This window comes from Crocodylus siamensis, chromosome 1 (genome assembly GCF_052110815.1).
Source record: "Crocodylus siamensis isolate JL-2025a chromosome 1, ASM5211081v1, whole genome shotgun sequence".
NCBI lineage: Eukaryota > Metazoa > Chordata > Crocodylia > Crocodylidae > Crocodylus > Crocodylus siamensis.
The window spans coordinates 91,139-151,632 of record NC_143395.1 but is presented as its reverse complement, the minus strand read 5'-3'; the positions used below and the strand labels follow the sequence as shown (position 1 = coordinate 151,632).

The following is a 60,494-nucleotide window of genomic DNA, read 5'->3' as shown; positions in this document are numbered from 1 at the left end:
GCACAGGAATCAGCTGGGATGTAGGAGGGGACTTGGGAGGCACGTGGTTTGTTTCTGGAGAAAGTGGGATCTGAAAGAGGCACCTATTGCAAACAAGAAGGGTTGGGGTTAGCTGGATCTGAGGACGACAGGCTGAAGTAGCTCAGCCTGCCTTGTTCTTAGTAACTCCACTATGGGATTTATACCTGTAGCGATTCCCAGTGAGCTGTTACTAGGTAAGCAGGGGAAGATGCCAGCTCTGCTCGGCACAGATTCAGTAGAGATGAAGCACCTCGATTTGATATTGTGTTTTCAGGTTAAGGAAGAACCGGTGGCCATCTCCTGGGAGAACTGACCCTCCACCAATGACTGGCGGTAGCTGTGCATAGAGATACCCTGTTGGCGTGTGTCCACACCTACATGGGTGCGCAGAGTGTTGAGCAGCCGCTATTCATGGTACTGGTCAAGAAAGGTGTCGAGAGCTTGGCTGGTTGGTTTTTAAGGCTATGTATCAACTGGGCTAAGTAAAGAAGCAGAAAATTACCTTGGACGGAAGAGCAGCAGAAAGGGGAATCAGGTCTGAATGACACCCAGGAGCGGGCTGGGAGGAGCATCATTGCTGGGAGCTGGTTGAAGCCTTGCTGGGGTAGCGAAGAGAAGCAATGTTGTATGGGTTCATGCCGGCCCCTTGTCCTCGATCCTCTACTCGGCACATACTCTGCGCACCCCACCGAAGTCAACCTGCTATCCTTTCAGCTATGCTCGAGCAGTAGCCAGGCTGTCTGCCTTGTAGCCCTTAGCGCTGTTGGGTTTTACTCCTGCCATTGTGGTACTGGACAGGGTCTGAATGACTGACCATGTGCTACCCAGGGTGCTCCCTCTTGGCATCCTTCACAGGCCTCATGAGGCTCAGTCTCTGCTTCCTCTCTACCAAGATGGCCGTGAAGTCTCTCATCTTCATGGCTGTCCTGAACGGCCATTCCCTGCAGGAGCCCCTGGCTGCTGGTGACAGATACCATAAGGATGACGATGGGGAAGGGCACCCCGTCAACACTGGCCTGATCCAGTGCGGGGAGTACACCAACCAGATCTTACCGAATGGCAAGTGCAAGATCGTCGCTACCTTGCCCCAGGTGGACGAGCAGAGGTGCCCGGATATGTTCCGCTGCACGGATGAGATCTCGTACTGGCTCCACGAGAACGAGGAGCGCAAGCAGCAGATCCTGGAGCTGCGGGAGCTGATCTCAGAGCTGCAGGAGGAACTGAGGAACCATCGGCATCGCATCAAAGTCTTGGAGCTGCAGGTAAACCTTGAGAGCATTTCTCTTCTCTCTCAGGCACTTGAAATTCATTAGAGACACGTGCATTTATGGGCATTGGCAGATACATACAGAATTATTTCCATAGAATCAGAGCGGTGGGGCTGGAAGGGACATTTGGAGGTCATGAGGCAGGGTCATCTCTGTCCAAACCATCCCAGACAAACCCATCCTCTAAACTCTAAGCATAATCAACCCTGATACAACACAAGACATCTGCTCCCGGAAAAGCAGGGGGACCGCGGCGTTCAATGTCCTGCTTCTGTACAAGGTTGTTAATGTACACTCAAGAGATCCCAGGAAGAGGCCGTGCCCTTGCTGCAGAGGCAACCCCCACCCAGTCCACACTAGTCTGACCAGGGGGCGGAAATTTCTTCCTGACCCCAGTTGCAGCATTGGTCTGACTGAGTGGAGGGGCAAGACCCTCTAGCCAGGAAGATATCTTTGGTCCCAGCAGAAGCATTGACACATCCCAGTTAAAACCCCAAGCCTTGGCTGCAGCCAACACCCAGTGCCTTGAGGAAGGCTAAAAACAGTTGACACATGAAGCAGAAAGTAGGGATGGGGGCACCCAGCGAAGCCCAGAAGCCTGGGAAACCCCCATAATAAAGCATAGGCATAGCTATGTCTAGATCAACCCTGACCAGTGGCTGCCTAACCTTTTCTTGAACACTTCCAGTGATGGAGAGTCCATCACTTCCCTAGGCATCTACTCTACCGCCTCACTAGTTCCCAAGGCAGTGACAAGCTATTGAATCCCAGCTGGCAGGGAGAAAAGCCTGGGTAAGGATAACTTTCGTGCCATATGGCATCACCATAACATAGGCAGAAATGTCCCATGGCAGAATTGCTGGCCAAGCAGCTATGACTGGGGAACATCAGAGGCCTCTGGGGACCGGCTCTCATGACCTGGGCTGGGAGGTGCAGATCCCCAGCTCTCTCTGCCCCAGTGTCACCGATGGGTGCTCAAAGGACAACAGAGAAGGGTCACAGACAATGCTATCCACAAGCATAAAGAGTCTTTTTTTGCTCTTAGAGTCACAGAATCATAGAAAGTGAGGGTTGAAGGGAGCTCAGGAGGTCACACCTAGTCCAACCCCCTGCTCAAAGCAGGACCAGCCCCAACCACATCATCCCAGCCAAGGCATGGTCTACCCAGATCTTCAAAACCTCCAAGAGGTCGGATGGAGTTTCCACCACCTCTCTGGGGAGCCTGTGCCAGTGCTTCACCACCCTTCGAGTAAGAGTTTTTCCTAATATCCAACCTCAACTTCCCTTGCTGCAACTTGAGCCCATTGCTCTCATCTGTCCACACTGAGAACAGTCCAGCTCCCTCCTCTTTGCAGCCCATGTGGAGGGAGTTGAAGGCTGCTATCAAATCCCCCCCGGTCTTCTCTTCCATGCATTGCCATGTTCTTCAGCAACCTGGCAGTGCTTCTGCTTTTAGCCTTCCAAAGTGGGCAAGGTTGCTTCTAAACTCCTCTCTTTTCCCATGAATACAAGGAATCGCAAACTTTGGGCAGGGGCAGATAAACGAATGGAAGCAAGTTAAAAAGAGGAGCGGCTGTCTCACATGCCCTCTCCTGTCCCATGGTAAGTGGGAGCTTTGTCTTCTATGAAAGAGTTGAATTCCCCCAGTTAGTTTCCCCTTACTGTGCGGTAATAGCAGGCACATGGACAATGACCACATCCGCTGCTCCACACTGGACACGTCTACACAAGATGCTTAATGCGCAGTAGCCTAATAACACTGCTCAATAGTGTGCCGGGCAAAAACTGTGCTAATACGCTACTGCGCAGTAGTATTAGGTTGCTGTGCATTAAGTGTCACAAAAAAACCGTGCACCGGAGCCACCGTGCCGTAACTATAGTTACTGTACATTTAGTTAGTGCTTCATTAAGCAAGTACTAAACTAAATGTGCAGTAGCTGGTGACTCTTGATCTGCTGGCGTCTGCAGTCTCCTCCAGACCATGCTGCCTTCGTGCGCGTGGTGCACCTGAATTCTTGGGTCTCTGAGCCAACGTGCTGCCTGAAGTCGCTGTTCCTTTGGCTTGGCAAGACAGACCTGGTGCTTTCGCTGGATTCCCAGGAGCATGGGACCAGAAGGGGCCTCCAAAGCCTTCCCTTGCCCTTGCTTTGTGTAACCCCCTTCATAGGCCTATGCTCCAACAGAAATCCAGTGAGGTGACATGTCCCCAACCCCGCCTCTGCTCTGCTCTTCTAATTCCCCATCTAAATTTATTCACAGCCAGTTTATCCTCATTTGTTCTTACCTGACTTACGTGGTTTAAGCCTATAGGGCTCTTGTCCGTCCCTGGTGTTTTAACCTCCTGGTGTGTGTGTGTGTATATATATATATAGGCTGGGGTCATATGCCTTCTCTGCCTCTGTTTTGCTTGACTGCACAAGCCAAGCACCTTTAGTCTTCTCCCATAGGGTCTTCTCCCATAGTTCTTCATTCCCGTGACATGCATCTCTTCTGAACCTGCCCTGCATCTGGAGTTCACCTTTTATTAACACGGGGGACAAGCACCTACCTGGTATTCCAGATAAGGTCTCCCCAGGGCTTTGTACAATGGCACAGATACTGCCCTATCACTACAAGGAGTACTTCTCCCAATACACTGCAGGACTGCATTTGCTTTTCCGTGGCTATGTCATGTTGGTGGCTCCAGTGGGAAGTTTCACTTATTAGACACTCAAGCATATTGCATGGTTGAATTTGACACCGTTTCTATTACTTTCAAGATCATTTAGACCTTCTTTGGTGATTTTTCCAGCCCTCCCCAGCAATGGCAATGCCTCCCAGCTTTGTACTGTCAGCAGATTCCTACTTTTTGTGGTCATTAATTGGTCCCAAAACTGATCCTGGAGAGATTTCTCTGCTAACCCCTGTCCAGCCTGATAGCCCTTTCAATGCTACCTGTTGTTGTTGCCCCTTTAGCCACTTCCTCCCTGACCTTGCTCTACCCGCTCCCCTACCAGTCTCCATTGTCTCTAGTTTTACTAATAATGTCCCGTGTGGCACCATCTCAAAGGCTTCACTGAAGTCCAGGCAGATGGGATCTATTGAATGTCCTCTGTTGACACAACGAATTGTTTTCAATCATGTTGGTTTGACACAACCTGCTTTTGGCAAATTCATGTTGAACTTTATCTCATTTTCCACTTACGTCTGCAACCTTTCCTGTTCTTTCCTTCCAAATGTGCTCTGAAGCCTTTCATGCAACTGAAGTCAGACTAATAGGTCTGTAGCTGGCTTGACTTCTTTTATTCCCTTTCTTCAAACACAAGTGCCATATACAATCCAGCAGGCAACTACTATATTGTAGCACGTTGGGGTCCCAGGGGCAGCTGTGATGCAGCCTGGTGGCTCCACAGCCGGGCCCTGCTCTGCCTCTAAGCGCCTATTCTTCTCACCCACCACACCTTGACGGAATAATAATATTAAGAGGGAGGCTGCCCGTGGGTCCCAGTCCAAATGAATGTCCTACCTGGGTTTCCTGGCACTTTACTGGCCTCCATTGCACTGCTGCCAGGTCCCTCGCTGGGAATCTCTGGTCGACCGTGCCCTGCAGGGCATCTACATCCTTACAGGCTAACTGCATGGCTCCATTCCTTCCCTACACCACACCACACCCCAACCCTTGCAGTTGTTATTGTAATGCTGCTCTCCTGTTGGGCTTCAGCCTCCTTGGCTGCCACCTCTTTCCTCTCGGCTTGTCTCCCAGGCCTCCTGTATTGCACTTGGTTTCAAGGCATCAGCTCTGGTTTGGCCCCTTTTTCGCACTGGGCCCCTGTCCCCTGTCTGGCTCTGTGGCCTCATGCTCTGCCCCTCTCTGGACTTAACAGTTGCTCAAGTCTTGAGCTTACCCTGGGCAGGGCTCAAGGTGATTGTGTGCCCCTCGGGCACTAATGGGACCTTCAAAAACCCCCCCTAGAGTCCCGACCCAAACCGCCAGTGTAACTTCAACATAAACCATAAGCCCCTGGCCTGTAACATAAATACTAAAAGGGGAAGCAGCCCTCTGCTCCTTTAATCCCTCACCGCTCAGCTAGGATAGCCTCCCAGCCCTGGGCAATGCCCTAGGGAGCTCCCCAAGCCTCACCGGGGATGCACAAGCGGCACCGTGGTCCTTTCAGGAGCCCTGCTGGCAGGAGCAATTCGCCCTGTGGCTGCCAGGGAGAGACTGGCCTCTGGGCTCATATCCTCCCAGGGCCGTTCCCGCTTCCGGTTGGTGGGCTGCTTGCAGGTGCCTGCTAATTGCTTCATTGCCCCATTGCCGTGGTGGCCTGCATCTGCTGTGCTCTGCCTGCTCAGCAGTGCCCCCTCACTGGGAGGCTTCTTCCTTAAGGGAACAGGGAGCCCCAAGCTCTGTATTACACTTAAACATTTTATCCTGCGCCCCCCCAACTCAGCCGATTTCCGTATAATCCTGGCTGTCAGCCCCCTGACTTCATGTGCCGTTTGCTTTATTGCGTTTGGCTAGGTCTAAATCAGACTGGCTTTTGAATGCTTTATTTCTACACTTCTCAATTTGCAAGACATAGATTTCCTTGTGGATCAGTTCTTCCTCAATTCCCTCTAGGCCTTCTGGCTATTCCTAATGTCCTTTTTGACATGGCTGTTGCTGCTTCTGACGAGTGCAGTATCCCTTGTGCGCAATATGGTGACCTACCTGCTTGATTCAGTGCTCTCCGTGGCAGGCTGTCTGGAGCTGGATTTGTCAGGGCTGTGACCAGGAGTAATGGGAAAACACTGAGTGAGGGCTGTGTGAATCTCAGGCAAGGAGATCTCATTAGGCTGTGAGTTAGACTCTTGCAGGAAAGAGTGCAAGCCCAGCTGCCTGCCTCCCTTTGAAGTGAATTGGGCAAGCCCTTGCGAATAGACCGCAGCCAGTCTACAGAGACTAGGCTGCAGACAGTCTTGCCCTGACTCCTGGAAGACAGGCTCGATGGCACCTGCAACCACCGTGATTCATTTACCATCTGGTTCCAGTCGTTCGCATCCATATTGCTCCCCCAGCTCCTTCACTCGATCCCTGCTTCGTGGTGTCTTTCTGTCATGGCTGAGAGGTTGTTCCTGTGAGGATGGTTTGCAGAAACCTCTCCACCCACCCCCTGCTTGCTCGTAGGATCACAGGAAAGTTGGATATCATGAGCCCTCTCCTCAAGGAGCATCCCTGACTTATGACTGCATCATCCCAGCCAAGGGTCTGCCCAACCTGCTCTTGAAAGTTTCCTACAAAGGAGACCTGGAAGGATGTGGGCAGTGGGGTTCCGCAGGGCTCGGTCCTCGGGCCTGCACTGTTCAACATCTTCATCAGTGACTTGGATGAGGGGGTAGAAAGCACCCTGTTCAAGTTTGCTGATGACACTAAGATGTGGGGGGATGTGGGTGCACTAGAAGGGTGCAATAGGCTACAAGCTGACCTTGACAGGTTGCAACGGTGGGCGGATGAGAATAGGATGGGGTTTAACACTGATAAGTGCAAGGTGTTGCACATGGGGAGGAAGAACCGGCACCACACTTACAGGTTGGGGAACTCTCCTCTTGCCAGCACGGAGACGGAAAAGGATCTTGGAGTCGTCATTGACTCCACGATGAACATGGGCCGGCAGTGTGGGGAGGCATCAAGAAGGCCAATCGTACCCTATCATGCATCCACAGATGCATCTCGAGCAGGTCCAGGGAGGTGATCCTCCCCCTCTATGCGGCACTGGTCAGGCCGCAGCAAGGGTCTGCCCAACCTGCTCTTGAAAGTTTCCTACAAAGGAGACTCCACAGCCTCCGTGAGAAACCTGTTCCCATGCCTGACCACCCTCGGGGCGGGGAGATCCTCCTCATCCCCAGCCTCAGTTTCCCCTGCTGCACCTTGAGGCCGTTGCTCCTAGTCCTGTCTCCTCCAAGCACAGAGAAAAACCCATCTCCGTCCTCTCTACAATCACCAGTCAAGTATTTGACAATTGTTATCAAATCCCCGCTCTGTCTTCTCTTCGCTTCTCTTCTCTAGGTTAAATAACCCTACCTCTTTCAGCTCTTCATCATTGGTTTTATCTCCTAGGCCCTGATCACTTTTGTTGCTCTGTGCTGGACCCTTTCCAAACTGTCTACATCTTTCTTGAACGGTGGGGCCCAAAACTGGACACCAAAACTCCAGGGGAGGCCTCCCCCGTGCTGCATAGAGAAGAATAAGCACTGTCCTTGATTTGCAGGTGACCCTCTGGTAATACTGCCTAGGATGCTGTTGGCTCTTTTTTTGCAACAAGACCAGTGTTAGCTCCTGTTCATCTTATAGTCCTCTGTAACCCTCAGGTCCTTCTCTGCAGGGCTGCAGCTCAGCCAGTCTTTGCCCAGCCTCTATTTGTGCATGTATTTATTCTGTCCCATGTGCAGGCCTTTGCATTTTCCTTGTTGAATCTCATCTCATTGACTACGGATTATTTCTCCAGTCTATCCAGGTCATTCTGGATCCTCACGCTGTCCTCTGGAGTGTCTGCAATTCCACCCAACTTGGCGTCATCTGCAAATTTACTAAAAATGCACTTGATCCCATCGTCCAAATCATTACTGAAGATGTTAAACAATACTGGGCCTAGGGCAGACCCCGTGGGGAACCCCACTTGATATCTCCTCCCAACTAGATATTGAGCCATTAAGGGCTGCTCATTGAATACGACGATCCAACCAGTTACGTATCCACCTTGCTGTACTTTCATTTACTCTGTATTTCCTTCATGCCATGATCCAGCCTCCCACAGACCCTGTGTATCCAGTGGCAGCTGCAATGCAGACACTGTTCCTGCCCTGCCCCGTGATAAACTATCACCCAGTGCTTAGACCTCCCCATCCCGTCTGACACCATTTCCCATGTCCTGGACTCCCCCTGCCCCCGTGTTGCTCCCAGCTGGTTGACTCTCTTAATTGCTCTTGTGCGGGCTTAAGGAAAGGCTTTCTGGGCCATGAATGGACCGTACATCTAATGCAAACGATGGCACATCCCATCCCCCAGGGGGTCCTGCAGGTGTGAACCAGCTGGAGGGTTGCCCATGTCCCCACTTCTCAGAAAATGAAGTGGTGGGGAAATGCACACTGGATTATCCATGCAACTCGTTGCTCCCCTCTGCAGTGAGATGTCACATAGGTCACTTCACACTGCCCCCAGCCCTTCCATGGATCCCCCTGCAGACCCAAGCATGGGGGTGGATAGGCCAGGCCCACCCAGCCAAAATGCATCACGCCGCATCTTGAACGTACACCGATGCGACGTGCCTCCATGTTCCCCACTCTCTCCTGCGCCTCTCGGGAAGGTCTGATCTATCCCTACCTGGGCAGAAATCCCCTTTCTTTAGACTGATTGATACTCCCACCCTCCACGGGGTCCTTGCCTCTTAGGTGGACTATACACCTAACAACCACCATGCTTCCAGCTGTGCCCACCCACGCCTTGTCCCGCACATCTGGCACTCAGGTGTTTACGCTTCTCAGGGCTGCTTTGCTCCTTCAAGCTGTGGCTGGGGAGGCAAAGACGAGGGAAAGGAAAGACAGGGCCACTTGCAGAATTGCCAGCAGGTGCTAACGAGGGCCCGCTTCCCCACAGCCTTCCCGCACCCAGCCGTGAAGCCCTTCTGCTTTCGCTTCCTCCCACACTCGGTATTTGGCCTGTGTCTGACCACTGGGTAGAGCCCTTCGGGCAGAGGTTGGACTAGATGGGACCTCTGGAGCTCCCTCCCAGCCCCATGGCTCTATGAAGTCTCTCCTTTCCCTGTTCACCCCTCCCTGATGTTTCCCCCGAGCATCTCCCTCATCGCCTGCTTTTGTTCATGACTCTGGCCACGGCTCTGTGCTGATGTGGGGCTCAATGTGGAGCAGCTGCCCGCTGGGCTGTGTCACCGGGCAGTCACGACGGGAGAGAAACCGGTGACTCAGAGCTGCGGAGGCAGCTCCAAAGCTTTCCGTGCCTGGAGGGAGCCGTGTTTCTCTCACCAAGTGATTTCTTCGGGCACGAAGCAGCAACCGGAGAACCCCATCGCTGCACCGGAGAGGGTCAGGTCCTGTCTCGGCAAGGATTAGCGTGCCGCGTGGGTTAATGAGCTCCCGGCCATCTGCCCCTTGCCCTGCTCAGAGCCTCGCTCGGGCTCTCCGGTGCGTCCTTGCACACAGGAAATCACCCCAGCCAGCGTCCGTGGCTGTAGCTCCATCGCTTCCAGGGCGCTTTGCTAGGTCTGTGGGCCAAGGTGTTTCTTCCAGGAGCTCCTTTGCAGATCTGGGAAAGAAGGAGAGATTTGTCTTTTCAGCTACAAAGGGAGACAATACTCCATGAAAGGAGCAATGAGGAAGGGGGCAGAGGGGCTGTTTCCAGAGCACGCTCCCAGGGAGGGTTATTGAGGCAGGGATCTCTCCCTCATGCCAAAGCCCGAGGAAGGGCCCTGGCAGCTTGAGGCACCTCTAACAAGGCAGGACATCAGATAGCTGGGAGCCAGTGACTGAATGAGTCTGCCCTGTCTCGTTCCTCTCTGGTTCAGGCACTTCCAGCAGTTGGCACGCTTGGCCCCTAGTGAATGCAGGAGAAGCCAGTGAGCACGTGTCTTTGTGCTGCTCCCTTGCCAAGGCATCTTGTTCACAGACTTACTAACCCAGGGCACATAGTCACGAGAAGGGAGAGGCTGCAGGGACACCTTTGCCAGGCCAAATCTTGTTTCTGGTGAACAGGGTCAGGACTTTTGTCCTAGATGATCCCACTTTATAGAGGGGAGGACTGGGTCCTAGAGAACAGGTGTGACCTTTGTACAGGTGACTCAGGAGGTTCCTGGCTCCCAGCCTGGTTCCTGAGCCACTAGCCTCTGCTGCCTGTCATGCAAAGCTTGCCATGAAGCCCTCCAGGAGCGGACGTGGGCCTGGGGCTGTGGTAGAGCGAGCACAAGCACTCTTTTAGCCCTGGTGTCAAGTCCAGCCATGCATGTCCTGGTCCCAGCAAGCGGCCATCCCTAGGGAAGAACAGGAGCTAGTGCTTCAGTACTGTCAATAAACAGAGGCATTTGTCCCCCAGAGCAGAGAGGTGTTGGCTCCAGAATAACTCCGATAAGTCTCCATCCAGCCTTGCAAAGATACAAGGCATCTCAGCCTTGCAAAGACATCAGGAACAGGTTAGACAAGGATTTGCATGGGATGGTTTGGGGAGGGATGATGCTGCCTTGTGCAGAAAGTTATAGGAATCATAGGACTCAAAAGAAAGGGATGTCATGGGGGGCGTCTACATGTGCGCTTCAATGCACATTAGCTTATTTTAATGTTCATTAAAGCGTCACAAAAAACCCATGCTCTTTAGCTCATATGCATTTAAAACAGGCTAATGTACCTTTTTCTAGTACCACAGGGCACTTACACATATGCGAGGAGGCTGCTTCAATGTGCTGGAAATGCAGCATAAATCACTGTAGCACGTAAACTGCTGCGCTCCAGCAGCCTCACGTGTCACGGGTACAGTTTCATAGTTTCATAGTAGCTAGAGTCGGAAGGGACCTAGGTAGATCATCTAGTCCGACCCCCTGCCTTAGCAGGAAAGAGCACCGGGGTCAGATGACCCCGGCAAGGTGCTCATCTAACTTCCTTTTAAAAATCCCCAGGCTAGGAGCCTGCACCACTTCCCCTGGAAGCCGGTTCCAGGCCCTAGGTGCCCTGACTGTGAAGTAGCGCCTCCTAATATCTAATCTAAACTTACCCTCCGCCAGTTTGTGACCGTTATTCCTGGTCACTCCTGGCAGCGCACGGGGGAACAGGGACTCCCCCAATACCTGCTGATCCCCCCTGACCAGTTTGTAGCAGGCCACAAGGTCCCCCCTTAACCTTCTCTTGTGGAGGCTAAACAGGTTCAGGTCCCGTAGCCTCTCCTCATAAGGCCTGCCCTGCTGACCCCTGATCATACGAGTGACCCTCCTCTGGACTCTTTCCATATCGTCCACGTCCCTCTTGAAGTGTGGCGCCCAGAACTGGACGCAGTCCTCCAGCTGCGGCCTGACCAGTGCCGCATAGAGGGGGAGGATCACCTCCCTGGACCTGCTCGAGATGCATCTGTGGATGCATGACAGGGTACGATTGGCCTTCTTGACTGCCTCCCCACACTGCCGGCCCATGTTCATCGTGGAGTCAATGACGACTCCAAGATCCTTTTCCGTCTCCGTGCTGGCAAGAGGGGAGTTCCCCAACCTGTAAGTGTGGTGCCGGTTCTTCCTCCCCATGTGCAACACCTTGCACTTATCAGTGTTAAACCCCATCCTATTCTCATCCGCCCACCGTTGCAACCTGTCAAGGTCAGTTTGTAGCCTATTGCACCCTTCTAGTGCACCCACATCCCCCCACATCTTAGTGTCATCAGCAAACTTGAACAGGGTGCTTTCTACCCCCTCATCCAAGTCACTGATGAAGATGTTGAACAGTGCGGGCCCGAGGACCGAGCCCTGCGGACCCCACTGCCCACGTCCTTCCAGGTCGAGAAGAACCCATCCACTACCACCCTCTGGGTGCGGCCCTCCAACCAGTTGGCGACCCATTTGACCGTGTGGGCATCGACACCACAGTCTCCCAGCTTTTTGATGAGGACAGGGTGAGAGACAGTGTCGAAAGCCTTCCGGAAGTCCAGAAAGACTACATCCACAGCAACCCCTGCGTCTAATGATTTGGTGACCTGATCGTAAAAGGCCACCAGGTTGGTCTGACAGGACCTGCCACTGATGAACCCATGTTGGTTGCCCCTGAGCATGCATTCCCCCGCAAGTGGTGTAGCACACCTCTGCACTGAGCAAATTGTAGGGGTGCACTTCAAAATAAAACACATTCTATTTGCATTAGTTTGAAGTGCACCACCGCCGTTTTCTCAGTGCAGCGGTGCGCTGCGCTGCTGATACATGTGCTTTTGCAATTTAGCAACGCAGGTCGCTAATTAAAAGCGCCTGGTGCCGCATCAAGAGCATGTGTAAAAATGTCTCAAAATGGAAATACTAAATGCAATGTGCATTATCTAAAGCACATTAATGAGCGTGTAGACCCGCCCAGGGTCATCCAGTCCAACCCCCAGCTGAAGGCAAGAGCATCCCATCCCAGTCAAGTGTCTATCCAACCTGCTCTTGAAAACTTCCAGGGATGGAGGTCTGATGCATCTCTAGGGAGCCTCTTCCAACGCTTGACCACCCTCAGAGCCAGACAACTCCTTCTTGTCTCCAACCTCAATGTCTCCTGCTGCAGCTTGAGACCGTCGCTCCTAGTCCTGTCCCCCGTGGCCACATCTCCGTTCCCTGTGTAACCACCCTTCAGGGATTTGAAGACTGTTTTCAAATCCCGCCGCAGTCTTCTCTTCTCTAGACTCAGTAGCCCTAGTTCATTCAACCTCTTCTCCTAAGTCCTGCTTCCCAGGCCCCTAGACTCCTTCCAAACTGTCCACGTCCATCTCGAAGTGCGGGGCCCAAAACTGGACACAGGACTCCAGGGGAGGCCTCTTCAGTGATGAATACAGCAGAAGAACCACGTCCTTTGATTTCAGGTGGCACTCCTCTTAGTACAAGCCACGAGGCTGTTGGCAACAAGACCACAGCATGGGCTCATAGATTCATAGATGTTGGTCTTGCAGATCATCAGGTCCAGCCTCCGGATGGTCCACCGTAACCCTCAGGTCCTCCTCTGCAGTGTCCAGTCTGTGGGGTGCCTGCAGGAGTTTGCCATTCCAGTGCTTTGGGTAGCCCTGCTTTAAGTAGCCTTGTCCCTGCCCTGAGAACCTGGTTGATTAGAAACTGGACTGGGCCCCATTGCCTGAGCTGATGTTTAGTCAATGCAACAGGGCTGATGATGGAGAGCGGCGGGTTTGGATCCTCCCAGGGCAAATCCGAGGTAGGCAGGGTGTGGTGTGGCAGGTGAGGGGACGTGACCATGAACTCAGCACAGTCTGGATGAGATAGGCACGTCCCCACGTCGTTCTCTGAACCAGGCATCCGAGCCTTGAGGAGGGGCAGGGAGCCCACACATCAGCCCAGGACTCGTGTTTCCTAACGGCATCCTCTGGGCACTCATCCTTGCCCTCCGCAAGCCAGTAACTCTCCCCCGCCGATGCAGGTCACCCCAGTGGGGTTAGGGGCCTGTGCTTGAATGTGATCCAGCTTGCGAGAGTGGCTGGGATTAGCCCCTCAGGCCTTCTGAGTCCCATCCGAGGAGCCTAAATCCTCCTGAAATCAATGGGTCATAGGGTCATAGGATAGTCAGGCTGGCAAGGTCCCCAGGGGTACATCTAGTGCAGCCCCCTGCTCCAGGCAGGTGCATCCTTGTCTACACCGTCCCAGAGAGGCGTCGGTCTAGCCTGCCCATAAAAACCTGCAGTGGTGGAGGTACCGCAGCTTCGCCAGATGATGTGCAGAACCACGATTCAAGGCTCTGTGCCTCAGTTTCCCATCTGTAAAGGAGAGGCAATAGCACTGCACCACCTCACAGCTGCAAGGATAGACCGTGGTGAGGGTTCATCTCTCCAGCTGTGATAGGGCCTGGTCTGCGCCCTCCAGAGGGACATGTACTCAAAGCCAGGGGCGGCTTCCATGATTAAGAGCATAAAATTTCCATGTGCTGGGTCAAATACCGTGCCCAGTCTCCTGTCACACAGCGGCAGAGAGCAGAGGCTGGTAGGGAGGGGACTGGGTCCAGCGATGGGTTTTGTCCCCTGTTCCTCCAGCATTGAAGGTCCTGGCAGGTCTGATGCAGACGCCGTGCCCCTCACTTCTCATCTGGTGGCCACAAGCCCCACACTTTAATGCCATGCCGGGTGGAAAAGTCCTCCCTTGTGTTGGTTTAAAACTGACAACCTACTTTTTTCATGTTGTGACCCCTAGTTCTTGTGAGAGACAGTCAATAATCAATCCCTAGCGACTTTCCCTGCACCATTTAGTATGGTGTAAACCCTTCTCAGGTCCCCCCCTCAAGCATTTCTTTTCTAAACTGACCAAGCTTAGCCTCAGTAAGTCACCCCTCCACGCTACTCATGCTCCTGGTTGCCCTTCTCTGCATCCTCTGCAGCAATACATCCTTTTGGAGGTGCGGGACCGGGGCTGGGCACAGCATTCAAGGTGTGGACACACCGTTGTCTTATCAAGGGGCATCATGATACTTTCTGTTGTGCTCACAAATCCCCTAACACCACATTTGCCTTTTTGGTGGCTGCTGAACCCTGAGCTGGTGTTTTTAGCAAATGGCCCATTGTGACCCCCAGATCTTTCCTTTGTGGTATAGAGCTAGTACAGAGCCCTTTGTAGGGTACACAGAGTTTGGGTTATTTTTGCCCATTGATATCACTCATTCACTCTTGCAAGGCACCCACACTGGAGGGGAGCTCTCCCATGCCCAAGGTAGTACGGTAGCCTGCTGCGATGAGACAAAGGCATGTTGGTCTTGCTGGAAAGGCGAGGTGTTGGGAGGGAGGAATATCACACAATCACAGAAAACGAGGGTTGAAGGGACCTCAGGAGGTCACATCTAGTCCCACCCCCTGCTCCAAGCAGGACCAGCCCCAACTACATCATCCCAGCCAAGGCTTTGTGCTGTACAGATGCAGAGCACACAGATGATCAATGCCCTGAGGAGCTGGGCACGGCAGATGGATGCAGAGCAACGGGGCACATCAAAGGGCATCAGTCTGAGTCCATTGCAGGCTTTGCGGCAAAGGAGAGTTTGACAGAGGCGTCTGGAGAGACCAGTGAGGGGTTGTGGGGCACAGTAATGGCAAATGTGTCCCAAGCTTGAGAAGCAGGATGGGCAAACACACAGACATGTTGGTTTGAATGTGGGATAGGAAGGTTGATATCACTGGAAGGGAAAGAGAAGATAGGGAGGGTGGGGTGGGCAGCGTGATTTATTACAGAGTCACGGAGGGGCTAACGCCAGGTGGGGAAAACGTGCCTCATTGTTATTGAACCTCATAAATCTCTGCTGTGCGATGGAGCCCCCGGCTGTCCCTCCGTCTGGCTGTATCGGATTATGCACAGCGGCTTCGCAAACAGCCTAATGAAGAAAAGAGCTGTATGAGATGTGCCCTGATGAATCCCCCTACCCGCCACCAGCACCCTGGGCAAGGATGCTTGCAGCACAGGCCAGAGCTGGGACATTTCCTGAAGTTTTCCTGCTGCGATTTTTGACGGGAGCAGAAACCACGGGAACAAGGGCAGCTCCACTGTCCTGCGGCAGAACCAAGCAATTGCTTTTTTTAGCACACGTGTGAGGTTATAGCTGCAACGGTCCAGAAAATGTTCAGTATCTTGCATGTTATGTCCGCGTCCGAGTGATGCTGGAGTCTGAAGTCAGGTAGAAGGCAGGGTAGATTTGCTCCTTATGGACTAACCAAAGTAGGTGGGGATATATGTATATGTATATGTATATGTACATGCTCTCACTTGCAGCCTCCAGTTGCAGCCTCCAGCACTGAAGGTCCCGGCAGGTCGGATGCAGAGGCTGTGCCCTGCGCTCCTGGCTCAGTAGTGACCGGTGCCCCTTTTCTCCAAGCCCGTGTCCAGTCCCTCAATGAATATTGCTGAACTCTCAGCTCGCACCACATCTGGTGGCCACGAGCCCCGTGCTTTAATAACACCTTGGGTGGAAAAGAACTGCCTAGTGTCACTTCTAAACTGCCAGCCTGCTCAATTCATTTTGTGCCCCTAGTTCTTGCATTGTGAGAGATAGCAAGTAAATGAAACGTCCCTATTGACTTCCTTTTCACCATTCAGTAGTTTGTAAACCTTTCTCATGTCCCGCCCCCAAGTATCTCTTTTCTAAGCTGAACAGGCCTGGCTTCTTTAGTCTCTTCTTCTAGGGAAGCCCCTCCATGCTCCTCATCATCCTTGTTGCCCTTCTCCACACCTTCTCTATTTCTATAACATGTCTGACTTGTGGGGACCAGAGCTGGGCACAGGATTCAAGGTGTGGACGTACCATAGATTTATACAGGGGCATCATGATACTTTCAGCCCTCTGTCCTCGATGTACAGTCAGGATTACGCTGGGCTGCGGAAAGCTCTGTGTTGCATTCCCTTGGCAATAGCAAGGCTACTGAAGGACCAGATACCTTTCCAAAATGTAGGTTGTCATTGGGTGTTGGGTTATTATCACTGGGTGTTGGGTTAAGATGGGTAGAAGGCACCTCTAAGTCATAGGGTAGGTTTGCACCTCTACATCACAAGTGTGTAACATATGCTTTTGGAACGAGAGGGCTTACGTGATCGGATGCCACTATGCAGGCACATGCAATGTCTTTAGTATGACCCAATTGTGACCAAGAGAAAGGTCAAAAAGACAGGACCTTCAGCAAGGTCCTGGGAGACACCATCCCTGTGGGAACAGCTCACGAGGCTCCCAGACACCCGGTGCTCTGTCCTCCGGCTCGTAACGCTGCTTCTGTCTTTCCCTCCCCACCGAGAACGAGGAGAAGAACAGCCGAAACTCCACCGTGGAGCAGCGGGTCCAGGATCTGGAGCAGCTCTACAACGAGGCCAGCACCCTGCAGCACATCCAAGCCACCTTGCTCTATGACATGCAGACCCAGATCCACAACATCTCCCTGATGACCGAGTGGGCCCGGCACAACCCGGGCTGCCTCTTCCCTGCTGAAATGAGGTCCCAGCAGGAGGGGCACCGCCGAGCAGGTAAGCAGAAGCACTGGGAGAGCTGAGCCGGGTGGAGAAGACGGCAGTCCGGGTGCCTGGGCGGTGACTTCCCATTTGCCCACCTTAGGGTCTTGTCTTTGTGTTAGGGTCTTGCTTTGTGGACTGGCACTGTAGATCTGATATAGATGCTGAGGTGGTGTGTGAGTACTAAGCCCATTCTCACATGTGTTGGCCCAAGGCTGTCATGTTCAGGGATGCAGGTGTGGCTGGGGAGCGTGTCTGCCTCCAGAGTGAGTTAAATTGAGATACTAGGGTGAGAAGGGAGAAGCTTGAGTCACAAGCTCAAGGGTACCCGGAGCAGGGATTTTTACTCTGGTCCATGACCTAGCTAGGGGCCAGGTGAAAACTTCAGAGTTGAGTATGAACCGGCCCAAAAGTGATGTCTGAAGGGAAGGTTTGAGTGGGACACACATCTGCTCTGAGATCACCACATGTCACGAGCACTAGTCTCAAGAAGGAGACACTGTTCCTTGCCGACAACCCACCTTTTCTTCCTGGCAAGGAAGGTGCTTTCTGGCATGGTGCAGAGTTGTGTGTGCATGTGTGTGTGTGTGTGTGTGTGTGTGCATGTGTGTGTGTGTATGGGGTGAAGATCAAGATCATGATGTCTAGAGCAGGAGGCAGGGAAGGCTTGGTACGCCCTGTCACCTCGCCTCTAGGTGACAATTACTTCTGGTCCCAACCTGCCACTTCTCCTTCATGCAATTTTTTTCCCTTGCTTTTTACAAAGCTTCCCATGAAAGAAGTTTGATTCTGGGGGGGGGGGGAGGAATCTGCTCCCTCCTCCCCCCCCCAAAAAAAATTAATAAAAAAACAAGCTTTGACAAAAAATATTCAATTTATGAAAACCAAAACCCAGTTATATTTCACCAAACACTGATTTTTCTCGATTACTGAAATCTGATTTTTTACATAAAAAAATATTGGCTTCTGGAGTTTTCCTTTCGTTGAAAAAGTGGGAGATTTCAACCAAAAGTGAGTATTTTCCTGGTGATTAAAACCCATCTTTCGTTGCAGAGCTGCTTGCAATTAAGGCGCTTTGGCAGGCTCTTCCCCACAGCTCTGACTTTTTGACAGCAGAAGGGAGTCCCGCTGTAATTGCTTGGCTTGCTCAGTAATATTGAAGGGATGGTGTTTTCTCTAGAATCACAGGCAACGAGGGTTGAAGGGAGCTCAGGAGGTCACATCTCATCCAGCCGCCTGCTCCAAGCAGGACCAGCCCCAGCTACATCATCCCAGCCAGGGCTTTGTCTACCCGGGTCTCCAACACCTCTGATGGATGGAGAGTGCACCACCTCCCTGGGGAGCCTGCTCCATTGCTTCCCTGAGGGTGGATATTTATCTAGGACCAGCCAGGCTGATCCCAATGACTTCTTCTCCATGTGCCACGGAGGAGACCTAAGCTGTTAATGCCAGTCACCTGCCAGCTGGGGGCTGATTTGAACCAGTGACGTAGGGTAGAAAGGTAGATAGTCTGCTCCCAATCTGCTAAACTGGCTAATCTAAGCACTTCCTGTCATGCTGACTTGAAATGGGAATGAAGCCAGCTCCCTTGATCTTAAATACCCCAGCGAAGAGATGGCATATGCAGCTAGCCTGGTTAGGTGTGCTGAAACCATGGACCAAGAGCAAAGAGCAGAAGCAAATAAGCGGATTGGTGCCAGGAGTAATATCCCCATGGATCATGGATCTTGATTGTCTTCCCGGTGACCCTTCCTTAATATCCTGTTCTTCCTGAGGTTCCTTCCAGCCCTCCAGGTCCTTTTTAGAAACAGCACTGGGGTATCGACCCAGGAGCAGTCCAACGGGGTTGTGATATTACCATTGCTCTACTTTGTCCCTGCTCCTTGCAGTTAATGAGGGACCCGCAAGCCAACAAACCTTCGGGCTTGGAAAGCTCAATTCTCTCCCCAGTCTGTGGGACCTACATCCATTGCCTGCCCTTGTTCATCTTTTCCACTTGCCTCATGGGACAGAAAAGAAAAGCCCACGTGACTCTTTATAACCCCATCAATCCCCAAGACCTGGCAATACTGCCAGGTTGGGATTCAGGTCAGGAGGGGCTTGCGCTAGGACAGTGGTGTGGACAAGAGGAAGTGATCTCTGACTGTGTGAGTTATTCTTAGACCTCTCTCTTGCTCCCTTGCTCCTTCTTTCTCTGCATTCAGCTGTCTAGAGAATCAGGGGGACCTGCTGCCATTGGGGATGCCTATACCTCCAGCTTGGGGCAAGCCCCAGGCTTTGCCCCCACTAACGCAAGCTTGCCTTCCCATGGCAGCCACTTTGAAGCACAGGCATTGGTGGACTCATTCCTAGAAAAACAGGAAAAGGTAACTCAAATGGAGCCCTTCTAGGAATCGCACTCACTACTAATTTCGCCTGCTCCTGGCTCTGACTGTGCTGTTTTGCTAAGAGGTTGGACAGTGGATTTGTGTAGGATAGTTTGAGTCTCAGGCAGGGGGTGCACTAGATGTGACCTCTGGAGCTCCCTTCCAGCCCCACTTCTCTATAATTACGTGATAATTATATGATTATATAATTATACGATTCTAATTACAGGTGGGAGAGGCACGAAGTAGGGTGCAGAAGGGTTGGTGGCAAACTTGCACTGTGCAGCACTGAGATGAACTGTGGGCACACTGGGCACGTCTACATGTGCACATTTATTGTGCAGTAACTGAAATTACTGCGCAGTATGGGCACATGTCTACACATGCATGCCATACTGCACAGTAAATATGGCGACTTATGCCTAACTTTAGTCCCAGTTCGGTGTACACACAGCGTTAATGAGCCTTAATGCATGCGTGTGTAGATGCTAGCCTATTTCCGCTTACTACACAGTAAATTTAAGTCAGCATAAATGCACATGTAGACACACCTGTTGTGTAGGGGAGCAGGCTTCAGGGAACCAGGTTGTTTTAATGGCGAAGGACTAGAAAGCAGGCCTGGCTGTGGATCTCATAGCACACCCACCAGATCATCCCTGTAGGCCATTACTTGGTTTTCACACAGTATTTCCTCAGGCAAACACTTTGTGACTTTAGTAGGAGGTTTGGTGGAACAAGGAATGTAGGGTTGGCTGTCACCCATATATCTTTATATAAGGTGCGCTGAAGGTGAACATAGGTGCATTATAGGAGGCTTTTCACCATTCTCTGAAGTATCCAGCACTGGCTGCTATTGGAGATGAGATGCAAGCCTCGATGTGTCAGTCTTCACAGTCCTTACTGGAGTGGGAGAACCCAGCAGAGCCTGGCTTTGGCACAACTCAGAATATTTTTTCCTTTTAACTTAAGCCAGTGCTTTGCAAAGGAAATAAAAATGCAAAAAACCCCAAACCAGTACCAAGTCACCCTATGTAAATGGTGGCCTGGGCTCATGGAGAGGGGCCAGATCCAAATCAACATGGTCTTTTCTGAGTCCTCACAGAGAGCGATCTCCCGCCCACAGGACTCTGGATCAGGATGCAGATTTGGACCCAAACTTTCTCAAAGAATGACAGAGTTTGAAATCCCGGGTTCTGCCTCAACCTCATTTCTCCATGCTTCATGGAAGCAGTGAGCTTGTGTCTGTAAAAGGCACTTTTATCTATGCTCTGCGATAGCCTAGCAAAACAAAGTAAATGCAAGAGGCAATCCCTTCATCCGCCAAGAATTCCTGAACTTGTATTAGAAACTTAGGTGAGCCTAAGGTCATAAAGTCCTTGGTGGTGACAGATGACAGGACAAGGAGCAATGGGCTCAAGCTGCAGCAAGGGAAGTTGAGGTTGGATATTAGGAAAGGCTGTCTCACACAGAGGGTGGTGAAGCACTGGCACAGGCCCCCCAGAGAGGTGCTGGACTCTCCATCCTTGGAGGTTTTTAAGGCTCCACAAAGCCTTGCATGATGTAGTTGGGGCTGGTCCCACCTGGAGCAGGGGTTGGCCTAGATGTGACCTCCTGAGCTCCTTCAGCCCTCGTTTTTTATGATTCTAAGTATCAGGACTCCCACCTTTTGGATGAGGTCTAACTTCGGCTGCATGAAGCTCCCCGGTCTCTCTTCTTTATACACTAGACCAGGGTGGCCAACCTCTGTGTGTGGCACGTAGCATACTGGGGAAGGAACAGAAAGCAGAGCAGCAGAAGAGGCAAGGGAAGGGGATGAGAGTGGCACTCAGGGAAGGCGTGGGGTTTATTTTGTGGCGCAGCTACCGAAAACGATTGGCCCCCAGCGCGCTAGATATTAAACGATGCTTCTCTGTTTTCTCTGTAGAGGTGCAGCACACCCGGAACTGCCCCACTGACTGTGCTTCCATTTACTACAGCGGGATCAGGCGATCCGGCGTCTACAGCATCATGCCTTCTGTCGGACGGATGCCCTTAGAAGTGCTGTGCGAGATGGACACAGAAGGTAGGGTAAGAGGCCCAACTCTCTTCTTGCAAAGCAATGGGTCTTCAAACCTAACCGGCTGTGGCCGGGGCGAGGGGGTCACCTCACACTGCTGCGTATTTGGGCTGTGTGCACGGGGCATGAATCACGAGCCACATGGTCCCTTGGTGGAAGTTTCTTGGGAAAGAGGAAGCTTTGGGAGATAGTACTCCAGTAGCTTGCAGAGACATCAGCTGGATCTTTTCATCAAGCTACGGGCAGGGAAAGCTCACGTTCCTAGCCCCAAGCAATGACGGGCCCTCCAGTTGGCACATCCTGTGCAAGAGGAAAACCCGGTGTTTGTGTCGAGTCTATCCCTGATAAAAGAGTGTAAAACAGGGCAGGTTCACCCAGTGGGGACTGGGTGGGAGGCCTCTTGAAAGACCCTGGGGGCTTCACTGGAGCCTTCTTGATTAAATTTGCAGGGATAGGGCTGGGGTTGTCTGGATCCTCCGGGCATGCGCTCTGCTGCATTGCTGCTATCGTTATTAATAATGGCAAAATTATTTGTATTGACTCAGCACCCAGGAGCCCCAGGGGGCTGGGTACAGGACAAGCCCAGAGCACAGATGTGTAATCACAGAAAATAAGGGTTGCAGGGACCTCAGGAGGTCACATCAAGTCCAACGCCCTGCTCCAAGCAGGACCAGCCCCAGCTACATCATCCCAGCCAAGGATTTTGCCTACTTGGGTCTTCAAAACCCCCAGGGATAGAGATACCACAACCCCTCTAGGTAACCCACTCCAGTGCTTCACCATCCTCCTAGTGAGAAAGTTTTTGCTAATATCCAACTTAAACCTCCCTTGCTGCAACTCGAATCCATTGCCCCTTGTTCTGTCCTACTGAGAAGCGTCCAGCTCCATCCTTTTCTGTATCCGCCCTTCAGGGAGTTGAGGGCCCAACCCTTGCTCCCCAGAGCTTGCAGCCTAGGGGGAGAGAGAGCAACCCAGGAGCACAAGGGTGGCAATGAGCGGCAGTGGTCTCGTGAGTATTTCTGGGGCCAAGGAAACAGCCTGTAATCAGGGATTCGGACAGAGCTGACTCTGCCTCAAGAAGGGGGTTGGACTAAATGTGACCTCTGGAGATCCCTTCCAGCCCCGCTGCTCTAGGATTTCTACAATTCCCTGGAATCGGAGGATTGCAGGGCTCATCCATCCCCTACAGATGCAGGATTCACCACAGAGGTAACACCAGCACCCTAGGATCTGCAGTCCAGTTCCTTCCTACCACACTTCTTGCACTACCACCATTGCCTTGGTTGGTTGTATCAGTTTGATTTGGGGGTAACCCTGATGCAGCCAACAGAAGGACATCAGCATGGGACTGGCAGGAAGGAGGTCCAAATTTGGGCAGAGTTGGAGACTCCTGGCTTGAGCTGAGAACAGAAGAACCTAAGAATTGGCTTTATTGGGTCAGACCGAGGTCCGTCTTGTCCAGCCTCCTGGGTCACACGGCAGCAGAGACTGGAGGCCGAAGGAGAATGACTTGGGTCTGAGCAGGGTTTTCCCCCTCTTCCTCTCTCCCAAAAGCATTTAAGGTCCAGGCAATGCTGGTTTAGGGGCTGTATGTGTAACTCCCATGCTCCCATGTGGCTTAAGTTAGACTCACCTAGGAGCAAGATGGCCCCACTACAAAGCTGGTTTTATACAGAGTGATCTGAGACTCCACTCACCTTCATCTCACCCATGACAGGCGGGGGTTGGACCATCATCCAGCGCCGGCAGGATGGCTCAGTTAATTTTAACCGGACCTGGAACGAGTACCGGGATGGCTTCGGGGACCTGAATGGCGAGTTCTGGCTGGGCAACGCGAACATCCACCGCATGACGAGCCAGGGGGACTACTCGCTGCGCATCGACATGGAGGACTGGAGCAACAAACACAAGCATGCCTTCTACCAGGTCTTCAGGTAGGCAGCCCCGGGACCTTCCTCTCGGCCTTATTACGGGCTGGGAGCCTGATCTGGTAAGGATCCGCATGGCCCTGGGGAAGGGAAGGTCTCCATCCCCCAGCTGACATAAAGGGAGCTTACTTTGTCAGACAGGGCCCTGGCATAAGGAGAGAGCATGCCTGTCTCTTCTCAAGAGCATCACTTCATTGGAAAGCTAAGCATGAGTGTGACTAGCATTCGGACCAGGCAATGGAAATGCAAAGTGTGTGTGTGACATGCATCTGTGTGCAACCTCCTTGGGTCTATGTTAATGAAGGGGGTTGATCATAAAGACCCTTTCTCCAGCTAAGCGAAAAAATGATGATACTTATCAAGTATTTACCTAGGATGGCTTCCGATATTATCAGGCAGGTTTCTACACTTGACACGGTGCTCTTCCTTATGGTAAGGGGTTTCAATTGCTTTCATTGTGTGACTATAGGCAAACACCGAAGCCAGGCCTGTCTTGTTTGCACGAGCACAGACATGCAATCTGGCCCTGCAAACCTGTCTCTACAAAGTCCCTTCTTAATGGAGGATGTTTACAACATGGATGCACTTATACGAAGGCCTCTAATGGGTCCCTTACACTTGTATGTGGCACTCCTGCTGACATCAGTGTGAAGTGTGGGTTTGTGGGAAGGCAGATGGGGCTTGGCCCAGGAGATGGGGAGATTTGCTTGAAATCCAGTAGAAGGTGGCAGCTCTACATCCTAGATATGTTCTGGCAGCAATGAAAACTGGGCCTGCGGAGCCCTCAGGAGCTGACCCAGCCTGCCTCTATCTCTTGCAGCATTGAGGATGAGGTGAACTACTACCGCCTGCACGTGGACGGGTTCAGTGGGACAGTGGAGGACTCCTTCGCCTGGTACCACAATAAAAGGAGCTTCAGCACCCCCGACTCTGGGAACATCTGTGCAGAGATTTCCCATGGAGGGTGGTGGTATCACCAGTGCTTCTTCTCCAACCTCAATGGAGTGTACTACAAGGTAAGACCACAGTCATAACAGCCCTCTTGAACTTGTTAGGGCTCGGATCATAAGGCATCTAACCTCGTGGCTTTGAGACACCTGGAAATAGAGCTGCGTGTCGTTATTAGGGTAAGGTACACAGCTACCTGATCTATCGCTTACGATGTCTCTCCTGCCCTCTTCTCCCCGCCCAGCCATCATTTTGCTTGACTGAACAAGGCAAGTTTTTTAGTTTTCTTCCCTTATGGCATGTTCTCCAGTCCCTTGATCATCCCAGTCACCCACCTCTGTAGTGGTTCACGGCTGAACATGATCTGTCTGGGGCTGGTCCTGCCTTGTGCAGGTGGTTAGCCTAGCTCAGTGCTTCTCAACCCGTGGGTTGTGACCCAAAAGTGGGTTGCAAGAATATTTGGAAGGGTTGCAAGCGAGTCCCAGGAAAACATGGGAAAGCATGGGTTTCCCCTTGCAGGCTGGCAGCCTTCCAGCCTTCAAGGAGCTGCTTGGGGAGATTGGAGGCAGCGGGCGCATGTGCGACACCCCGTGCACACACATGTGGCCGGCATGCAGCCAGGCAGGTGGGTGGGAGCAGCCCCAGCAGCTGGATGCAGGTAAGTGTATTGGGAGCAAGGGTTGGAGGGCCGGGGCTTGGGGGCTGTGTATGTGCGTGTGTGTGTGTGGAGGGGATGGGAGGGCGGGCAGTGGGGGGAGGTGGCTGGGCACTGTAACTGCATTAGGGCAGGGGGAGGGGGAAGGTCCTTTGGGGTGGTGGGGAGCTGCGTGGCTGGGCTGGCAGCACCAGGGACGGTGCCCGTACTCACAGGGATGGGGGAGACGCTGCTCAGGGGGCGGGTGGGGCCAGTACCTGGCTGCCTGGTGTGGCAAGGGATCCCTAGCCCAGGGCAGGGGGATGCTACAGGCCTCCCCTCTTCCTTCCTCTAGCCTGTGCTGGGGCAAGACTCATTCTGCTGCCACCGTGCTCTGGCCTGAGTGGGATGGGGGCAGCTGGGGCTCCTCTGGGTGGGAGTAGGGGGCTGTGGCTTGGGAGTAAGGGGCAACAGCAGGGCCAGGGGGGCTAGGAGTAAGGGGTACCATCAGAGCCAAGGGGACGTGGGTCGGGAGTGAGGGGCACTGGCAGGGCTAGGGGGCTGTGGATTGGGACTGGCCCTTGATGTTTACAAATGGGTCCTGGTACAAAAAAAGTTGAGAACCACTGCACTAACCCACTTAATGCACATTAAATTTAGGCATGCTTAAATGCACGTGTAGACCTGCGCTAAAAGATTAGTTGATTGGTTGCCGCTGAAAAAAGCAGAGCTGGAGGAAAGTTGGACGGGGGAGGTTTAACAGGAGATGCTATCATCATCACGCTGAGATGTCACCTTGATGCAAATCTTGAGTGTTTGTCTCCTATTCTTTCTCTTGAGCCAGGGAGGAGACAAGAAACAGGGAAGCATTGAGGGGGCATGAATGAGCGTTTGGGCTGCATGAGTGGGGCAGAGGCCAGTGCCTTGGGTCCATGGGGCAGGAGACATGGCAAGCAGGACCAGCCCCAGCTGATTTTTGGGGCCAGAGGTGGTTTATAATGGCTGTGAGTAGAGAGGCCCTTGTGACTTAGCTTGCAGTCACATCTGGGAGGCTGGATCTGCGAGCACTGGGTTTTGGAGGAATTAAAGGTATCTCTCCTTGGACTTTTGGCTTAGATCTAGGGAAAACCTGATCTTATCAGCTGTAAAATCTCATATGTCCTCCATGAGAGGGCTGTGTGTTGAGCAGATTTTGGGGCTTGGGAGGTGGAGTTGGAGCTTGCTCTGTCCCCTCCATGCATTGGCCTGGTATTGCAGCGCTTTCAGGAGTGGTGCAGCCCCCTCGGGGAACATGTGGTGGTATCCAAGATAGACTTTACAGTTGTTTCTAGAGATGTCTGGTGGTTGAAATGGTGTGGCATGGGGGGCCTTAGGATGCCAGGAGTCTTTGGAGTTGTTGGTTGTAGCATAAACATCAGCAGACTCTCCCTATGCCTCAAAAGGGTGTTTGTGCCTGAAAGCTTGCAAAGGACAATTTTTCCAACTATTTAGTTGGTCTAATAAAAGATATCACATCTATCCAAAGGAGTCTTTGGATGTTGTTGTCATAGCCTCATAGAAAATGAAGGCTAGAAAGGACCTCAGGAGGTCTAGTGCAACGTTTCCCAGCCCCTGGGTTGCAACCCAAAAGCAGGTTGCAAGAATATATGAAAGCGTTGTGGACAAGCTTTAAAAATGGATCCTCCTTTTAAAAAGAAAAATATGGGAAACCCTGGTGTTTCAGCCTGAGGGGCTGCTTGAGGCCCCCATGCCCACCCTGTCCCATGCACCCATCCCCTACGCCACACACTGGGGGGCTCAGGCCTGGGGGCAGAGGGCAGCAAGGTTGGGAATGAGGGGCAGTGAGTTGCGACTGGCCATTGATGCTTACAAATGGGTCCTGGGACAAAAAAGGTTGAGAACGGGCCTAAATGACCTCCTGAGGTCCCTTCCAACCCTCATTTTCTATGACTCTATGAACATGGGTGGCCAGAACTGGACATGAACTTCCGCATGTAGTCTCAAAGTGCCTTGTATGATGTTATTCATGACTCCCTGTCCCTACTGGAAAGACCTTGGCAGACTGTGCCAATTAGGTACTCTAGGATGAAGCTAGCTATGGGAGTGGGCATATGATACAGTCTCCATAGTCAGTTTCCCATGTAGTGCCATCAGTACCCATATTTCAAGGGGTGACTTTACCCTGGATTCAGGTCATTTACTCCTGAATGGATGTGTGTATCATGGGTCCGCTCCACTTTTGCTACAGAGTGATGACAATTCACTACATAACCAATGCAGCATGTGTCCTTAAGTGGGGAGGTTTCATCAATACTTGACAGAGAAGGCATTGACGCTCAAAGGGGAATACGTGATTTGCCCCTAACCACATGGGATTTTTTTGGTAGAGCTTGGAAGGCAGTCCAAGTTTCAAGAGTTGTAGCCTAATGCGTTAACCACAAGGCCAGCCTTTCCCTGAGCTACCACACGTTGGGCACATCTATACATGCGCTTTAATGCACATGAGTCTATTTTAATACACAGTAAAGCATTGCTAAAAAAAGTGCTTAGTTAATGCACATTAAGACAGGCTCAGGCACATTTTCCTAGTACCTTCACAATGGAGGGACTAGATATAATGCACATTAACTAAAGCACAGTAATGCACATGTAGACATGCCCACTGTGTGAGCAAGACAGGTACTAGATATAATACGCATTAACTAAAGCACATCAATGAGCATGTAGACGTGCCCACTATGTGAGCGAGAGCAGCTGGAAAGGGCATAGACCAGGGACCTGCAATCTAGTCTTGGATGAAAGAGCCTCTGCCAGCTGGAGGGGAGAGAAATCCTGAGCCAATTCGGTGTACGCTCATGTTATCTCACGCTGGGCGTGTCTACACATTCATTAATGTGCAGTAGTTACTGCCCATTTAGTTTAGTACTTGCTTCCAGTGCTTTGGAGGGGGTAGCTTTAATTGGCAGCCAGCTCTCAGAGTGCCCTGTGCTTCACTGTGCCTGTCTCTTCCTCACAGGGGGGCAGATACTATGTGAAAAACCGCAAGATCCTGGGGCCCGACGGGGTTGTGTGGTACACCTGGAAAGACACGGATTACTACTCCCTGAAGAAGGTCACCATGATGATCCGGCCTCGCACTTTCCGGCCACACTTCTCCCCATGAGGAACCCGGGAGGTTTCTCCTCTCACCTGATTACATGCTTTGGGAAGGGAGACATGCAAAGGGCTTCGCGAGACCAGTGGGTGCCAGAGACCAGTGAGGACCCAACACATCGCTCTGCCCTGCCTGCTTCTGCCTTCGGGGCAGCGAGAAGAGAATCAAGACACCAGCAACAACACTGAAAGCAAAGGCCTTTGAGACGTGGCTAAGTAGTGAGCCCCTGAAGTACCACCGCTGTAGGGGCTGGTCCCTGGTCAGTTGGCTGGGACCTGCCAAAGGCTGAGAGGAGGCCAGAGACAGTAGCTCATGGTCAGGGAGGACTCCCACCTTTGTGGGAAATAGTGACACTTCTTTTGTGCGATGATGTGACTTGAGGACCCCCATTGCTGATGGGTGCTGTATGTCGGGGGGCTAGGCTGGCTCACATGCCATGTCCTCATTCAGCACATACAGCTAGCAGAGACACCTTGCCCACAGTTAAGACTTTTCAATGGGATCTGCTGGATCTCCTTGAGTTCAGTACCAAGACAGTCCTCTGTGCTTGGCATCCACTCTCCTAACAGAGGTGTGAGTGTGCATGATGCTGAGGGTTCATCATTCACCCCATGGAAATGTGTCACACAGTACACACATGGGCAGTAACACATATAACACATGCACAAGTGCTTTCAACCCCTGGGGGAAGTTGCCAGTGCCGTCCCATGGTACAGTTCGGTTTATTTGTGCAGAAAGGCCTGTGGCCTGAACGAGCTGGATGCTTTGGTGTTGTCCCTTCATCTCATAATGTGATTCACACGTGGACATTACGTCACCGAGTTCGCTCAGAGCTGGGAGAGTTGTTGCCCTACCAATAAAAAGAATCTTGAAAGGAGTCTGGGGTGGCCTTGTCATTACAGGTTGCTTCTGTCGTAGGGGAGGGAACATTTAGCAAGACGTTTATTGAACCTTGAGATGCCTTGCTGAGTTCAGGTCCTTTCTCCCTAGATTATCATGGAGAAAAAAGGGTCATATGTTAGGTTTTTCTAATCCCTTTTACTCTTTTATTTCAATATCAGTGGCATACTCTTGGCTCTTCCACAGTTTTGTTGGCTGTCTCATTGGGGATTTCACAGATGTGGACTGGGACTAATTTGTAGTCCTCACTGCACCTGGTTACAAGTCTTTAACCAAGAAAACATTTTCTTTTCCATGTGTTTTAAGTGATACATGGCTTTGCCATAAACTGGAAGATACATTTCTGGTGTGCATGCTCTGGCTCATTTGTAGACACCTGGATTTTACCATGTCCTCGGGCACATCGCACACTTGAAAGCCATTCGTTGGTGCTACTGCACAATAACGCTCCTACCAAAGCAGCCCAGGATGCCGTCAGGCTTATTGGCAACATGGGCACACTGCTGACCCTGGTCAGCTCACTGTCCACTGTCATCCCTAGGTCCTTTTCTGCACAGCTGCTACCCAGCCAGTCAGCCCCCAGCCTGTACCGGTGCATTTAAACCACCAGCAAAAAGTTCACAAGGATGAAACTGTTGAAACACAGGGAGATGACAAGAAAACGCCAGAGTCTGCACAGATCCATGAAAAAGCAAGAATAAGAATTTTTTCCAGGGAAACGTCTCTGGTGTCATCCTCAGCCCATTTGAGCATGAAGCCATTCCAGCAAGGCAGGGACTAATGTGGAGTTAATCTCCCCCCACTAGCAGGAGATGCCTGCCTGCCTCGCAGAGGTGAGCAGCATCCTCCAGAGGAAGGCCCTGAGAACCCAGAGCCATCACGGACTTGCCCAGGGAGCTGGGGCGAGACGGATGCCCTGACATGTGAGCAGGACCAATGGCACCAGAGTGAAGGGAGACTCCAAAAGCAGAAGGACAATGTAGCAATGTCTCAGGTAGCATCTCCAGGTGAGAGTGGAGAAGAGCCAGAAGCCAGAAAGAGCCCTGGGTGCAAGGAAGACTTTGTGGAGCTGAACAGCCGCAAGACAAAGTTGCAGTGCAGAGACAGACCACATCCAAGCCAATGCAGTGGGGAAGGCTTTATGTGCAGCTCAGACCTGGTCCACTCTGGACAGCCCCCTCACTGGTCCAGCAAGTGTGGGAAGAGCCTTGTATGCAGTTCGGGTCTGGTCAAGCACCAACCTGTGCAGAGCAAGAAGCATCAGTACCACTGTGTCCCATGTGGTAGGATCTGCACACATTTCTCCTCCCTGGCTCAGCACCAGTGCATTTGGAGAGAAAGACGCACCGCTGCACCAGGTGCCGGGAGAGCTTTCATAGTTTCATAGTTTCATAGTAGCTAGAGTCGGAAGGGACCTAGGTAGATCATCTAGTCCGACCCCCTGCCTTGGCAGGAAAGAGCACCGGGGTCAGATGACCCCGGCAAGGTGCTCATCTAACTTCCTTTTAAAAATCCCCAGGCTAGGAGCCTGCACCACTTCCCCTGGAAGCCGGTTCCAGGCCCTAGCCGCCCTGACTGTGAAGTAGCGCCTCCTAATATCTAATCTAAACCTACCCTCCGCCAGCTTGTGACCGTTATTCCTGGTCACTCCTGGCAGCGCACGGGGGAACAGGGACTCCCCCAATACCTGCTGATCCCCCCTGACCAGTTTGTAGCAGGCCACAAGGTCCCCCCTTAACCTTCTCTTGTGGAGGCTAAACAGGTTCAGGTCCCGTAGCCTCTCCTCATAAGGCCTGCCCTGCTGACCCCTGATCATACGAGTGGCCTCCTCTGGACTCTTTCCATATCGTCCACGTCCCTCTTGAAGTGTGGCGCCCAGAACTGGACGCAGTCCTCCAGCTGCGGCCTGACCAGTGCCGCACAGAGGGGGAGGATCCCCTCCCTGGACCTGCTCGAGATGCATCTGTGGATCCATGACAGGGTACGGTTGGCCTTCTTGACTGCCTCCCCACACTGCCGGCCCATGTTCATCGTGGAGTCAATGACGACTCCAAGATCCTTTTCCGTCTCCGTGCTGGCAAGAGGGGAGTTCCCCAACCTGTAAGTGTGGTGCCGGTTCTTCCTCCCCATGTGCAACACCTTGCACTTATCAGTGTTAAACCCCATCCTATTCTCATCCGCCCACCGTTGCAACCTGTCAAGGTCAGCTTGTAGCCTATTGCACCCTTCTAGTGCACCCACATCCCCCCACATCTTAGTGTCATCAGCAAACTTGAACAGGGTGCTTTCTACCCCCTCATCCAAGTCACTGATGAAGACGTTGAACAGTGCGGGCCCGAGGACCGAGCCCTGCGGGACCCCACTGCCCACGTCCTTCCAGGTCGAGAAGAACCCATCCACTACCACCCTCTGGGTGCGGCCCTCCAACCAGTTGGCGACCCATTTGACCGTGTGGGCATCGACACCACAGTCTCCCAGCTTTTTGATGAGGACAGGGTGAGAGACAGTGTCGAAAGCCTTCCGGAAGTCCAGAAAGACTACATCCACAGCAACCCCTGCGTCTAATGATTTGGTGACCTGATCGTAAAAGGCCACCAGGTTGGTCTGACAGGACCTGCCACTGATGAACCCATGTTGGTTGCCCCTGAGCATGCATTCCCCCGCAAGGCCCTCCTGGATGTGTGCCAGGATAATTTTTTCAAAGAGCTTACCCGGGATTGAGGTAAGACTAACTGGCCTGTAATTTCACGGGTCCTCTTTTGTTCCCTTTTTGAAGATAGGGACCACATTGGCCCTCTTCCAGTCCTCCGGCACCTCGCCAGAGCACCACGAGTGCTCATAGAGCCGCGCCGGGGTCCCTCAATGACCTCGGCCAGTTCCTGGAGAACCCTAGGGTGAAGATCGTCCGGACCAGCGGACTTGAACACGTCCAGCCTCTCCAGAAGTACCCTAACTAACTCCTCGCTAACCACTGGCCCAGGCGTGTCTCTCCCGGGGCCCGAGGGGGGCCCAGCAGGGAGGTGGCTGAACTGGTCCCTACTTAGGAAGACAGAGGCAAAGAAATCATTAAATATGTTAGCTTTGTCATCTGGCGTGATGACTAAGTTGCCCATCGTGTCCTGCAGGGGCCCCACATTACCCGGGACCCTCTTTTTACCCCCTATGTATTTGAAGAAGGACTTCTTATTGTCCTTAATCCGGGAAGCTAGTCCTATCTCCATCTCTGCCTTGGCCCTCCTGACTGCCCCTCTACATCCTTGGGCGACTGTAACATAGTCCTTCTTGGTGATGACCCCATCCCTCCATTGGGTGTATGCTTCCCATTTAGCAAGGAGACATTCCCAGATGCTCCTAGTGAGCCATGGGGGTTTATGTGCCCTCCTGCTCCCTTTGACCCTTGTTGGGATTACCTCCCTTTGGGCATGGAGGATCGTCTCCTTAAGGAGCAACCACTCACCTTCGACATCTGGCTCCCTTCCCCTCTGGGTCCTCAGCGCTTCCCCAACGATCCTCCTTAGCTTGTTGAAGTCAGCCCTCCTAAAGTCTAGGGCTGTTGCCTTGCTGCAGCCCTTTGCCACCTTACGCTGGATGGTGAATTCCAGCAAGCGATGATCACTGTCTCCCAGGTGGCCCATCACCCGCAGCCCCCTCACCAGGTCGTCACCCGTGGCCAGCACCAGGTCCAACAAGGCGTCTCCCCTGGTGGGACTGTGCACCTCCTGGGTTCGATGGAGGTCCTGCACTCTGGCTAAGAACCGACGTGAGCGATCAGACTTGGCTGACTGCTCCTCCCAGCAGATGTCTGGGAAGTTCAGGTCTCCCATGATGACCACATCCTTAGCCCTCACTGCCTCTGTGAGCTGACCTAAGAATTCCTGGTCGAGCTCTTCTCCCTGGTTGGGAGGTCTATAGTAGACTCCCACCGTTAAGTCTCTCTCCCCTGGACTGCCTTTTACTCTAACCCAGAGCACCTCAGAGTGCCCCCCCTCTACCCCCTTGCTAATTAACGAGGAAGTATATTCCTCCTTGATGTAGAGTGCTACTCCTCCACCTTTCCTTCCTATCCTGTCCCTCCTGTATAGCCTATAGCCCTTGACACTCACCGCCCAGTCATGCGATGAGTCCCACCACGTTTCTGTGATCCCTACTATGTCAGGGCTGGTGACAGCTAGGAGGAGGGTGAGTTCCTCCTGCTTCTTCCCCATACTTCGAGCATTCGTGTAGAGGCATTTGAGGCCTCCAACGGTTGTGCCCACTGACCCCCTAGTCTCAGCAATGCCCCGTCCCCCATCACTTACCTGTTTCTCCCTTTTGACCATTGGTCTGGGCTCGCTGGCTGTTGCTGGGCCTGGTAGTTCATCATCTCCTCTGCCCTCATCTTCCCCCTCCCCCGACGAGCCTAGTTTAAAGCCCGCCGAAGGAGGTTCACCAACCTGGAAGAGAACACACGCTTACCTTTAGGGGAAAGGTGGAGCCCATCCCATCCCAGCATGTCTCTCATCACGATGTGCCGGTCATGGCTGAGGAAGTCAAAGCCCGCCTCGAAGCACCATTCCTGTAGCCTCCAGTTGGTCTCTGCTATGCACATCTCGTGACGTCTGCCTCGACCGCTCACTGGCAGGATGGAAGAGAAGACCGCCTTTGCCACCCGGCAAGACCTGTCCCAGCACCAGTGTGCGCAGAGTGTGCAGCAGCTGCACTGCTGCACCGAGTGTAGATGCAGGACCCCGGGGACCCAGAGGCTTGCTTGGTGGGAAGGGGCTCAGAGGAAACACGACCAGCAGACACCAGCACAGATGCTGGGGGAACCTGTAATGAGATGGCCTTTGTGTCAGCCTTGGAGCCTCTGCCTTCCCCCTCATTCCCTAAAAGCAGCCAGTGCTCCCCAGGGAAGAAGTGCCTTCACCCTAGGGTGCCCTCCCCAAGACAGCTGGCTCCAAGTGACACCCAGGGACTGTCCTTGGCTGTCTCCCAGCTTCATCTTCTCTCCTGGTCCCAGAGTTCCTTTATGTGAGGCTCTTGATGTGCAGCAAGGAGGACATTTATGGCTGGAGAAGCACTCCCAGCCCTCCAGCTTTACCTTGCCTTTCCTCACCACCATGGGACCCTTCTCCCAGGTCTGCGGAGACCCATCGGGGTCTGCAAGGAGCTGCTACTGCCACCCCTGAGCCAGTTAGGCAGATTTTGCTTTTCTGTCTCTCTCCAGAACTCTGCATTCCCCCTGCCCTTCTGCCCTTTATTGCATTTACTATAATACAGTCTGTGGTGGGCCAGTAGGGGGCGCTCCTGCGTTGAGCCACCCACCTCCCTGTGCCCGACCTTCCAGGCTCTGAGTGCCTCCCTGGGGGCACCTCGCGTCTGGCTGACCCCCTTCCTGGACCACACTCGCTAGCCTGGGGGTAACGTAAGCTGCCACCACCCCGAGAGGGGACTGTCTCAGCCCTGTGTCCTCGGGGAAACACAGGCCGAAAGTCCAATGGGTACTCGACCCAGTACAGGCACTTGGGGCACTTCACCAAATCGGGGGCCAAAAAGGGAAGTCCCTCGTAGTCTGGAGACCTAAGAGGTCTCTTAGGCATAATTTAGACCCACCCCTCAATAAGTCTCCTACACTGGTCACAAAGGAGAGCTGTATTGATTACAGGGGTAGGGTGAAAATAGGGTACAAGGTAGAGCAATATCGTAGAAATCCCATAGAGCAAAACAGTCTGGCTGAGGTAGCCTTTTGATCACGCATCTGAGTTACTGCCAGCTAGATATCTACCCAGATCTCGAGTAGCTTACTGACAAGCATCATCCCGAGGCTGTTGGAGATCCCCTCCGGAGGCAGGCCGTTCCTAGCTCCTGAGCTATGGGGGAGAGAGCCAGTTTCAGATGGTCAAGCTCCTCTCTAAGTCTGAGTCCCCCGCGTGGCTGCTGCCCCCTCCTCCTGGGCAGTCTTAACTTATATAGCCCCTGTGACCTCCTTCACCTGGTCCAGCACCTGTTGGCTGTTGGCCAACCCATTTGAAATACATCACTAGTTGCTGGGCAGAATCTAGCCCACCAGGTAGATGCCCCTCACCCAGGTAGGTGATACCAGTCCCATAGGCAGAGGGAGCAGGTTTCCCCCCTCCCTCAGGACTGCAGCCAGCTCAGGTTACCTAAAGAGCTAGGGTAGAGGTGTGTCTCCTCTGCTGGGCCCATCCTAATCACATTGTCACAGCACAGAGATTTTGGGGAGAAACAAAGGTGGCTTCCTGTCACACAGTCTGTGCTAATAAAGACTCAGACCTGAACATGGTATCCCTGGGTGTGCTCTCCAGAGCTGTGAGGTGGGAACAGAGCAGGCGGGGCATATCTCCTTGTGATTTCCCAGCCCCTTCTCTTTCCATAGGATTTAGCAAAATGGAGGGTATGTTGGTCACAGTGAGGGCCAGGAGTTGGTCACATCTGAGGCATTGCTTCCATGTCCTGCTGGGCAGCAAAGGACCCTGCCCTGGGGGCTTTTCAAGGAACATCTGGCACGGGGGCAGCCGAGTCCCTTTTCTGAGTGAAATGGGGCAGCAGGGGCGAAGGAGGTGCAGCCTGTGTCAGGTCCTGCCTCTCCTGTGGAAGGGCAGGGAATGTATGAGGACATCCTCTGGGTGAAATGCAGCACGAATATTGATGCTTAGGGACCTGAAACATCCCGTCCCTCTCCATGTCCTTGTGCACCCTCCAGTCTGACCCCTGGCCTTGGACAAGACTCTGCCTTGCCTCACTGGCCCTCAGAAACCCTCGGTGGTCACAGCTCCAGGGCCAGCCTCTGCCCGTAGCTTCCCTGTGGTCCACTCAAGACTGGGAAGCTGGAGCTGGGCTGGGCCTACTCATAGAAGTTAAAACTACAAAATATTGACAACAGTTGCATAGAGCAAGAGAATGTAAGTTTGTGGCTGGGAACTTCTGAAACGAAATAATGAGGCATCACTTCCAGCTTGTCGTACTTCTACTTATGATGAATTTAAGCAGGATCCTGTGTGTCTGGTATGTGACTGTGTGAAATGTCTATCCTTGTTTAATGGCTATAGTAAATATTTCTTTGTCATTAACTCATGGTTATGTGCAGGAAGAGACATTCTCCATATGTGGGCCGATCCATGTTTCCTCTTGTATTGCCTCAGTGGTTCCTTTGATCTTCCAAGGACGACTCCTCAAACACTTTGTGTTTTCCCAGGGGTTAAATCCATTTCCTGATGTGTTCCAGCTTGGTAGAGATTGATATCCAGGGATCCAGGTTTTCTGTTTCCCATGGGGAAATGGAGAAAACAGCGGGTTTCCCTCTTTACCCGAGGAAAACGGGGCTTTGTCATTTTAACTGAGAAACCCATGCATTGTGCTGTTTTGCAAAGAGCTCTTTGCAGTTTGGAAGAGCTCCAGCCTGCGAGGGGGTGGGGGGACTGGGAGGAGTGCTGTTGGACAGGGGGCTGCCAGGCAGCCTGGAGAGCAGCTCCCACAGGTAAGTCTGGCGGCTTGGGGTGAGGGGTGGGGGCTTGAGGCCCCCATAGGGAGGGAGGGAGGGAGTTGGGCAGGGCTGGGGCTGGGGCTGCTGCCCAGCTGGGTGGTGCGTGGGGCTTGGGGCCCAGGGCTGGAACGCGCGGTCACTGGCCCCAGCAGAGAGTGGGATGGGCTGCGGGTGACTCATCTGGGGGGCAATGGACTGGGGATGGCTCCCAGCTACTACACACTCTCCCAGAGGGCCAGGGGGTGCCTGTGCCCCTCAGATATGTGCACAGGGCAAGCATGGGCTGCCTGCTGTGGACTCGGGCTCCCTACCCTGCTGCCCTCCCCCAGGGCCTCCGCAGCCCGGGGGGTAGGACTCAGCATGGCAGGGCAGAGCAGGGCAATGCACAGAAGATCGCTGCTGCTGCAAGCTCCATGCTACCCTGGCAAGGCAGCCCCTGTCTCTGGCCCCATAGCCCTGGCTGCTGGGGGTCCCCAAGGGCAGGGCTTGGAGGGAGAGTGGCCTGTGGGGGGGGATGAGGGGCACCAGCAGAGCCAGGGGGCTGTGGAGGAGAGGGAGTGAGGGGTGGTGAAAGGGCTGGGGTGGGTCATGGGGGGGAGTGAGGGGAACCAGCAGAGCTGGGGGGCTGTGGCTTGGGAGTGAGGGGCCTGGAACTATGTTCTGTGAGCTAAGGGGCAGGGGGAGCTCTGACTTTTCATGATAAAAAAAACCCAGAATCAAATACCAAAATGTATTTTGGTATTTCAATTTATTTTATTATAGTGATTGAGGCACTAGTAGGCTTCCAAATTGCTTTAAAATTGTAAATATATCAATAAAACATTGTGTTCAACTCATACCTATATATATATATATATATATATATATATATATATATATATATATATAGGGGCCTTTCATTTTAATAATGGATTTTGGGGTTTTAATCAGAGAATTTATGATTCTTTTATCAACAGGGAAAACCAGGATCCCTGTTGATAATTCCCTGTTACTGACTAAGGCAATTCAGTCAAAATTGGGACTTTCTGATAACTAATAATGAACAGTTAGAAAACCAGAAATGCCAGGCCAATTGCCTCCCCAGTGAAAGGCGGGCAGGGGCATCTTCTAAAACCAGCTCCCACCATTCAGTGGGTAATCAAAAGCAGGGGGCCAGTCATGTCTGTGGACACCTGAGCCCATTGGGTATCAGACCCCGAGCCCCAGGAAGGGGGCATGGAGTTGGTCTCAGCAGGGAGACAGGAAAGGGCCAGGTATGTTTATGAGATGCCTGAGCCTCATGGCAGGGTAAGATCCCATCTGGCCCCTGGAAAGGGAAATGAAAAGCCCAGAGTGGGGCTAGAGGTTGGTGCAGAGTAGGGTTGCAAGGAGCAGTCTGAAGGGCTGCACTGAAGTAAGTTATGGACCGGGCTCCAGTGAGGGAAGCAAGCTGTTGCCCTAGAAAAGGGGCGAAGGAGAAGTTAGGTCAGAGGCAGAGCTGGGCCTCAGTGAGAGGGTGTGCCGTCCGGATTTGAGGATACCTGGGGCAAGCAGAGCCCAAAGGCTGAGCGCAGCCAGTAAGGGGCCGGGGGAGTCATAGTGAGTAGCTGAATACACAGTGTGGCGGCATAGTGGTGGCGAGCTCCAGGGTGGGGTGAGAGTCCCAGTGAGACCCTGGAGCACGGGTTGGTGTGAGGCACTGCGCAATATGGGTGTCCTCTGCAAGGCATGGAACTCGATAAGGGGAAGTTAAAGTCGTGTGTAAAGCCCTAGTCATCGGGGCATTAAATGGGCAGCTTCCCACATTATTACAAGTATCATACTAGCAAGGCATGGCAGGAAAGACCGGGCAGACCACCCCGGACAGGTGGGCAGGCCAGTACTGTGACGGAGCCCTGGAGGTTGCCCCTTGTCACAAAGGGGCAACTCAGACCTACAGCCCCCAACCTGCTAATGACATAGATGAGGCCTCAGGTAGCCAGGGCTTCAGTATCGATGCTCCTGATGCAGGGTTCCCTGTTAGGGTTAAGGACTGACGGTGTTATTTCAACTTTCCCTTTCATACCTTCTGGCCTTGGTGTTTCTTCTGAGGTTATAAGTAATGTCCTCCCTATGTGCATGCTGTTTCCTTGAAGGTATTTATAGTACTGACCGTTCCCTCAGGCTTTTATTCCATCCTCCACAAAATAAGCATGGTTGGTCCCTGATCCTCTGATCTAGTCCAACAGCCTACTCAAAGCAGCACTGTCCCCCACGATATCATCCTTGGAGATTTTGAAGACCCGGCTAGACAAAGCCTTGGCTGGGATGATGTAGTTGGGGCTGGTCCTGCTTTGAGAAGGTGGTTGGGTTAGATGACTTCCTGAGCTTCCTTGTAATCCTATTTGCAGGACTTTGTGTCAAAACCAGGAGGCAGATTTGGACCTACATTTGACGGTTATGCTGTTTGGAAGGTTGTGGATGTGAACTCTATGGTCCAACCAGAATTGGGCCGTGTCCTTGGCTGAGGGGAGACTTACATATGGGATGAAGTGCACCATGGAATCATAAAAAAACGAGGGTTGGGAAGGTCCTCAGGAGGTCGCATCTAATTTAACCCCGTATTCAAAGGTTCGGGCAGGAGGAGGCAGCGGCAGCCCCTGCCCCTTTGGGGGTCCCATCTTCTTTCTGCAGTTGCAACCCATGGGGCAGGAACTGCTGTATTACAAAACAGCCCCCAAACCACAGACTTTGCACCAGAGGCAGCCACAGGCTGCAGCTCCCTGGGACAGGAGCAGGACACAGAGCTCTGAGCAGGCCCTGGCCATTGCCAGAGGCAGCACTAGGAAGTGAAGCCTTTATCAGAGGGGCTGAGGAGGGGCTCAAGAGCCTGGTGTTGCTGCCTCTGCCTCCAGGAAGTGCCTGCCCCATGCCACTGCCAGCACTGGTGAGAAGATGATGCCCAGTGGCTCTGGCATCATGGCTTAGGGCATGGGGCCTGGTGCCTTTCTGTCTCCTGCCCCTCTTGCCAGCCCCCCTGGGTGGAGAGAGAAGGAGGGTGCTGGGTGCTGAAGGGCTCAGGGAGACTCATGGGCATGGGTGACTGGTGGCTCCTGAGTCTAGGGGGGCACCCGCAGATGCCACCATCGGCATCAGCAGCCAGGGTGGAGCTGGCTAGCACCTGCAGATGCCACCGGCGGTGTCAGCAGTGGGGACAGCCCTGTTGGGGGGGCACGTGCCCCCTCCCATGGCCCCCTACCAGTCGTGTATGCTGATGGGCACAGGAGTGATACAGGCCTGGGGACAGAGCAGACTTATACATGGGATGAAGTGCACTATGGAGTCATAGAAAATGAGAGTTAGAAGGACCTCAAGGGGTCACATCTAGTCAAGCCCCCTGCTCCAAGCAGGACCAGCCCCAGCTACATCATCCCAGACAAGGCTGGGATTATCTATTTGATTTTAATTTAGCTTAACTTACTTAGCTTTAAATTAAATACACTGAAAGCTTAAATATTTAACCTTAAATAAATAAATGACCATTAAAAGCTTAAATATTACCAAGTTGATTGCTCATTAATTGCTCTGACCTGCTAGCCTTCCAGTTTCTGTCCATTTGTTTGTGAACCTTTATTGCTGAGGACTGAAAAGGGGATCTTAGAAAGGTTTGATGGGTTGAATGCTAAGTCTGCCTTCAGGGACTGGCTTAGCAAACCTTGTGCTACAGGAACACAGCTCTCCTGCTAACACGTCAGTCACAGTGTGGCCCACACTTCGCAGCATGGCTTATCTTCACCTACCTTGTAGCACAAGTTCCCTTGGCATGGATGAGTGGATAAAACTTAAAGTAAAAATTAGCCCCAGTCATGCGTCAATGGGAGACAGCCATGCAGATGTCTTGTAGAAAAGCTCTGAATGGGGAAAGGGATATTGGTTGTAGCTGTGTTGGTCTAAGGGTATAGGCAGACAAAACTCTTGAGGCAGGGGTGATATCTTTTATTAGGCCAACTCAATAGTTGCAATCTTTTTTTCTTAGGAAGCTTTCCGGCTGAGATGCCCTTCATCAGGCAAAGGAGAAATCCAAGATGTTAAGAGTTCTGCCAGGTAGAAAGGCAACTTCATCTTGCAGAGGAGAGACCACAGATGCTGGGGTTTCTCCTGAGTGGAAAGGTCAGTTGTAAAAGGTGCTCTGTGACCGTGTAAATTAGGAGTAGGTAATGGGGGAACCCGTCTGGATACCTGAAGGTGTCAGATGTCTGGCAGGGTGGTGAATTCAAGCAGTGGCAGAGCAAGCCCCTTTTCGCATCCTGGACAGCTAGTGCATGTCAGGGAATCCCCAAGCAGTGGGGGACATGGAGCATTTAAAAGTGCAAGGAATCTCTGTGCTAAAGAGGCATTATCTTTGTAGCTGTGGGTGCAGGGGAAGTAGGGAAGGATCGTTCACCACTCCTGACTTGCACCTTATTTTTCCTTTACTTTCCCTGCACCAAGCGTGACTGGTCCCAGCTCCATCTCACACCCAAGTGCGCCTGGTCTCAGCTCCTTCTCACGTCAATGTCTGTGCCCTTTACGATGACAGCGGCAGTGTCAGCAGTAGTGGAAGCAACAGTGACAACAACAAAGACAGGGAATAAGTGGACATGTAAATGCCAACTGCGGGGTAAGAACTAAGTAACTGTGTTAAGGAAAGGACTGTGCATGGGTGTGCGGGGGCGTGGGGAGTCCATTGTGACGGGTGTGCGGGTTTTAAATGCATTTTAAGGTGTGTGTAGGAATGCTTATGTGGGACACTTTGTGTGTGTGTGTGTATGTGTACACACACACACATATTTCCAAAAAAAAATGTCTATGCCCTTCACTGAGTATGCCTGGTCTCAGCTCCATCTCACACCCATGCCTGAACCATTATTACACCTCAGAGAATTACGTGCAGAAAAATTCAAAGTTAGGTGCATAAAAATCCAAAATGATGCAAAATTAATTACTTTTAAAAATATTAAACTAAATATAACACTATTTGAACCTTCTTTAGAAATATATGGAGGTACTTGTGTCTGAGGAAGTGTGCACACGGGGATTTGTGGGGTGTGTGGGGGGGTTTCTGAAGGTGTAGGTGTGGGGCTTTATTGGGGGAATTGTGAAGGGGTGTTGAGGGTGTGGGTGTGGGGTATGTGGGTATGGGAGTGTGTGGGGAGTGTGGGCTCCCCTGCCACATTCTCCCCTTGTGCACAGCCCCCCTGCCACATGCCCTGCCCCTGCAATCCCCCCGCATACCCACCACAACAAGGAAGCATGGAGATAAGAAATTACAGGCTCTGGAGCAACACCTGGTGGACAAACTACGTAAATCTCAAGGATGACAGATCCTAAATCGCACCTGCCTGACAGACGGTACAAAATCAGTTGCAGAACCTGGTTCAGCTGCATCTGGTTCAGTTAAACTACATCCATCGAGAATTTAGTTATCACGTGATGATTGGGCTCCTAAACAAGATGCAACCCATGCACGGGCATCATGTGAGGGGTGGTAACACATTATCGGGTTGTAAAGTGCAACCTCTATCATGGCCCTGGATGCTGGAGGCTGCGAGGGAGAGAGGAAGAGGGGAAAACCCGGATCAGACCCAGGTCACTCTCCCTGCTCAGGGGCCCGGTGTTGCTGTTCCTGCCCCAGGGAAGTGCCTGCCCCATGCCGCTGCCAGCACTGGTGAGAAGAGGATGCCCGGTGCCTGTGGCATAGCGGTTTGGGGAACGGGGCGGGCGCCTTTCTGGCCAGCTGGCGCTGTGGTCAGGGTGTTCATGTGCCAGCTGCAGGTCAGTTAGATGTTCAGACTTGCTTGTTTCTGTTCAGGCTGATTCTTTGCTTCAGGTTTTTCCTTCTGCAATCTTCAGCCGTTGGAACAGGATGTTGTCTTCGCTTCCTTTCTAACCTGACCACATGCATAGCACATTCAAACAGAAAAAGAAAAATAATACTTACGCTTAGGCTAAGCAAAACAAAAGCAAAAATGGCTAAAAGAAAATCAGCTCCAGCCTGACACTACTACCAGCAAACATCCTCCACCCCAGTCTGGGGCTCCAGATGCTTCCACATCCTTTGGCGGGCATCCTACCTGCAGCCTCCAAGCCCGGAGGCCACCGAGTTTTGCTTGCCCTTGGCCGCACGGCCCCAGGAGGAAGCTAGGGAGGAGTCTCCCATTGCCACAAAGTCGGCGTGTACCCGAGAGCCTCCCGCTGGAAGCCAGCCAGGGGAAGATAACTATGAGGCTCTCCTAGATCATCCTGACTGCAAGCATACAGGGTGCGACCTCCAGTACACAGTGCTATTTTATTGCAGGTCAGGTCAGTTCCCCTGCCATCATCCTGGCCATGGCATTCCCCTGCCAGGTTAGTAGTCTCCCCTTGCTTTTTAACTTGTTTCCCCTCCTGCTCTCTGCTCCAGGGCTTTGTGCCCTTGTGCTGAGCTGCTCTGAGCCTTTGTGCAGAAGCGGGGTCTGGAGGAAGGAGGAGGATGAGGAGGGAGGAGGCAGCAGAGGAAGTCCCCCCAGGGTGCAGGGGGACATTGCTGTTCTGAGGCTTTTCTTTGACAACCCCTTGAATCCCGGCTCTTCCATCCCATGGCCCAGGCTGTGATCTCCCCAAGGTGGAAGGCGGTGTTGGTCCAGGGGTCTTGCGGTTTTTGGAGATTTTTTATGTAGAGGTTGCTTATTTGGGGCTGTTTTGTAATACGGCAATTCCCAGCCTGTGGGTGGCTGCTTTTTTTATGGAGGGGGCTGCAGGTGGGGAGTGAGGGGCACTGGTAGGGCTGGGCGGGGGGTGGAAGGGGCTCTGGAGCATCAGGGCAGGGGGCTCTGGGCTGCGGGCTGGAGGGAGGTGAGGACACCCCGAGGCCGCTCTGAGCGGGGGTAATTGCAGGCATTGGGCAGAGCAGAGCCTGGGCCCGGGACAGGGGGTCATGGTCTGGGGTATCCCATCACAGGTGAAGCTGGAGGTGCAGCTGCAGGACGAGCACCTTGAGGTCTCCAGGCAGGAGCTGATGGGGCAGCACGGGCCCTGGTGTTGCACCAGGTCTCTGGGGTGGGATATCATCCCCCGGGGCAGCCGTGTGGTGTTGGGGGCAGCTCAGCTTCAGAGGGGGCTGCAGAGCTGGCTTCACCTGCTGCCCCGGCTCTCCCGGGGTTATATTGCTCTGGCCTGAGCTCTCTTCTGGCGACCTGTCACTCCAGTCCCCTGACCAGCTGGCCAGGCTCAGCTTTTAACCCCTGGCTGCTGTGCCCAGCAAGTTCTGGTCTTAAAGCAGCTGTCATGCTTCCTAGTGCCAGGGCTCCAGTTCCCGGTTACATCCCCCCTTCTCTTCTCTTTTGTCTGGGGTTTATCCGTCTCCTCCACATCTTTCTCTGTCTCCTATTGCCGTGAGAAGAAGTCGGCATTGGCCTTCTTGGTCCCTGGGCGATGCTCTACCACAAAACAATATGGCTGTAGACTGAGGGACCACCTCATTAGTCTCAGATTATTGGTTTTCATGTTCTGTAGCCATCACAGCGGTGCATGATTGGTGATTAGCGTGAACTTTCGCCCTGACAAATACTATCTGAATGTTTCTATGGGCCTTTTGATTGCCAGGCACTCTTTCTTGATTGTGGCATAATTTTTCTCAGGGGGTGCAACGTCCTGCTTGTATAAGCTAGTGGGTGTTCTTCGCCTCCAGCTTCCTGCATTAACCCTGCAACAATGGCCGTGTTTAATGCATCAGTCTGCACTGTGAAGTTTTTATTGCAATGCGGCGTATACAGCAGTGGGTGCAGGCATAATGCCTCTTTCACTTCCTGAAATGCTCTTTCCGCCGCCGGGGTCCACATTACCTGAGTTAGCTCTGTGGAGGGCACCATAAGTTCTGCGAAGTGAGGCACAAATTTTCTATAGTATCTCGTGAGTCCTAAAATGCTCTCACCTGCTTCTTTGTCCGTGGTGCTTGATACCTCCGTAGTGCTTCTGCCTTGTCCAGCAAGAGTTGCACCTTGCCGCTCCCTGCCTGGACCCTGAGGAAGCATGTCTCTTCCTCCCCAGTGGTGCATTTTTTCAGGTTGGCTGTTAGCCCTGCCCTTCTCAGATCCTGCAGTACTGCTCGAAGGGCTGTTAGATGTCCATCCCAGTCTGTAGTGTACTCTATAATGTCATTGATGTAGGCCTCCATGTAGCCCCAGTGAAGAGCTAAGACTTGATCCACGAGCTGCTGGAAAGCTGTGGCAGCCCCGTGTAACCCAAACAGCATGCGCTGGAACTGAAAAAAAACCCAGGGGGTAGCAAATGCCGTCTTCTCCTGGTCTTCTGGTACTAGCGGGACCTGCCAATAGCCTTTTGTGGGATCCAATGTAGAGGTATAGCCGGCTCGCCCAATATTCTCTACCATCTCATCCGCCCTTGGCATCGTCGAACTTTGCCACAGCGTTTACTTTTCGAAAATCGATACATAGGCAGATCTTCCCACCTGGCTTTGGGACTACAACAGTTGAGCTCCACCAGTCACTATGAGCTTCCTGTATGAGTCCCCTTTGCAGCAGCATCTCAACTTCTTTTATTTGAGTCTGCATTTTGGGGGGATCCGCCCCCAGTTCTCCCGGATGACTTGGCCAGGTGGTGTCTCTATTCGGTGTACTATGTCCCGAGTTACCCTGTGGCTTTCTTGGAGCACGTGCCCATATTCCTCTATCAGCTCGGCTGCTTGTCATCACTGTTGAGTTGATAGCCAAGGGGCCAGGTCCACATCACCCCCTCTATCTTCCTCTCCCAGGAAGGGCCCCAACTCAGGTTCTTCAGGGTATGATGCTAACCACAGACCCTCTCACTCTTGCCACGGTTTCAACATGTTGATGTGATACACTTGCTTCTTCTTCCATCTGTCAGGTTGGTGTACCTCATAATCAACAGGTCCTGCTTGATGCACAGTCTTGTAGGGCCCATGCCACCAAGCAAGTAACTTTGACTCTTGATCAGGAAGCAGTACTAACACCCAGTCCCCTGTCTCGAATTTCCCTTCTTGAGCACCCTGGTTGTAGTGGGTTATTTGTCACCTTTGGGGTACCCATGCCTGCTGTCTCAGTCCTTAGCCCATGCCTATTGTTTCAGGCCCAACTTCAAGGCCCTAGCCCCAACTGAGGCCCTGGCCCTTATTCTGCTGTGCTGTCCTGGAGCTGGTCATCCCATTGGATAGTATGTTGCTTTAATTGCAACTAAAATTATTATAAAATCATCCTTTCCTGCACCTTGGTGATGAATTGCCCTAATTCCCAGAAAAAAACTTTTCATCCTCAGCCATCATCTGTGACAGTCAAGAGTTGTGCCTGCTTGAAGTGAAGTGCTTGCTGAGTGCCCTGTGATGGAGCAAGACCAAATGTTACCTGTTTTTTGTCTGTGTATTGTAAAATGTATTATAGCGAAGAGGTTTAGTTAAAGAAAATTGGTATGAGGCCTTGTAAGTGTAACTATTTTATATTATTTAGCATATAACCGTTTTATATTATCTTTGTATAAAGCATATATTTTATATTATTTTCTCCTTTTTGTATAACTGCCGTGTGGCACTTTCACATTTATGTAACCTTGAGGCCTGTGCTGTTAACCAAAGCAAGTGCCTGGTACCGCTTTTTATTGCCTTGCAGTTTTACTGTTAGTCTAAACAAGTGCCTGGTACTATGCTCTACTGGCAGTAGGCCCCACACCTGTACTCTATAAATTTTACCTCTTATCTAAAAAGTGTCAGTATTGCAGAAACGAAACTTGTGTAGAAAATCTGCCTAGTAACTATTATGTAAAAGAAAATTATCCTCTCTCTGTATGTTTAGCCTATATTATAGTTAGTGTCATAGAGGCAGTCCAACGAACATCTATAAAAGAGGCAAAAAAAGCAGGAAGCAGCAGAGACGACAACTGAAAAACTCTGTGGGCCCGATCACCCCACAGACCAGTTCTCAGCCTCCCCGCCTGGGCGTACCCCAGCGAAGACAAAGGCCTCGGAAATCCGACAACTGACAACGATTCACCGTGTTACAGTATTGCTTTGTATTTCCCATTCATGAGCCGTTGACCAGTTCTGGGACTTAAGAAGCCGGCAGCCGCACCTAGCTTTGGACTAGCTCCACTGTTGGAACGCAAGGGCTGGCTCTGGGACCTCGTGAACCAACGGGCACCCTATAGAGTATCCCATTCATGAGCTGTTGACCAGTTCTGGGACTACGGAGCCGGCAGCTGCTGGCTCTGGAACCCCGTGAACCAACAGACCCCCTTTATATCCAGCATACTGTAACTGAAGAAACCTCGGAGACTCCACTTCTCAACTGCCTCTCATCGTAGCTTAGACAGCATACCTACGCTCGCTATACTTGTATTTACTGCAGCTTCGTTCCAACCGGCCTCCCCTCTTACTCGTAAGAGGGTGAGGCCAGGTGAGTGAATAAAATCTTTTTGTTTTACCCTATATCTACTCTGTAATAACTTCTACTACTAACAACTCATCTCAATGAGCCGTTCACCAGTTCTGGGACTACGGAGCCAGCAGCCGCACCTAGCTTTGGACTAGCTCCGCTGTTGGAATGCAAGGGCTGGCTCTGGAACCTCGTGAACCAACGGACACCCTATAGATTAAGAGACACTAACAACTTACTCTAAGTCGCCTGCTTGTGCCAACTCGGCGAACCTCGAGGGCGGCTAAAAAGCTACCTCAATTCCACCCCACAAGCCGTGCGCTCGCACAACTCCGCAAAGCCCGCAGCTCCCCTAAGCGGTGCCGGAACCACTAGCCTGGCATTTCGCCACAGTAAGCAGTTGAGTAGTGGCGCAACTAAAATTATCCTTATATGTTGTAACGCAAATGCTTGGATTACTATTGGTTGGCTATATAAGGAGAGATCTTGGTGTAAGACTGTGAGTGGCTGTCAACCAGCAGCATAGCTTAGAAAGCTATAAATTCGCTGGCACATCCAGGAATTGGCAGAAGGAAGATGCAGCTTTGTAAGGAAGCTCGCATTTTGAAGATTGGCTGCTGACCTGGATTCAGCGAGCCGGCGGATCTTGAGGACCCAAGGACCAAAAACCAGGGTCCTTCCCACTACCCCCCTGGACAGCGCAGATCGGGGATGCCTGACTTCACTGAGCTTTTATCAAGAGAGACCTGTTGTACATCAGGCATCAGAGGGGACTGCCGATAAGATGCCAATGTGAAATATTATTGTCTGTTATTGTTGTCTTGTTTATGCTATGCGTAGATGTGTGTATGTTAAATCAATAAACCTTTCTTACCTTTTCACTCCTGACCACTCTCTCAAACCCCAACCCCCGCACTGCAGCTGGGACATTTTTGGTGTCATGAACAGGATTGAGAGATTCTGATCTGGAGAGAAGGGTTGGAATGGAGGGAGTTGGGTGGGCCCCTTTGGTGGCTTTGCTTAAGGAGATGACAGGGACGGAGAATCCCGGGTGGGATAAGGATAGTTTGAGGGCTGCCTGGAGTGACCCGGAAACCGTACCCAGTCAGTGGGCTAGGTTCGTTGTTGCCGCCCAGGGTAAACCCAAGAAGGGGTGCCTGTCATGGCTGCTGGCCACGTACCTGTGGTTAGGGGAGGAAGAGAAAGCCCAGCTCCGGGAGGAGGTCACCTGGTTGAGTAAAGAGTTGGAGGACGTAAGGGACTCCAACAGTGTGGCATGTGAGGCTGCGCGAGCTACCCAGAGTTGCCTGGAGGCATTAACGCAGGGAAGGAAAGATTATGATTGCACATGTGGCCGCTTCTCTTCAGAGAAAGGCACAACTGGTGCAGGCTGTAGGGCCCCACCTTGAGAAGTTACGACGGTGCTTGTATGGCGAGAAACCAGAAATTGAAGTCTGGGAAGATCACGGAGAGGACAGATGAGGGGGAGGAGACCAATGACGAAACTTGTGCTGAACTGCCCCCCGTATGTCCCTGCCCAGAGGGAGGAGCTCGGCCGAGCATTTTCAGTAGTATTGACCCTGAACAGAGCTACGCTCCTTTACCCATGTGGAGATTCGAGATATACAGGAGCAGCATAAATCCAAGCTGGGCAAGCCAGTGATAGACTGGCTAGTTTGAATGTATAGCGAAAGGGTCTCAGCAATATCAGTGAGCCGTGCCAAGGTGGACCAACTCATCTTGCACCCGAACTCCAGCTGAATGAGTTTGCAGGAGGCGGTGAAAATGTTACTTTGTTTTCTGCCACGCTACAGGCGACCACCACCAGTTACGGTAATATGGAAGAAGAGCTTAACTCCACCCCTCGGGCATGGGCCAATGTGCAGCAGGCTGTCTGTTGCTTGTATCAATTGGCACTGACTGAAATCATTTGTGCAGGAGTTTGGACGCACACGCCAGATGAAGGAGCCATGACAGCACTGATGTGGAGGAGGTTTTGCCGATGCACCAGCGGAGTGCACCTCAGCCCTGCTGGCCTTGGAGCCGGAGGCAGCGGGCAACCTGGTAAGAGATGCGATCTGGCGATTAGTGCAGCTTCTGCCTATCTTGCAGAACCAACAAAAGCCGCCAAGGCCATGGTGGTGATCCCAAGAAAGGACAAACCCCCTGACCCCCCGAATTGTCGGGGAAGTCTGGGGAAGGCCATCTCAAGACTCCACAAACAAAAATGTGGAAAGACTTGTTGGCTGCCGGTTTCAATAAGGTGCAAATCGATGGTCTGCCCACCAATGCCCTGCGAGGGCTGTGGGCTAAACACTGCAGTGAAGGGGCAAGCCCAAAAGCAGAGCCTTCTGCGCCGTCGGCAGTGTCACCGGGGAAAGTCTCTGCCCTAAGGGCGGGACTTTTGACATTTTCCCAGGCACATGTGGGACCGCCGGCATTTACCTCCTCTGACTTTGTGGCCTAGGAAGTCTGGCTGGCCCGACCCTCAAGGAAAGGGGCCACAATGGGGGCGGTGGTGGGCCGGGGACTGGCATCTGAAGTCAACTTTGGCTCCTTAATCCAGGTACCCATACAGGTTCAAGTACATAAAAGCAAAAAGTCAATCAATATGCTATTAGACATAGGTGCCCAGATTTGCATTTCAGATTCCGCGGACTGGAAGGGGGAGAAAGAAACCCCTTATCAAGTAATTGGGGTTGAAGGCACTAGACGACCGGGACGTCTGGTCCAAGCGACCTTCGCGTTACCTAATGGCTCTAAGATGATGGTAAGAAACAACTGTAACTCGATGTAGTATGACCCCACTAATTCTGCCTCCCATGAAAGGAGCACACCAACCCCAGTATCAAACTCTCCCTGAGGCCACCCAAGCTATCCAGCGTATTATAAGCCAGAAGCTGGAGGATGAAACTATTATTCGAACCCACTCTCCGTATAACAATCCAGTGTGGCCAGTGGATAAGACAAATGTGAGGTGGCAGCTGACTATTGACTTTCGAGCTTTGAATGCTAATACTGGCCATCTGATGCCTGCCGTCCCATTTCTACCAGCCGTGACAGAAGGCATCCGGTGTTACAGGCCTGCATGGATGGGACCCGTTGATATAAGGCCATATTTTTCGCTATTCCCATTCATGAAAGCCATTGGTCAGTATTTGCTTTCATGTGGATATGGCAGGAATTTACCTACACCATGTTACCCCAGGGGTGGATACACAGCCCCACCCTGGCCCATGGGGTTCTAGCTATGATAGTACATGAGGTCCGAAAAGAGTACCCCGACATGTGCATGTGGCAGTATATAGATGATGTCATGGTGGGCAGTCAAAAAAAAAAACTGCCATCAAGGCCTTTGAATCATTAGAAAAGAGAGTGTGTACTTTTGGATTCATGTTGTCTGATCAAAAAATCCAAGAGGTAGGGCCCCAATGTGAATTTTGGGGAATAAAGTGGCGAAATGGGGGGCCCGCAATACCAACTAGAGAGTTGCAGAGTATAGTGGAGCCCCCCATCCCTACTAATGTGAAGGACCTGCAGGCCCAATTGGGAGCACTCAACTTTTGGCGCGTGCACATTCCTGAGTTTAGCGTGTTAGCTCGTCCCTTGTACAATCTGTGCAAGGAAAGGACAGAATGGGAACGGGGCCTGGAACATGAACATGCCTCACGGGCCCTTAAGGAAGCAGTAATCGTTCATGCTTCCCTTGCGGCACGCTGTTCAGAGGGAGAGCTTTGGCGAAGGAGGACCACGTGGGAGCCTGTGGCAGAAGGACTCCTCAGAGGTGGGAGGAAAACCCCTTGGATATTGCAGCTGAGGCTGGAGAGGGGCAGAAACGAGGTACACTCTCGCAGAGCGGATGTTGTGTGCAGCAGCAGCAGCCCTGGAAGCCAGAGAAGCGCTGCCCACAGTTATCACTACTCCGATACCTATCCTCGGGATGGCCCTGTCGGACCACCAGCTGCCACCTGGGAGAAGAGCCCAAGACACCACAGTCCAAAAGTGGATTTATTACATTTTGAGCCAGGTCCAACGAGTGACTCTGAAGGGTCGCCCTGTGTTAGCTGAGACAGTCACAGAAAGCACGATTAATGTTTATCCTGACAAAACAAGCTGCGGTGACCCATCACCCACCAAGGAAGCACCCCCTTTCTCGCCTGAGATGGAGATCTCAGTCTGGTTTACGGCCAGGGCTGCTCAGGGTCGTGCCTGGAGGGGAGTTGCCTTCAGGGTTCGAGACGGCAAGCAAGTAGTGGTACAAGGCCTTGGAAAGAGCGCGCAGTATGCCGAGCTCAGTGCAGTGCTCACCGTGGATGAATGGGAATTGTTACATGGTCCATGCCCGGTAAGGCCCATTTATATCTACAGCAACTCCTGGATGCAGTTGGAGGGATGCACTAAATGGAACAAAGAAAATTTTAGAAGTTGAGGACAGGGCATTTGGAGCCACGAACAACAGAAGACCTTGTGGAAGATGGCCCAAGATGGGCTTCCCCTGTATATCCGACACGTTAGTCGAATAAAACGGGGGAAAGTCTGGAGGCAAAGCAGAATAGGCGGGTTGATCAGCTGACCAGGGAGAAGGGCACCAAAGCCCTGCATGTTGGAGAAGAAAATGAAGTAACAAATCCATCGTTGCCCGACTCCTCCTCCCACTGCACGCCTGGAGGATGAGCTGCAGAAAGACTGCATCGACAACACGGGCACCCCGGGCGTGACAGAACCACCTGCTTGGCCGCGTCTTGGGGCATTCATGTAACCAAAAAAGAAATATTTGATGCATGCATCGCCTGCCGGGAGCTCAAGATGGGACTGAAACCTCTCCCGATGACCCTGTTTTCATTACGTGGGGGAAAGATAGTGTGGCAAGTATGGCAATGCGATTTCATGGGCCCCCTCCCTCTCACTTCCCATAAGCAATAGTACGTGTTCGTGGCCGTGGAAGCTATCACGGGGATGTGTTCTCCCACGCCTCGGCAAGAGCTACTGCCAGGACACTTGTGCAGCACTGGAAACTTTGCTAGCTGTGTATCCATCGCCCATTGAATTACAGAGGGATAATGGCCCTTGCTTCTGCAATCATCTTGTGAATGACTGGACCACGAAACAGGGCAGGTTATGGACATAGCATATCCTGTACCATCCGCAGTCTAACGGATTGGTAGAGCGAGCCAATGGCATCCACAAATGTAATCTGCGGTTGGCTGCTGGCCCAGCTCTTAAGGACTAGGACTTACACCTGGATCGAGCTACCAATTGGACCAGTAACCAGCCTCACCTGGGAGGCAGCCCCATGAAGTAGGCCTTCAGATTGGGTGGTCCCCGAGCAACCCAGGGGTGGTGACCCGGGAAAACTCCAGGTGGGGGATCAGGTGGTAGTGAAACATCCTCGGGGATATTTCCGATGACACCAAACTTTGGGGCAAAGCATCCACGCCAGAAGAGAGGCGGGTGATCCAGGCTGACCTGGACAAGCTCAGCAAATGGGCAGACGAGAACCTGGTGGTGTTTAACACTGAAAATGCAAGGTTCTCCACCTTGGGAGGAAAAACCTGCAGCACCCTTATAGGCTCGGCAGTGCTACGCTGGCTAGCACTATGGAAGAAAGAGACTTGGGGGTCATCATTGACCACAAGATGAACATGAGCCTGCAATGCAATGCTGCGGCTAGTAAAGTGACCAAAACGCTGGCTTGCATCCATAGATGCTTCTCGAGCAAATCCCGGGACGTCATTCTCCCCTTGTACTCGGCCTTGGTGAGGCCGCAGCTGGAGTACTGCGTCCAGTTTTGGGCTCCACAATTCAAAAAGGATGTGGAGAAGCTTGAGAGAGTCCAGAGGAGAGTCACGCGCATGATCAGAGGTCAGGAAAACAGATTTACAATGATAGTCTGAGAGCCATGGGGCTCTTTAGCACAGGCTCAGGGGTGATCTGATGGTCACCTATAAGTTTATCAGGGGTGACCACCAGGATCTGGGGGAAAGTCTGTTCACCAGAGCGCCCCAAGGGATGACGAGGGATTTGCAGATTCTCAAGCTTTCTCATTGTGGGGGAAGTGAATCTCTTGTGGTTTACATCAAACTCTCCCACTTCTTGTTTAATCTCTGGGGCCCTGAGCATCACAGGGCCTGGGACTCAGCACAGAGTGTATGTGCAGGTGATGCCAAAGCCTTTACCCCAGTGCAGACTCCAGTGACGTGGAGACCATCTGGGACCCGTCTGCAGAGGACCCCTGCGTGGGCTCATTCCCTGCCCCAGACCTTTCCCTGGAAGCAGGCAGGAAGCACAGCCCTGCTGCGTTCCCAAGAGAGAGCCCTGCTCTAAGTCCTCCCCTCCCAGAACATTTATTGGAGATGGTGAAACCTGTTGGGTTTTTGTACGAAACAGAAGCAGCCCTCGCGTGAAGCACAGAAGCAGGCGGGCCAGTGCAAGCCCGGGCTCCCCACGCCTGCTGACAACCCCCAAATCCAGCGTGAGGCTGTTCACCCTTGTAGCTGGATACTGCTCTCAGCACTGCCAGAGACGGAGGCGAGCACCGGAGAGCAGCCTCACCGATGCTACTCGGCATCTGGAGCATGTCTGTGCAGGCAGGTGGAGGGCTCGCCATCATCTCCCCCCGGACCCACCAGTGCTGTGGGACAGAGCAGCCCTTGGGGAGCCTCTTTCTTCCTTTAAGCAGACGCCTCCGGTCTCATCCTGCCCCCATTAGAGCACGACACTGTTAGAAATGGGGTATTGTTAGAAATGCACAACTTGCATCTTGCACCTGATAAGAAAGAAACACTGCCAAGGACTTTTTTCCTTGGCCAGCCTTGCCATAGCTCTTCTTATACTAAATCACAGACTCTCCCCCAGCTTCTCCCTAGCCTTTCTCATGCAGATTACAGAAGCTGGAATTCAACTGACTGTGTCCTTGAAAGGGGGGGGGGTTAAACTCTTGGTGACCTATAGTACTTTCTGAGCATGCTCAATTAGCTGATGCATATTTACCTCTCCGCCCTGCATACTTAAGTAGTTAATTATAATATACATGCGATGGATGTAGTGATGTAACCACATGCATGTTTGTATGAAACGGAAATGAGCTGTAAGAGTTCCTGTTTCTGCACACGTGCCCAGGAGGAAAAAGATAAATACAGCCTGCAAAAATTCCTTGGTGGGTTCGGAGTAATCTGAGTTTTTGACTCTGCTCTGACCCTATTTGCAAATACACCTTTTGTGCTGCTAAATGACTGTGTGTCTGAGATTCTTTGCGAGCCTCCAAGAAACAAACCGCAATCTTTTGCATCAACGCCATTCCAGCAAGGCAGGGACTAACATGGAGTTTCTCTTCCCCTTGCAGGAGGTGCCTGGCGGCCTTCCCGAGGTGAGCAGCAGCCTCGTAGTTAAAGGCCTGCAAACCTGGAGCCACCACAGAGTTGCCCAGGGAGTCGGGGTGAGATGGATGCCTTGAGACGCAAGGAGGACCGATGGCCCCCAAGCGAGGGGAGGGCCCAAGAGCAGAAGGAGGTTGCAGCAGTGGACCAGGCAGCATCTCCAGCTGGGCCTGAGAGCGGAGAAGAGCCCGAAGCCAGGAAGAGCCCCGGGTGCAAGGACGAATTTGTGGAGCTGAGCGAGCTGGAGAGCCACACGGCCAAGCTGCAGCGGAGAGAGCCCATGTCTGAACCAAGGCAGCGGGGAGGGCCTCGCAGGGAACCAGGAGCTCACTGCTAAGGCCCAAGGAAGAGCCCAGCCCTGCCCTGAGCACAGGAAAACCGTCACTTTGTTGTTGTTTTTTTGTTCTTTTTTTTTTTTACATAGCCTTAAGGGGAAGAGGATGGTGTCTTACAAGCACAGCTGCATAAACACTTGTGTTCAGGGCCCGGAGCAGGGTTGAATAAGAGCACAACAAGGCCCCTACTAGCCAAAATGGATCAGGCCCTGTGTAGGGACGTGGCCAGCCTCCCTGTCTGCAAAGAAAAAGGCCAAATGGCTGCTTCTCTCCCACCGCAGCTCCAGCAAGTGACCAGGAACATGGGAAAGTCCCACTGGGAACCTGCTGAGGCCAGGCCTCCACTTTCCCCCATGGCCACAGCCATGTAGGGCTGCAGTTCCCATATGGATGATGGCATTCCCACCAGGAGGGATAAAGCGAGTAGATGTTTCCTTTTGATTTCTCTCCCCTGGGTTCAGTTTCCAGAGACCCCAAAATGCTGCTGAGCAAGTGAAGTTGGAGGTGGATATTTAGAGCCCAGCTTCACATCCCACATGGCCTGTGTTGGGTTTATTGCAGCCCAGGGTACACAGACCCAGAAATACTTCCAGGGAGCAAAGCACCTGCAAGGCTGGCTGGGTCTGTGTACCCCGGACTGCAGAGCCCTAACAGAGACCAGTGCCTGGGTGGTGGCAGCTCTACCCCAGGCTTGTGGCAGGACTCCAGGAAAGGGGGGCAGCTGGACGTAGGATTTCCAGGGGAGACTCCCAAAGCATGGTTTTGGGCTGGGCACAGCGAGATGGGTGGCTTGTCCCGCCACACATGCCATGGCACAGTCCAAACACAGTCCACATTTCACACCTTCTCAATGTAACATACTTTTCCACAGTAGCTCTCAAGCCATAGTATCATATCCTCCTCCGTAATGAGGATTGTAAACACGTTTACTGTCATCATGTACTTCCAGGAACTTGCAGCTGCTTCAAAATTGAAAAAAAAAAATGGAAAGCTTGAGTGCTTTCCAAGCTCTCAGTTCACATCCCAAAACTCAGTGTAGAAACAGTGGCCCCAAGTATCAAGTGGAGTGCCCCAGGGGTCAGTCCTGGGACAGGTTTTTTTCAAAATCTTCTTTAATGACCTGGAAGATTGCATACACCCCTTACATACTTATAGATGGCCACCAAGTCCTCCCTCAGTCTTCTCTTCTCCAGGCTGAACAGTCCCAGATCCCTTAGTACTTGCTCATAAGTTTGTCCTCCAAGTCCTTAATCATTCTTGTGGCCCTTCTTTGAACCCTTTCAAGATTCTCCACGTCTTTTTTTTGATGCCCAGAACTGGGCCCAGTACTCACCGGTGCCAAGTACAGAGGGAATATCACTGCCTTAGCCCTGCTCACAACTCATCAGCTAATGCATCTCAGTACTCTATTAGTTCTATTAACTACAGCATCACATTGGCAGCTCATGTTTATCCTGTGATCGAGCATAACCCTGAGGTCCTTTTCAGCCATCATTCTGGCCAGGACATCTCCTCCTAACCTAAATTCATGTCTCTGGTTACTTCTTCCCAGATGAAGGACTCTGCATTTATTTTTACTGAACTGCATCCTGTTCCACTCCACCCACCTTTCCAGCTTGTCCACGTCCACTTGGATCCACATCCGATAACCTAGCATAACTGCTTTTCCCCATAATTTAGTATCTTCTGCAACCTTGGCCAGTGCACTTTCTACATCCTCTTTTAAATCATTGATAAAGATGTTGAACATCACAGATTCAGAGTGACTTAGACAAATTGGAGGACTGGGGGAAAATAAATCTCATGAGGTTCAACAAGGCCAAGTACAAAGTCCTGCACTTAGGACAGAACGATCCCATGCACTGGTGCAGGCGGGGGCTGACTGGCTGCGCAGCAGCTAAGCAGAAAAGGACCTGGGGGTGACAGGGGACAAGAAGCTGAAAAGAAGCCAGCAGTGTGTCCTTGGTGCCAAGAAGGCTAATGGCATCCTGGGCTGCTTTGGTAGGGGTGTTGCTAGAAGATCCTCTGCGTGCAATGCAGCATGTCGTAATCTCCCATTGTGAATATTGATGCTTCCATGCTAAGGCCAAGGTCATTTGGCTTCATCATTGCCTGTAGGTGCTACTCCAAGAGGTTAACAACCCATCACTGAGCACACACCTTTATTCACCTCCCCTGTGAATAACTGTTGTCTCTGCTGATTCCACCCAGTGTATAAAACAACTGTGTGGCAGAGCACAGGTTGTGCCTGCCACTTTAAGAGGCTTAAGGCAGCTGTGGAGCAGATGTGGTTAGGCCTAATTATGTGGTCACATGTCGGCAAGAGGGCATCCTGGTATAACAGGAAAAGGAGCAGAGCTGCCAGTTGCTGCAGGGAGCTGAAGGACGAACATTGCTCAGCTGGAGATCTACTGCTCCCAGTACATCTGGAGGTCAAGGGTAGGAGCTATGGGGATGGAGGAGGTTCCTGGGGCATGACCTGAAACTACACCCTGCTGGTGTCGGATGGTGTGGTGGGTCTGCCTGCGGCGGGGCAGTCTCCAAGAAATGCCACACCTATGCCTCCCTAGTGAAAGGTGAGTATGAGGCACCAGAAAGCCTCAGCCCCCATGAGCTGGTGGGTAACCCTATAGAGGGGACAGCCTAGGGGTCCAGGCATAGGTGGCGGAAGGCAGGGGCTTATTCCCCCCAAAACGTGGGGCAGTAGGTAGGGCCACAAGGCAGCCCAGCCACAGGCTCCTGGTGGCTGCAGCAGGAGTGGGGAGGGGCATTCCAGCTCCCAGGATCGCACTCCAACCTGGCTTACGGATCACTGGCTGCCCAGCATGGCAAGCAGGTACTGCTCAGTTTTGTGAAGGGGAGGGGACTTCACTTTGTGCCCGGCTGCAGCTGCCTCGGGAGTGGTGCGATGCCATGTGCCTGCTGCCGTTGGCCTGCGCTGCGTCCCCTGCCCATCCCACAGTGGGATGCACTGCATCGCGCAGGTCTGCGGGCAGCTGCAGTGGCATGCAAAGCACCGCACGCAGCAGCAGCTGCCTCCTGCACACACACAGATCGGGATGTGCACAGCGGCAGAAGCCCCCTCATACCCACGGATGAGCTGCCCGGGCTCTGATTGTCCCATCACCCGGCCCTGCCAGTTCCCCATTTATCCCAGTCCCTCCCCCTGCCTGCGCCCCACTCCCTCCCTCACCGCAGGGGCCTTGATCTGCCCCCCCACCCCACGCTCCTTCCCCCATAGACTTGCCTGCTGGGTGGTGGAGAGGGCCATGCATGCCTTCAGCCCCCCACAAATAATTCTTTCTCCCTCCACCTATGGTCCAGGCATGTCATCAGAGACCCAAGGCCCAAGGGGCATCAGACCCAGGAGTCCCAGTGAGGGGCTAGAGTAGTGTCCCCAGTGAGGGGGCAGCGTAGCAGAACAAGAGGCCCAGGAGGTGTCCAGGCAGTAACTATGTGGCCGACAGACTCAGAGAGTAGGGACAGCATTTGGAGTGGCCTGAGAAGGTGAACCTGTATGGGAAGAGGGTTTGCTGCTCGAAAACCTACCCAGAGAACCTTGACTGGTCAATGCTGGGGCCGGGACCATGCCTGTTGGCGTGGATTTGCTGTGATGATGAGTTTAAGATCATTTAAAACAGGGCTGTCCACTGCATTTGGTCCCCTGTGCAATGGGGCAGAGTGAGGCCATCGGGACAGCCAGTTCCCTGAAGCCACAGGCAACAGGACCCACATCTCCAGGGCTTAAAAGCTGGGCCCAGCCCTCAGCCTCCTTGTCCAGGCAAAGCCGACAGCTGCTGGTCTTGACCTTCATGTGCTTCTTTGCTGCTCTTCTGGTTTTGGCTCCTGGCTCTGACTCCAGCTCCTGGCTCCGGCAAGACCCTCGGCAGCGTCTGATCTCAGTTCCCTGCTCGCGACTCTGGTTTCACATTTGGTTCTGGCGTCTGCCCCTGCCTAACCCTCTGCTTCCCTTGTCTCTGGCTTCTGAACCTGCCTTGTCCATGCTTTGGTGATGGCTTCCAATTTGGGCACCAGAGCCCTCTGGACTACCCAGTCCTGGGGAAGCCGATCTGGGCCATATCTGCACTTCTAGTAATTAGGATAGACCACCCATGCCTCAGTACCACCCTGAGCCACATCTGGACTCACCTCTGGCTGCAGGGGAGTGTCGGGATCGAGTGTCGAGATGACTTGATGAGTGGATGATCCAGCTGCCGTTGATGCTAGAAGACTGGGCTTTCACTGCCAGGAAGAACAGGCTGAAGGATGAGACCTTCATGGGTCTCCAAGAAATGCAAGAAACAATGATGAGCAGAGGAGGACCTCACATTAGACTAGCCGGAGCATGAGGCAGCCAAAATAACGGATGAAAGTCCTCATTAGCACACCGTGCGTGTGATAAAACTGAGCGTGACAAGCAGCAAGCAGACACATATGCATGTGCAAACAAGCCCAGCAGCAGGACACCAGCTCTATGCTGCGCTGATAAAGGCAGCGGGGGTGTCAGAAACCACATCTAATCCACGGAGCCCTGTCATCCGGCTCCGGGCGCTCCCCGCAGGGCCAGGAGTTTGTTGGTGGGACGAGTGATAGCGGTGTTGCTGAGCAGGGACACTGTTAGTGGCACTCCTGCCAAATTTTTGGCCCACAGATGAGCCCTGTGGGCCCACTCCAGTGTGCGGAGCTGTATCATCTGGCTTGTGAAAACAGAAATTCATTGGGGGGAGGAGCAGTGGCTGCTTTGGCTCCAGGGCCTGCACCAATAATGCTGCCACTGCCAGTCACAGATGCCAGATTGTGGCGGCATGCTCTGGATGCAGCCTGTGGACTAGCCCTGTGCTGAACATCTGGCCAGCAAGCAGCCCCCCATGGCTCAACCGGCCTGCAGGGCCACGTGAGTTGGGCACGCCTGTTATACAGTCCAGGCACAGGCATGGACGATGGCAGGAGACAGAAACTGCATCCTTCAGAGCACAACCAATGCCCAGCTGTGGGCAAGACATGCCTAAAGGGCACGGGGGCTGGCACCTCTCTGTCTCCTGCCCCTCTTGCCAGCTCCCCGGGGTGCAGAGAGCAGGAGATGCTGGGGCTGCAGGGCTCCGGGAGACCCATGGGCATAGGAGTGATACAGGCCTTGGGGAGACCTCCCCTCCTGCACCACATGGACCGACCTGTCCCTTCCCCAGGGATGTCCCTGCTGCTTCCCTGCCCCACGCTGTCCTCTGGGAAGATTTCCTCTGGCCTCCTCGCTCCTGCCCTGCCTGGTGTGAGCAGTGGCTTGTCGGGAACAAGTCATTGTCCCCAACAAAGTCCAGCGTGTCTGTGCCCAGAGGTGAATCCAGGCAGAGCTCAGGATGGTGCGTTGGTGGAAATGATTTAGGTTTCCAGAAAAAAAAAAGGGGGGTTTGGGTTTAAAACAAAAAAATCCGACAAAATATTTCAGTGAAAAGCTAAATTGCAAAAAAAAAAAAAGTGCATGCGCAAACATACATGCACACACACAACTACGTTGCACTAAATCATTCCTTTTGGTCCTAAAGCAAAAATGTTTACTTAAGAAAGTGCTGCAGTTTTTTATTTAAACTCAAAGCTCTTTTTCCCCCCTTTAAACACTACCTCCTTTCTTGTAGAGAAAGGAACAGCCATGAGCTTCAAATTTTATTTTTTTAATATATTTCATATTCCAGGTCAAATTAGCTAAATGAGTTGCAAATCATATCAACTGAGCAGAACTCAATCGTTCCAAAAGCCGTATCGATCGAGCAGGCAGAAACTCAATCTGTGCAGGGAGCCCCCTTCCCTGGCACCCAACACCCCCCCACACCCGCCCAGCCCTTCACAGATCACACCCCAATACACACTTATAGACTTCAAAAATAACATCTCATGATTTACATTCCAAATCTCTTGATTTTTAACAGTCCCTCTCACAATTTTTGACAGCATGGGGCTGGCATTACTGCAAACAGCATGTATGGTCCTAC

At 52.5% G+C, this 60,494-nt stretch overlaps 2 protein-coding genes and 1 non-coding gene across 4 annotated transcripts in view; all 3 read left to right on the top strand.

Moving 5' to 3' along the window:
* Window positions 1–836: 836 nt before the first annotated feature.
* Window positions 837–28,046, top strand: LOC149872453 (angiopoietin-4-like). The gene is made up of 6 exons (XM_090031334.1): window positions 837–1,283; window positions 16,741–16,966; window positions 21,242–21,379; window positions 23,091–23,307; window positions 24,122–24,317; window positions 27,900–28,046. Exons 1-6 carry the CDS (start codon window positions 837–839, stop codon window positions 28,044–28,046), a joined length of 1,371 nt encoding a protein of 456 aa, XP_089887460.1.
* On the top strand, window positions 25,975–26,165 carry LOC149872454 (U2 spliceosomal RNA). Its single transcript, XR_016440139.1, has one exon. It is a non-coding gene; the product is annotated as a U2 spliceosomal RNA (small nuclear RNA).
* A 28,856-nt stretch (window positions 28,047–56,902) lies between the features above and the next one.
* Window positions 56,903–60,494, top strand: part of LOC149872452 (uncharacterized) — a 9,240-nt gene continuing 5,648 nt past the window's right edge. The window contains exon 1 of one of the 2 annotated variants that reach the window (XM_090020600.1): window positions 56,903–57,086. The gene's annotated coding sequence lies outside the window, so the exon portion shown is untranslated. Of the gene's footprint in view, window positions 57,087–60,363 lie in introns of those variants that run through there. The other variant, XM_090020517.1, reaches the window with a different exon arrangement.

Excerpts from the sequence above, each read along its gene's own strand:
- LOC149872453 (XM_090031334.1), top strand. The coding sequence starts at position 837 with ATGTGCTACCCAGGGTGCTCCCTCTTGGCATCCTTCACAGGCCTCATG. Across the intron at positions 16,967-21,241 it reads GGAGGGGCACCGCCGAGCAG|AGGTGCAGCACACCCGGAAC; the intron begins GTAAGCAGAAGC and ends TTTTCTCTGTAG. Across the intron at positions 23,308-24,121 it reads GCCTTCTACCAGGTCTTCAG|CATTGAGGATGAGGTGAACT; the intron begins GTAGGCAGCCCC and ends TATCTCTTGCAG.